Below are 61633 nucleotides of genomic sequence, written 5' to 3' on the forward strand. Positions count from 1 at the left end.
CCCCTTTACCAAAGATTAATCTCAATATAATGGGGAATTGACGTCTTACCTCCAAAATTCAAATGCAAGTATGACATCATTATGAACATAAAGTCCCAAGTAATGAAACCCCAAAAAGAGATTGACCCAACTTAAATGGGATATGATAGCTTCTTTATGGTCTAACATTCTTACCAATACAGCATCCTCACTCTACTCAAGATTATAATCTCTAATGAAAAATATAGCTCTCAAATATTAATCTTAGTGTAATAGGGAATTGGCATCCTACCTCCAAAATTCAACAACAAAAGCTTCATGTAAGGTGCATTGAATAGGGAAAAGAATTGAGATTTTGAAGAGTTCCTCTAGAAGATGTAGGAACAATGGGTATGGTCGTAGAAAAGCTACAATAATGGGTATGGTTGTAATATGGCAAACACAACTGCAACGATGTTAGTGGCGAACTAAGCTACAGTAGGGTCAAAGGCAGAGGATTGTTGGCAGGCAAAGTAAAGTCATATGATGGACTCCAACAATGGAGCACTTTCCTTTGTCTTTGTTTTTATGATGAATTCTAGAATTCCTTTTGATATCAATCTTTTTTTCTTTTTATTTGAATTCTCTCCCTATTTTTAGATCATTTGCATTCTTAGAGCATTGCCCTTGCAAATTGTTTGGGACTAGCATATTTTTTAAGTCCATACCTTACCAAGTGATGTCAACTGCATTTGAAGAACTCAACTTTTTTCCAGTACTTGGATTTCCTTTCTTATTCTAAGTTGATGTTCTTATTAACGACTCCAAAGTTCCCCGGCGATGGTAAACTTATTTTTAGGGGTACATAGATCAATAGTGCACTTCTGCTAATTCAATGAATAATACCTCTTTAAATTCAATAATGTTTCATGAGTGATCAATTCTTGCACATGAAGATTTTGAATTTTGCAAATGGAAGGTCCCATTTCATCACAGATTTGATAGTGCCTTCCCAATTTAGCCCTGATTTTTCATCTTTTGGGTTTCTTGTGTTGTTGAGCACTCTTTTGTGGCATAAAGTCACCTATTTTAAGTTCCCTGCAGTGTACCTTTTTATCATATGCTCTCATTATAGTGTGATGATAGGCTACAAAGCGTAGAAGAGCCTTTCTCTCATCTTTCCTCCCTGTCATCAAGGGTAGAAAGCATTTGTTGGCTATGTTTTGGATCCTCAAGCAATTTTTCTTTTAGGGTAAGAGTTTAATCTTTTGTTCGGATGATAGCTTCCATTTCATAAAAAAGCACAAAAAGTGTTTCCCCTTATAACTTTTCGTGAAGTCATTCAATATGTGCATAATACCTTAGGCACTTGCTCGATCAGCCCACTTACTTTTACTTTGCCCCAGGCGCTTTTAAGTAGTCCAAAATGGTATAATTTGACATAGCAATCCAAAATTGTACGATTTGATATCTCATCTTGTCCGTTTCCTTATGGATAACAGGGACTTTCTATTTCATAACTTTGACAACACTTTGAGTTTATCGTTATTGAATTGGAGGCCACTGTCAATCACCAAGATTTTAGGTATAGCAAATAATATACTTCCAGATCAAAAGACATACTAGCTCATGTTCTCTTTTATGATTGTAGGCTTCCAGCTCAATCCATTTCGTGAAATAGTCGGTGCCAACAAGAAGAAAGCACTTTTGCTTGGGTGTTGGAGGCAACAAGACTACATCTCAAGCCCCCACTGTAGGAATAGCCAAGGATAATTTAATGTTTTTTAAATTTTTAGCCTGTTAATAGATCTAAGGAGCATATATTTGGCAAGCAACACACTTTCTTGAGTAGAGTTGTGTATCTTTTTGCACATGGGACCCTTATGTGATTACTTTGTGAGTGAGGGGTTGTCCCCTAGTATGACTTCTGCAACTTCCCTCATGGATTTCTTGATTACGTTCTACGCTTCTTAGCCTGAGAGGCGTCTCAAATAGGACTCGATTAAAGATCTTTGGTATTAGTAGTCATCTATTAAAGTATAAAGAGCAACTTTTGTCCATAGCTTATGTGCTTCTAACTTATCTATAGGGGGATGGCTAATTGTTAGATAGGTAATGACGGGTATCCTCCAGTCTTTTACTAGGGAGCCTTTGGAGGCAGAATTTAATTATGTGCCCCCGTCCCCACAAAATCCTCATAGCTGGGTAATCGAATAGTAGAGATTGACTTACACACTTACGACTTGCTAATGCAAACTACACCAGAGAATCGACATCTTGGTGGCTTCTCATGGACATTGTTGAATGCCGCATTTAATAAATTTTCTCATTAAATTCTTTACCATGCACACATGCCAACTCATTTGTACTTATATCCTTCACCTCAAACTACCCTTTCAATTGTTGGACAACTAATAAAGTCATTTCGTACCCTCAAATTGTGAACTTAAACTGTTATGGCCATCTGAAGCCTAATGATTAATGCCTCATATTCAGCTTTGTTATTGGAGGCTTCAAGGCCTAGCTCAATGACTCATTCCAAGATTGAATTGTTGAGACTAGTTAACACCATTGTAGCCTCCTGACCCCTTTTTAGTTGCTAAAATATCCGCCACTAAAATCCCTTATCTTTCATCTACAGACGCATCAATTTCACTGATTTCTAAAAGAAAATAAACCAATACTTTACTTTTGATGGCTTTCATGTGTTTGTATCTTACGTCAAATTCCTTAAGAAGCTTCCCTAAGAGCTCAGGATTTTAGAGAACTAACCTCAAAGGATGCTCAACTAGTATGGATATGTTATGGGCTAAAAAGTAAGGTTGTAACTTCCTTGCCATAGTAAGACCAAAATGAGTTTCGTAAGAGGTGGGTATTTTATCTTTGATTCATTCAGCGCTTTACTAACATAATTGATGGGAAGACGTTCCTATTCTTCTTTTCTTCTCATGATTGGACTAATAGCTACATGGAAGGCCACCAAATATAGTAAAATTTTTTCACTTAGGACAGGGGAAGACAAGACTAGAGAAGGAATAAAATACTTTTTGAGTTTGGAAAACACTTCTTCACACTACATGGTCCATTCCATCTTACCCTTCTTTGATAAAAGCTAATAGAGCAGAGCACATCGATCTACACACCTGGATATAAATCATCCTAAAGCTATGGTGAACCAGTCTGTCGGTGGCCTTTTTTTTTTTTTCCCTCAAACAAAAGGTTAGGTGGAAGCCCAACACATCACATATGGAGAATAGGCGGGAAGCCCAGCCCAACCACTATAAGACTTAAAAGATTTAAAGGGTTCTCATCCTCATCAGCTTCTGATGTGGGATGAGTTTTAAAAAACCCATCAACCATGGGGTAACTGGGGGTAGGGTTGAAACATGGACCCTTAGTTCACATGTTAGGTCATTTTAAATTCTCAAATTAAAACTAAATTAATATAATTTTTTTAATATAAGCAAAATAATGTAATAGAAGTAAAATGAATTATAAATAAAAGAATTTTCTTCTATTTTAATATATTTCTTCACATTTGAATATTATTTATATTTTATTTATAAAATTTAAAATATTAATATATTTATATTTATTCATGTTTTAAGTTTAATAATATCAAAGACAAAAATTAAATATTATCATTGTTTAATTTCTTTATATATATATATAATATTATCGATTTGATTGCAGTTCAATTACCGGTCTGATCACAAAACTGTAAACCGATTACTTTTCCAATTCAATGATCGGTCTAATTTTGAAAACATTAATGATTGATCATCCCTCTATATAGTTTGGATAAGCAAATTGTTGATATATATTTCCATATTTCTTCCAAGTAATTTTGAGACCATTGTTGACACCATGCTTTGAAAGTGGCAATTGAAATGACTTAATCTCAAAGATATGACAGTGTAATAATAAGTACCCTTATTAGAAATAAAAGTTGTTTCCTCCATGTTTGGGGATTCATTTTGATTTGTTAAAGGCAAAATAAGCACCTAGAAAAGATAATTGGGTGTATCTTGCCATTAAGTCCATCAAGCGGTCAATAAGTGGTAAAAGAAAGCAATCCCTTGGGTATGCTTTATTGAAGTCATTAGCAAGCCAAATTGGATATTTAACTTCTCATCTTCTACTGCATATAGGTTAGGGATAGTAATAGGACGGGTTTTTTTGGGTACCCACCTTACCCCGCCCTTAATGAAACGGGTTTTAATTTTAACTAAACGGATTTGGGATAGGTTTGAGAATTTTTTTTAAATTCGAAATGGATTTGGGTCGAGTTCAAGTATTGTTTTGTCCCACTCCGCCCCGTCCTAATTATATATAAAATTAAATTAAATTAATTTTATTTTACTATTTTTAATATATAGATAATAATAAAATATTTTTTTATAAAATAAGTCATAAAATATATAATAATTTAATTATTTATAAAATATATTTATTTTAATATAATTAAAAAATTTAAAATTAATTTTTGAAAAAAAATTCAAAAAAAAAAAAGTTAAACGGGCAAGGCGGGACGGGTATAGGAATTTCTCATACCCACCCCATCCCACCCTATTTAATTTTTTAAACGGGACGGGGATGAGAATTATTTTGAATAAACGGGACGGGATTGGGATGAGGGCAACCCAACCCGCCCATTGGCATCCCTAATAGAGGTGACTTAAGGTATTTAATATTTAATCCATAAAGGACAACAATAGGGTTAATTCCCTCCATATCCTGAAGATTCCAAACCACGGTTGAATTGTATATTTCCAATAGTGAAACAAGAGCATCTTTTATTGCCTTCAACTTGATTCTTAAGGTAACTTCCTTTTATTTCTAAGTTGTAAGCCAAGTTGATTTTTTTTCTATATTCTTTGCAATTAATATGGAGAGCCCACTTTTCCTAGTGACTTCTTGTAATCAATATAATTCTCATGACCATAGTGTCACGGACTTAGTCTTTTCCTAAGCTCATGCGGCACTTAGACAAGTCAAGACACTTGATCTTGCTAAGTCAACCTAACTCCCAATGCTTAGCTCGCTAAGCTAAGATACTCACGACTCAAAAGTTTTAGAAGGCGTAGTAGGCAACTCTTAAAGAATGGAAGCTTTTATTACTCAAGGAAGTCTTTACAAGTGTTTTGGGAACTCATTTGCTTGGTTAGAAAGTGATTTGGGTGGTTGTTGGGTGGTGCCTTGGCCAAATGAGGGTCTCACCTCTTTATAGGCACCAATGGAATTCTCTAGAACCTTGAAGAGTTCCTTACAAGTCAAGAAGATTTTAGAACACCCTACACCATTCTATGTACAAGAGACCTCTAGAATTCTCTAGAAAGCCTTAAACTCCTCTCATGTCTTCCACCATAGTGTAGAGATGTGTGAAGTTCTCTAGACATCTCTAAAATCTTCCATACTATTCCACTAATGGTTTAGTGTATATGGCTCCAGGAGTCTCCAAAAGCTTCCTAGGCTCTATATAAGCTCATGGGGAGGGTCATTTAAAGCATCCTGTGATAATAGGCTAAGTTTTTTCATTATTCCGTTCATGGTTATGCAATGATATTTCTAAGCAACTAATTGATTTCCTAATATCTTCATTACTCCATTATGAGAAAATTGTTTTTAAGTTAAAGAACCAAAAAAAAAAAAAAATTGAATTTTATAAAGGTAATGGTGTTTGGCAAATTGTTTTTAAAAACAAAAAACAAAAACCTTGTTTGAATAAGTTGTTTTTAAAAATAATTTTTTATTTTGATTTTATAAAAACACAATAAATTTAATTTATATAATATTAATTAAATTTAATTCAAGTCTTATTAAAAATGAATTGTATTTATAAACAAATAAAAAGTGAATAATTTTTAGTAAAACATGAATGGTAATAGTATAATAAAATCATAAATTAATCATAAATTATAATTTTTATTAAAAACTAAAAACATGGATATTAACATCTTTTGTAAGATTTCTTTTTTTTTTTAATGAACAATAATAATAATGATAATGAGGATGATGATGATAATAATAATAATAATAATAATAATAATAATAATAATAATAATAATGATAATAATTAAAATAAATGACAAATAAAGTTTAACTTTTCTTAACATATAAATGAGTCAAAATTTTCATTACATGTACACATCTAGTATTCCATTATGATTACAATATTCTAGAATGCTTTGATTTAATATGCAATTAATTATATCGGTTTTTTGAATTCCAAATTATTCTTAAAAATCAAAGGTTCAATAAAGAATTTTTAAATTATTAATTATTTCTCAATTAATTTAGAATCAATTTACCTATTGAGAAAAATTCAAAAAGTATGGTTGTGTACAAGGAGAAATAGTAAAGTCATTATTTATAATATATCAATTTTTGTCTATTATTTTTTATTATGATTAAATCTATTTTGAGTTATAACTTATTTTTAAAAAAATTTAAACCCATTAATAAATTTAATGTAAAATGTTGATTTGAAATTCATTCTCTAATGAGAAAATTTATAAGAAATATAATTATGTGCAGAAAAAAAAAAAAAAAAAAAAAAGTCATTGTGAACCCATTTTTATCCACACATTTATGATATGAATGGGTTCACTATTTGAGTTTTAAATTGTTTTTAAAAATTAATAGAGTCATTAATGAATCCAATGCATTAATTCTTGTTTAATTTAGATTTTATTTGCCTAGTGGAAATAAAATATAATTTTATGTAGAAAAGAAATAATAGAGTCTTTCTAAACCAATTTTGTCTATAAATTTCTTATAGTAATTGAATCACTATTGAAGTTTTAAGTTATTTTTAAAAATTATTAGAATCATTAACTAATCCAATGCATTAAGTCCTATTTGATTTGGAATTTATTTGCTTAGTGAAAAAGAATTTGCAAAAATATGATTATATGTAAAGGAGAAACTAGCCAAAACATTTCATTATGAATTGTGGTCTATGATTTTCTAATGTTATTAAGTTCCAATGTTATAAAGAAAATTTATAAAAACATGTGTAATTTAAAGGAATATCATATCTAAATATTTTCAGTATTGGTATTAGGTTATGAAGAGAGAAGAAGAATGATATTATGTTCAATTTTATTTGATTTTTATGATTTTTTTTAATTACTTTATGTTTTCCTTTTGTTTTTAAAAATTGGTAAAAATAATTTCTACTTGTTCTCTAAACATTGCTCCATTTCACTTTGTTTTTAAAAACTAGAAACAGAGAACAATAGTCAAACGATTTCATGAATATTTTTAAATGATTTTTTGTTTTTAAAAAGAGAAAATCGTTTTTTAATCATATGGCCTAACAGACTCATAGTCTTTGGGATTGTTATAATAGCATGGTAAAATCTTGGATTCTAAATCTTTTATCAAGGCTTTAGGCAATAGTGTTATTTATGTAGATAATGGAGTAGAAATTTGGCCTAATATAGGAGTTTTTTGTTCAACCAAATGCTCATCGACTTTTCAAATTGAAAGAAATGTCATCTCCTTAAAATGTGATCAATAATTGTTATCACTTATTATACATGCCTGAAAGCCTTATGGGATGAACTTGCAAATTGGAAATTTTTTTCCACTTGTACATGTTTTGCTCTAAGGGTACTTGTAAAGTAACAACATCATCTTATACGATTTTTAATGGATTTAAATGACTTGTATATTGCAGTTTGTAGACAAATTTTACCTATGGATCCTTTTCCTTTTATGAATCAAACATATCCTCTTATTTTGAAAGAAAAGAGATAAAGAAACATTATCTCAATAATACAACCTACAATTGAAACAACTTCATTGACAACCTAATAATAAAACCAATAAGCAAGGAAGCAATATAATAAGGAACCGAATTTCAAATAGAAGTGTCTTACCTATGCTTATTGTGGGTAGGTTGGTCACATAATTGACAAGTGCTACAAAGTTCATAGGTACTCCCTTGGACATCGTCTTCATAAGAAGGATTCTCAACCTATTATTAACCAAGTAGGACAACAATCAGATGTTGATGAAAAATCCCCTAGAAGCAATTATTGCATCACCTTTTACACATAAATGAGTTCAATAGTTACTCTTGCTCTCCTTAAGCCTTAAGCCATAGAAAACCAAGTAGGTAGCAATTCTTCTACTACTAACCTCTCAAGTATTTATTTGAATTTTTCTCCATTTCATATTACCTTTTGGATAACAATGGTACAACTAATAATGTTCTAAATTTTGACCTTTTTTTTCTTATATAACATCAAATTCTTCTTCTACCATCAAACTTGTTAGGACATTGAGTCTTGTTTATATATTGGCAATTTTGTTCCAATTAATGTTTGACTATAAAAGTCTTTTTAGATAGTGACTTGCTCTCCATAGAAGATCGAAGTTTGTTGTTCATCCAACCAGGAAGTCACATGGATGTCTAAAAAGGTTTGGCTTGTGGAATTTAAGGCTGGTCCAGTATCATTTTTTAACTTAAAATGTTTATAAATGGTTTTTCAAAAGAAGCAGGGCTCGCTCAAGTGGAATGCTCAAGCAGTTTAAGTTTGCTCAAGTGGTCATGTTAGTCCTAACGAGTTTAGAAACGAATTTTGGATGAATTTCACTCAAACTCTAATTTGGAAACTTAAGATACCGGGACTCTTTTGGCTTATGTTTATATATATGATTCGTCCCCAATTGGTGTTCTACTTTGATTCAGACCTCAAACGGGAGTTATCAACAAAATTTATAAACTTAATTCACCATATACTAGGGTAGCATAGCATAGTGGTTCTAAGATCGTCCATAGGGATGGGTTTTCATTTCACACGTAATATTAGTTACAACACTAAAATGGTGGTTTTTCTTTTATGAGTTAGTTTTAAAAGAAAACATTAAGTGGGTTGAAAAGTGTTGGTTTTAAGCTAACCAAAAATAGTAACTGAGATTAATTACAAAGAAAAGGTTTCTTGGATTTTAGGTCACTAGGTTCAGGTTCCTTATACAAAATGGGAGATTCCAGATCTTTTCCTCACATTGGGGATTTAACCTATAATTATTTTTCGAATCGGTGTGTTACAGTTGCTTCCCATTAATGGTTTCAAACACTAAATTCCTCTCACTGAATCATCTTGCAATGGTTCATACCTCTCACCTAGTATTGGTCATTCAAGGTGATCCTTAACCTTGGATTACCCTTCAAAAGCTCGCAATAGATAACTAATGGATGTCTCCAGGGAGTCGAAAGCTTACCAAGTGTTGGCTATTCTAGGTAATCCTACCTTTAAACCACCTTCCAGAGGCTCGCCAGAGATAACTAATGGATCTCAATGGACAAAGTCCGAAAAGCTTACCAAGTGTTGGCCCAGGTGATTTTAAGGGATTTTAAGTTAACTAAAAAGATAAAAACCATTAACGGGTCACAACTTTTCTTTATTTAAAACTGAAATAAGGAAAACTCCCACTTTTGTATCCGGATCTCTTACCTAGCTTCCTTCAGTCTAAGAAACAAAAAGTCTAGCCACTCATCCTCTAATAAAATAGCCTCAAAAGTTGTTTGGCTAGAAAAAAAAAATAAAATCAAAATGAGTAGGTAAGACATAGAAAAGCTCTGTATATTTCTTACTATAAAGAATGTACAAGTCTTCTCTGGAATTTCTTCCGAGAGATTACAAGTGATCCCTAAGAATTTCTTCCAAGATTCTGAGATATTACAAAAAGAGATATCTTAAGACATATATAGAGAGATATTTTTAAACCCTCAATTAGATATCCTAAATATCTAAAAAGATCTTTAGCTAATTACAAGGAGAGAATAGGTAATTACACAAAATATCTTGAGATAAAAATCTAACTGAGTCGGTGCGCAAATATCTGAAGATTACATAGGAAGATTTCGCAAGCTTGTGAAAATTTCGCAAGGGGTTGCGAAATTCATTTTCCTCAGTTGTTTTCGCAAGGGGTTGCGAAATTCATTCTCAGTTTTGCAAAGCTTGCGAAATTCCTTCTTCACAACCTTGCTCTCTGTCCTGCAGCTTGTACTCCTCTTAGGCACTTTGCAAGCTTGAAAAAATCTCGCAAGGGGTTGCGAAATTGTTGAATGTTAGATTCCTTCTCTGATTCTCTTCCTTGCATACTTGATTGATTTGGAAAAGGCTTCAAAGCTCTCCAAAACTTGGATTCTTCATGTAATTTAGCTTCAACTTGCTTTGCCATGGACTACACAAAGTTCTCTCTCATTCTTGGCTTGTTTTAATGATCAAAAAGCTATCAAAAATACCAAAACTTGCCAAAAACTGATCAGTAACACTTGCAAGGGTCCTCAATGTGCCAATTGAGTTAAAAGATAATAAATACTACTCAAAAGTGTTTAAAAGAGTTTATAACAAGCTATAAAAGAGCACTTTTTGAGTAGTAATCAATATATCTCTCTTGTAACCCTTTGTGTGTTAGAGATTTAGGCTAAGAGATTAGAGATCATAGGGATCTAAGAGTTTAAAGACCGCTTATTTTATAGAAGGACTCCTTGAGAGAAAGCTTTATTGCCATATAATTCTCAATCTCTCATTCAAGGATTTAGATCTTTGAATTGTTGGTTAAGGACCTAAATCCCTCCGAAGGGATCGAAGGATCTACTAGGGAGCAATAGGGAGTTGCTACGTCATGGACATGGATCAAGTTGTAGGTATTGAAAAATAAGTCTTTAGGGTAAAGCGGCTAAGTAAATATGTGTAACTTGAGAAACTCTTTCTCGTATTAGTCAATAATAAAAGTTTAAAAAAAAAATTCATGTGAAGTTTCTCAATTCTCAAAACATGTGAGAAATTCTTATCCATGTCTATAATATAAAAAACCCCATCATTTTTCCTTGATTCACTCTGACATTTGGGGACCATTCAGAATTAAAAATATAATAGGAACTCGTTGGTTCATTCTATTCATAGATGATCACACTAGAGTCACATGGATATTCCTTATGAAAGAAAAATCTAAGGTAGGTCAAATATTTAAAAACTTCAACACTATGATACAAATTCAATTTCAAACAAAAATACAAGTGTTGAAAATTGACAATACAAAAAAAATTATTTTGCCTCAATCCTAAGTGATTATCTATTGAGTTAGGGGATAGTTCATCAAAGTTCCTATGTTGACATTCGGCAACAAAATAGAGTAGCTAAAAGAAAAAATAAGCACCTCCTTAAGATTGCCAAGTCACTTATGTTCATTACACATGTTCCTAAAATTTGTTGGGGAGAAGCAATTCTAATAGTAGCATATCTCATAAATAAGATGCCCTCTCTACTACTCAACTTTCAAACTCTAAGTCATATACTCCTAAACTTTTATCTAAACACTAGAATTATCTCAATATTCCCATGAAAGTGTTTGGGTGTTTTGCCTATGTCCCTCTTAATAGGAGTAAATTTGATCCCAAGGTCATCAAATGCATATTCATAGGATATTCCTCCAATAAAAAAGGGTATAAGTGTTATTCTCCTATTACAAGATGTTTTTACAGTTCCATGCATGGATGTTACTTTCATTGAGCAAGAACCATTTTACACCAAAACTGATATTCAATGAGAGAATTTTTCTAAGGAATATTAGCTTTGGGAAATTATTCCTACTACTGTTACAACACCTATTATTACTACTCCTTAAGTTGAATTTGTTTTTTCCCTTTACCAACATACTTTATCTCCTAGTCATACTAGCACACTTTCTTCTATTGTTGTTACAACACCTGCTGCTACAACACCTACTGCTCCTACTCCTCAAGTTCAAGCTACTATTAACCCTGGCAAGCACACTTTGTCTCTTAGTCTATCCATTTCTCCTACTCAAAACCCTAAGTTGTTAATTTTCTAAAGGAAAAGCATTCCAAAAAGAGTGGAGCACCCAATACACCATGAGTAAGGTCAGAAGTACAACCCAAGTTCAAGCACTTCTGAAAATTCTCAAGGTAACATTTTCTTTGAACCCATCAATGTTGGCTTGCCTAGTGAGGACCTAAATAGACTAATTGCCTTGAGAAAAAGGTGTGAGATCTTATACTAATCATCCTATCTATAATTTTATATCCTATAAGGGTCTTTCTCCTAGCTTCCGTGCTTTTGTTAGTAATCTCAATTAGGTATAGGTACCATATTCCATACAAGAGGTAGTCAAAATACCTAAATGGGAAACAACCATCTTGGAGGAGATTCAAGCACTTGAAAAGAACAAAACATGGGACATGACTAAGCTGCCACCAAGAAAACGATTTGTGGGTTATAAGTGGATTTTCATTGTCAAACACAAAGTTGATGGAAGTATAGAAAGGTTCAAGGCACGCATCGTGGAAAAGGGTTCACTCAGTCCTATAGAATTGACTATCAAGCGATATTCGCTCCTGTAGCAAAACTTAACACCATACAAGTACTCTTATCTCTTGCATCTAACTTGGATTGACCACTTTATCAGTTAGATGTCAAGAATGTTTTCCTCAACGGTGACCTTGAAGAAGACGTCTACATGAAAATTCCTCTTGGTTTTCACATATTTGTTACTGCCAACAAAGTCTGCAAACTCAAAAAGTCCCTATATGACTTAAAGTAATGGGTATATACAATGTCAAGCTAATCATACACTTTTTTTCAAAAGATCATTGAGCAGTAAATCAACTATTTATCTATACATTATTCTCACATGGGACTTTGCAAAAGAAATAAGCACACTCAAAAGAATCCTAGCCAAAGAATTTGGGATTAAAGACTTAGGAAATCTCAAATATTTCCTAGGTTTGGAGGTTGCTCGATCATAGAAGGGAATCTCAGTTTCACAACGCAAATATGTCCTTGATCTCTTAAAAGAAATTGAAATGTTGAGGTGTAAACCTGTAGATACTCCCATGGATTCTACTATTGCACTTAGAATCAAAGATGATAGTACTCCAATAGATAAAGGTCAATATTAGAGATTTGTTGGCAAGTTAATCTATCTCTCTCACACTAGACAAATATTGGTTTTCTAGTTAGTGTGGTTAGTCAGTTCATGAATAGTCCTACGGAGAAACATTTGAAGGTGGTTTATCAAATCTTAAGATATCTAAAAATGACTCAAGGAAAATGACTATTTTTCAAGAACTCAAACAAGAAGATTGAGGTTTTCATTAACATCGACTGTGCAAGTTCAATTATAGATCACAAGTCTACTTCAGGGTACTATACGTTTATGTGGGAAATTTTGGTAACTTGGCGTAGTAAAAAGCAATCTATAGTTGCTTGAAGTAGTGCTACAACTGAATTTAGAGCAATGACCCATGAAATTTGTGAAGGAATATGGCTAAAGAGACTTCTCAATGAATTGCTTATTTCAATAGAAGGACTAGTGAATCTACTATGTGATAATCGAGTGGCAATAAGCATCACAAAAAATCTTGTGCACCATGACTAGACCAAACCTGTTGAGATAGTTTCCCACTTCATCAAAGAGAAGATAGACAATGAGACCATAGCTCTTCTTCATACTCCAACTTGTCATCAACTCACAGACATTCTCACCAAGGCTCTTCCCTAGACAAATTTTAAAGATTTGAGTTCCAAGCTATGAATGATAAACATCTACTATCCAGCTTGAGTGGGAGTGTAGAAAGTGAAGAATATATGTACTAATAAAGATTTAAGGGAGTTTAATGTGTTTTGACTTTCCTTGAATTACGGATATGGGTAGGTGTTACCTAAATTCCTTGTTTTCCTAATTTATTATGTTTCCTATTTTAAAGGAATCTGTTTAAGAAGTTTAAATTTTTGTATCCCATAATTAGAGGAAGAGAATTACCGTTCTCTCCTCTATTTATTTTCCCTACTAGTTCTATATTCAAACAAGAAAAAAAGAATCACTATTCTTTTTATTATAGTTTCTTAGAAATCTAAAATTAATTGTTCGTGTTCATGTGCTTATTTTATTTATTTATTTATTTTTATAAAGAAATCACAAAAGTAAAACCTCCGTACTTTTGTGATTCATTTAATAAAATTTTTGAATGACTACCATCTTTTGCTTAAAAAAAAATAATAAATAAAATATAAATAATTGAATTTAATTAACGATGTTTTTTTTTTTTTTTTGTCATTCTCGATTCCCTACATTTTGTTAAGAAATAAATGAATGTAAAGAAAAATGAAATGAATCAATTAATTATAGCTTGCTTGGCTTGTTGACTTCTTTCTCACCTAATGCATTTTATATGTATTAGCTCACACGCCATGTGACTCTCTATGTACACATCAGTGCTTCACAATTGTTTCATCTTCTCGTTCTTTAGGGTATTTGCTGGGCTTTCTACATAGTGAGGTTTTGGAAAATGGTTAAACAAATTCCTTTTAGTGTTGTGGAGCACATTGTGGTCAAGTTAGGTTCCTCTGTTGTGTTGTTCAAGAACAGGGATCCATGTATGGGGTTCATAAGAAGCTCGCCAAGCCTAAGAAGAAACTGGGTACCATCAAAGCTGTACACCTGGATGCTGAGGAGCAACAACACAAAAACCATGCAGTCAAAAATTGGGTCCAGAGGCTCAAAGATATTGTGTATGATGTGGATGACTTACTGGATGAATTTGCGACCCATCAGTTACATCAAGGAGGGTTAACAAGGCAGGTTAGTGATTTTTTCTCTGTTTCAAATCAAGTTGCGTTTCGTTTGAAAATGAGCACTAGAGTGAAGAATACCACAGAAGCACTAGATGATGTTGCAAATGATTCACTAAATTCAATTTTATTTCACGGGACACTGTTCACAAGCCCTTAGAGAATAGTGGGAGAAAAACCCACTCATTCGTATTGACATCGAAGATAGTAGGAAATGAGGAACACAAAGAGGAGGCAATCAAGTTGTTAGTGCCACCTGATAATCAAGAAATTCTTTCCATTGTTTCCATAGTTGGTATTGGGGGTTGGGTTAAGACCGCCCTTGCTCAATTGGCATACAGTGATGAGAGAGTGGTAAAGTACCTTGAGCTGAAGATGTGGGAATGTGTTTCTGATGATTTTGATGTAAAGATGTTTGTTAAAAAGATCTTAAAATCCATAAGTAATGAAGATGTGGAAAGCTTAAACTCGAATGGTTTGAAAAATAAGCTTCATGAAAAAAAAAAAAAGGCCATGAGAGGTACTTGTTTGTGCTCGATGATGTGTGGAATGAAAACTTTAAAAAATGGGATGATTTGAGAATTTTGTTGCTGGTTGGTGCCATGGGGAGTCAAATTATAGTGACCACCTGAAACACTAAAGTGGCATCAATTATGGGAAATAATTCTCCCATTGTTTTGAAAGATTTGAAAGGTTTGGAAGAGAATTGGTCCTGGGATTTATTTTTAAAAATTGCATTTAAAGAAGGACTAGAAAATGTGGATTCAAACCTTATCAAAATTGGAAAAGAAATTACAAAAATGTGTAATGGTGTTCCTCTCATTATTAAGACTTTAAGAACAGTGTTGCAATTTAAATCTGAAGAAAGACAGTGGTTGTCTATTAAAAACAATGAAAACCTGTTATCACTTCAAGATGAAAATGATGATGTTTTATTAGTGTTGAAGTTAAGTTATGATGACTTGCCAACTCATCTACAACAATGTCTTGCATATTGAGCATTATTTCCACAAGACTATGAAATTGAGATTATGGATAGAATAAGGTTACATTCAACCTTCAAATGAAAAGGAGCATTTAGAGGATATAGATGATTTGAGGAATTATTGTCAAGGTCATTGTTTCACTGAGTTAGAAAGAATGCCTAAAATGGTGTCTTAAGTTGGCCAAATGCATGAGCCTAAGGTTGTTTATTATTCCTCACAAGGTGAGCCTAAGGTTGGAGAAGATTCAAAAAGACTTCCTTTGAGGGGGAGGGATTTCCCGAAGTAGGACGCACTTGGTGAATTAGTCTATTGTTTGCATGGAGAAAAAGAATGGGGGCTTAGGTATTAGAAATCTATCTAGGCTTAATAAGGCTCTTCTTAGAAAATGGTGTTGGAGATTTCCTTTGGAGCATGATTCTTTATGAAAACAAGTGATTATAGGGAAATACGGAGAGGAAAAGGGAGGCTAGTGTTTTGGTGCTTCAAGGGAAGATTATGGAGTGGGGCATTGGAAGGCAATTGGGAACGAGTGGATGGAGTTTAGCAAAAGGGTGGCTTTTAAGGTGGGGGATGGTAAAAGAGTGCGGTTTTGGAAGAATAGGTGGTGTGGAGAGGATTCCTTGGAAGAGGCTTTTCCAAGCTTGTACTCTCTTACCTCTTCCAGAGATGATTGAGTAACTTAGTTGTGACATCAGTCTAGGGAATTGGGAACCTTGTATTCACAAGACCTAACAATGATTAGGAGATGAAAGAGGTGGAAGCTTTTTTCAGAAGGTTACATGGTCAAGTGCTTAGTAGGGACAATGAGGATACCATGTCTTGGCAGGTTTCAAAGAAATAAGTCTTTCTACTCTTCCCTAGTTCCTTGCAATGGTAGAGAGTTCCCTTCAAGCTTAGTTTGGAATCCTTGGGTTCCAAAGAGAGTGATTTTTTTTTTCCTTGGGAGGCTATTTGGGGAAGAATTCTAACTATGGATCAACTAAACAAGAGGGGTTGGATTTTACCAAGAAGGTGTTTTTTGTGTAAAGCAGAAGAAGAATTACCAAATCATGTGTTTATTCATTGTCCCAAGGCAGCTATGATTTGGCACCTTATTTTCACTCTTTTTGGTGTTTAGTGGGTTATGCCCAGTTTTATCAAGGAAACCATCCTTAGTTGAAATAGCTCCTTTGTTGGAAAGAAAATAAAAAAGGCATGGAATGCAGCCCCTTTCTGTTTATTTTGGACCTTATGAAATGAGATAAATAGAAGAGTTTTTGAAGATATCGAATTAGCGGATCAATCTATTTTACAGTCTTTTTTGTACATGTTTTCGGATTGGGTTAGGGTGCATGTAAATTGTACATCATGGTTCATTTTCGATTTCATTGATTGGTTGGTATGTAAGTAAGAGGGTGATTTTTTACTGTTCCTTTTCTTTTTGGCCTTGTTGTCTTGTATACATTGTGTATACTCTCAAGTGTACATCAGGCTTTCTTAATACAATTGTGTATAAAAATATTATCTTTGTTTGTGTTTTGAAGAAAGAAGACTGCCCTCTTTTACATATTTCATAGCTATTGACTATTGTTTTTTTTATTTTATTCTCTGGAAAGCAAAAACTTGTCTTTGCTTTGCTTGTGATGTGAAGACTCACATGGGCCCATTTTTTTTATGTACGTTTTTTACTTTATGCTGTCACTAGAATACTGCACACTACAAAACTGCCTGCAACAGTGTCACTACACAAAAAGTTGACCATTTCTTGCTACCACTATACATTGTAGAGACCCATACTCTACCTTCCTAAGACAAATATTTTTTTTATGCCTGTAATAGTTCCACTACATAGTACACACTATAGAGATTTTAACAATTTTTTGTTGCCACTGCACATTTGCAGAAAGCCATACTCCACCCTGAGACTCATCATTTCAATGGGTCCCACCACTTTCACCACTTATAAGTTCTTATCATTGAAAATATATCATTCAATGGACCATACTTCTTACATGAGAATTTTATTATTTGTAATAAAAAATAAAAGTGTTTTGTATTTCATAACTTTTTTACATTGTTGTCTTATATTTCTTATATTTTTAATTTTTAATTTTTAATTCTTTCTTTTAAAAAAAAAAAAACAAATTTAGATTTTGGAAATGGCATCAAAAGATGGCATGTCATCAAAAGGTTGAACAAAAAAGATCTGGTTTGAAAATATATTTTTTTGAAAGATCCTAAATATACAAATTCAATTACATGTTTATTTGGTGAGAATGAGACAAAAAGTGGAATTTTTATAACAAAGCAACATCAAATAGGAAAAAAAGGAAATGCTACAAGGTGTTTAAAATATCCATAGAAAGTAAGAGAAGAGCTTGAGCAGTATATGACTAATAAAATAAATAAAAAAGACAACTATAGTTCTTTTCCTAATTTGGTAGCTTAGAAAACATTGTTGATATTGATGAGAAAGAGGAACTTGAAGAAGTCAATTTGAATGGAAAAAAAATGATTGATAATAGAAAAAGAGGCATAGGAAGTAATAAGAAAATGAAGTCAACAACAAAAGGTCCCATTGATGCTTTTGTGTCTCAAAAGCCAGAAAAAGTAATTCAACTTCGGAAAGAGGGAAAGATGAAACAAAGTTCTATAAATGATGTGTTTGATAAAAAATAAAAATAAAAAAAGAGAAAGTGTATGTCAATACATTGGTCGATTCTTTTATCAAGCATGAATATCATTTAATTGTGTAAATTTAGATAGTTTTAAATGAATGGTTAAAGCTATCAGACAATATGGTCCAAATATGAAACCTCCAAGTTATCATGAATTAAGAGTTCCAATCCTTTAAAAAAAAGTGGAGTACACAAAAAAATTATTAAAAGATCATAATGTTGCATAGATGAAGTGTGGAGTTTCTATTATGTCTTATGGGTGAACAGATAGAAGAAATCAAACCTTGATGAATTTTTTGGTAAATTGCCCGGTTGGAATAAATATGAAGCTGTGGATAGATGTAAAGAGACTATCAAAAAGTCATTTAAAGAGAATGAGGATAAGTACAATGGGATATTCTCTATCATTGATAAGAGATGGGAAAATCAACTCCATCGTCCCTTGCATGCAGTAGGTCACTTCTTCCAGAATTTTTCTATGACAACCCTTGTGTGAAGTTTAATGAAGAAGTGACATCAAGATTATATTCTTGTATAAATAGGTTGGTTTCTAACATTGATGTGCAAGATAAGATCATTCGTGAGTTGTAGATTTATAAGAATGCAGAAGTCTCTTAGGTATTCCAATAGCCATTAGATCAAGGAAGAAGCTAGCTCTAGATATAAACTATAAAGTACTTTAAGAAAGTTTATATTTCTAAATAATATATTGAATTACTTATTTTGTTAGCTATTAGATCAAATATTACTTGCTAGTCTACTAATTTTTTATTTACATTTGAAACATTGTAGTTGAATGGTGGAAACCATATGGCAACACAACCCTAAATTTACAACAACTAGCCATAAAGATTCTTAGCTTAACTTGTAGTGTATCCGATTGTGAACGTAATTAGAGCATGTTTGAGCACGTCAGTATTTAATACTTTGTTTATTATATAGTATGCAAATTTATAAAATTAGAAATTTTATTAGGTAAGTAACTTAAGTTGTTATAACTGATATAACTTGTGGTAACATTTACTAATAAATGTTTATAGATTCATACCAAGAAAAAGAACAAACTAGAGCAAAAACGGCTAAATGACTTGGTGTTTGTTAAATACAACCAAGCTCTTAAAGCACAATATGATAGATGCAATGTCATTGACCCCATCTCATTAGTAGATATTGATGAAAGTAATGAGTGGTTGATTGGAAAAATAAGTGAAGAAGACACCACCATTCATGCGGAGGATGACTTGGTTTTTGAGGATGATAGCTTGACATGGGGTGCAATGGCAAGTGCATCCGATGTTGGAGATACAAATATTTCTACTAGACTTCGACCAAGATCAAAGACAAGTTTAAAGGGAGATTTAGTGGCTGCTACTTCACAACCTGATTTTGAAGAGAAAGAGAGCAATGTAGAGGATGATAATGAGATAGAGGGATACCAATCTAGTCTTGATGGTGGTGATGACAATTTTAATTTCAATGATGACTACAACGATGATACTTAAATCTTCTTTAAGATGTTCATTATCTTATTTTATTTCTTATTTTAATCTTTAGATGTTTGGAACCTTAGAATATGCATATGGACATGATGAATTTATCTAAATAGTATGACTTTTCTTATTATTTGGGATATTATATTTAACACTTTGAATGATTATTACTATTTTTTTAATTTTATAAGGCATCATAGGGGATGAAAATTTAGTAATATTGAATATTGAAGAATATTTATATTGGTTGAGTATAGAATGGCTAAAATGGTAAATATATATATATATATATATATATTATTTTATCGCCTTATAATAATTAGGTGATCGTCTTAATTTTCGCCTTTCACTTCAAGCTAAAAGGGGTCCTATCGCCTTGGCATCGCCTTTTGCCTATGACAACACTGATTAGAGTCATAATAGGTTATTAGAACCTTAGTAGACTTTTGATTTCTTAGAGAAGCTTATAAATAAGGTTAATTGATGTAAATCAAAGTAATGAATAGATGAATTGATTGATATTAATAATATTATGTTGAGACTCCATTGATTTTCTTCTAGGTTAGACTCCTAAAATGCCTTAATGAGACTCTGAGGGTTCCATTTTTTCTTCATCATTTCTTTTTCTATTTTTTTTTTTCCCTACCATAAACTTTATTCCTTGTTCTTCTTCTTACACCTAAAAACAAAACCCTAGTTCACCTACTTTTGAGTGTAGGCAATCATCCCAGGGTTGTCTTTCATCAATTACTTATCATTCAATTTGATAAAAATTGCTATACTCTAGTTGGAGATTTGACTTTTCTAATTTTTCTTATCTAGTAGAACACCGGCCTATAGATGATTGTAAAAAGCTATTCATCATGAAATTATTACTTCCTATTTAATATGCTAAAAATTGTTATAATCCATTTGGAGTTTTGATTTTTCTAATTTTCATATGTTGTAGAATACCAACAATTTGAGGGGACTCGAACCCGTTTGAGGGAACTCGAACCCCCACCCCCCCAACAAAAGGTTTGGAGGGCACTCAGCTTACCACTGGGGCAAGTTTGCCCCTTGATAATTATTTTGCACCACATATATATATATATATAGATATTAAAAGTTATCATATAAACAAAATATTAAAAGAATACTTTAAATATAATTATTTTATAATTAAATGAAAATTTTTCATTTAATTGATTAGCAAAAATATAAAATTTATCATGATAATTTTCTTCATAGTATTTTTAATATCATTAGTATATTAATTAAATATTAAAAAAATATGCATTTATCATCATGTATTTTATATCATTTAATACAATTGAATTAAATGTATCATAATTTTAATATTAAAATATTTTAAGATTAGACATATTATAATCAAATATCATTATATTATTATTGAATAATATTTTATGTAATTTAATAATCAATGTACACTTATAAAATTTATATTTTATATATATATATATATATATATATCAATTTGTTCAACAAAATAACTTTAAAATGTCCATTATACTTCTAATTTCATTTCTAAGGGGTTTTCTTTTTTTACTTGACATTTTTATAAATTTTGATCAATTTTAGGTCAATCGATATTTTATGTCAAAATATCCATCGATATATCTCTAATATATCCATAAAATTGAAGTACCAATATATCCGTAATTACCGATATTTTTATCCTTGTCAATCACCTCCCTTCATTGAAGTTTGTCGAGGATTGGAGTACACAGCAATAACGGTAAAGGGTCTTCTTCATCATCTTTAGTTTCATCAAGAGGAAATTTTTAGAAATTTTTTTTCCTATTCCTACCATACTCCAACTTGATAATTAAAGGAATGAAACATATTTTGTTAAAATGATATTCTTTATCTCATGTTTGTTAGTATGATCTTCTTTTGTCATGTTTACTTTCTATATATTTGAAATTAAGTAAAATTTTATTACGGATGTGATAGTTTTCTTAACAATGTGAAAAGGGATGATGGTGAGGATGGGATGGATATTGTCCATGCCTCAGAAATGTCAACAAGCTATTCAAGGCTGGTGCAGAGGAGGAGAGTCAACTCACTTGCATCATACTCTCTCTTCTCTTCTCTTCTCTCTTTAGTTGTTTTTTCAGGGTCATATTTATTATTCAAGTTTTCATTTCCAACTTCTTTTTCCGCTTTTTGTCTCTTTATTATGATAATCAATCTTTAGAAACTACTATGCTTTGTTTACAAATCTTATCTTCTGATTTTTATAGGCAGTAGAACAAGTTGCATAATCAAAAAAGGCCTTGGAGTTAAGGCTTTTCACATTATCATCATTTGATGATTCTTACACCAATGGTTAGGTGATAGATTGATCTTGTAGCAATTGTTTGATTGCTATTGAAACTAAGGTGATAGAAATTGTTAACTTTGAACTGCTTTATGGGGGAGCATATCTATATTATCTTGAAACAACCATATTTGTTTTCTTTGCCCCTTTTCCCTTTTTCAAATGGGAGAGCTTATTATAATGCTCTGTCATGGAACTCCAGATAAAAAACGAGACGCTTGATAGGTGTAGATGTACAAGGTCCATTACAGATGACTTGCCATGTTCCTTCGCTATTAGTTTCCAGGACATGGGAAGGATTTTGATTTGCTACTCTACTGGAATTGACCTGGGTTCATCTGCAGTGCTTTTAGACAGATAAAAATGCAACAATTGATGGAAGTGTTCTTTCTTTTGAACCTTCCTTTCAACTTTCATTTTCATTTCCTTTGAGTACTAGCTGAGACATCCATGGTGGAACCTTCCACCACAACTGCATAGCGAAGCAAAGAAAACCTACAACCACTTGTAGCGAGCCCGACACTTTCCTTCCATTAGATCATACCAGAATTCTGGCTCATTGGCTATTGAGATTTTTAGTAGTAACTTCATCTACTGCAAAGAATCCTTTACAACTGTCCGTACCAATTTGAACGAATCCTTGCTCCACATATGCAAAGGGAGACCAAGCAATCTAACCCACACTTCATTAGTATAAAACACCCCACCTCAGGGACCCATCTGTTAAGAAGCAAACGTTTATTTTCAAACCATCTCAACCCCCTATTTGACATTGCATAAGCGTCCGAGGAAACCTCGAAATCAAACAAAATAAGAGAAACCCCAAACAAGGAAATCGACACTCCTCCATGCAACTACCAGTTCTGAACAACCCAAGTATTTAAACCACCCAGGTTAGGAACTGGGTCACCAAAATCCCCTCATTTGCCCACCAAACTAGACTTTAAAGCCTCCATTCTAGAGAGAACTTTCACTTTCCTCTAACTAGAACCAAATAGCCTTCCTACCTCCACTTAAAACTTTCCAGGTTTTGTCTGCATAAGATTGGGTCAATGAAACCTTTTGTTGGTGTTTTAAGACAAGCTAAGGAAAGAAGACACAATAGAAAATAGAGAAAATATATCAGCGGAAGTCACTTTTTTATTTCTTCCATCCAGCGTACATTTATAGAACTGGGAAATAACTGAAAAGAGAAAAAACAAAATCTCAAATTCAAAACAGATAGTACGCGATCCACAATTTATGAAAGTGGACTCACATCTCCTAAAGAATAGGAACTAACAAAGACTCAGTTTTATTCAAACTTTGAAAAATTAAAACATAACGTGGCAGTCCAAAAAGCAAACTTCTAACACTCCTCCTTGCTTTAGGAACTGCAAACTCCAAGCTTTTGTCTAAGAAACTCAAACTTAGTGACTGACAAAGGCTTTGTGAATATGTCAGCCAGTTGCTCTTCCGTTTTGCAGTAGCGAAGAGTAATGTCTCCATCTTTCTGCACACCTCTCAAAAAGAAGAGTTTGATATTGAAATGCTTGGTTTTCCCATGAAACACAAGATTGTGAGAAATTGCTATTGTAGCTTGGTTGTCCACGAACACTTCAATACCTTGTGTTTGCTTCATATGCAAATCAACCAAAATTTTCCTCAGCCACAATGCTTGATTTACTGTCGCAGTTGTTGCTACAAATTCCGCTTCTGTAGTAGATTGAGCCACAATATCCTGTTTTTTCGAACACCTGAGAAACTTCCTATGCCAAGACTGAAACAATACCTTGAAGTACTCTTCATATCATCTAAGGAACCACCCCAATCACTGTCAGAATACCCGAACAGCTTCATATTTGGAATCTTTTGAAACTTAACTCCATAGTCGACAATTCCTTTGATGTACCGCACAACTCTTTTTGCTGCCTTTAGATGCACCTCACTAGCATAATGCATAAACCTTGATAGAACACTTACAGCATACAATATATCAGGCCTTGTTGTTGTAAGATACATCAAACAGCCAATGAGACTTCTGAAGTATGTCTTCTCCACCTTTTCAGCTCCATCATCTTTGCTTAGCTTTTCTTTTTGGTTCATGGGAGTATTCCTTTCTTTGCAATCTTCCATTCTGAACTTCTTGAGAATCTCCTTTGCGTATTTTCTCTGGCAAATAAAAACTTGATCTTTTCCTTGCTTGATCTCCATTCCAGGGAAGTATGTCATTAGACCAAGATCTATCATTTCAAAAACTTGCATCATATCTAGCTTGAACTCATCAATAAGCTTTGCACTACTTCCTGTCATCAAAAAATCATCCACATAAAGAGAAACAACAAGAATTTCATTGTTATTTTCCTTAACATAAAGTGTGGATTCTGAAAGACTTTTTTTAAAGTCCAGACCAAGCAAATAATCATCTATTCGACTATACCAGGCCCTTGGTGCCTGTTTTAAGCCATAAAGAGCTTTATGAAGTCGATAGACTTTGTCTTCTTTGTCTTCCACAACAAAACCTTCAGGTTGCTCAACATAAATTTCTTCTTGAAGAATTCCATTAAGGAATGCTGATTTAACATCCATCTGATGCACTTTCCAGCCAAGTTGTGCAGAAATAGCAAGAAGTAATTTGATTGTGTCAAGCCTTGCTACTAGAGCAAATGTTTCAGAATAATCAACACCAAAAATCTGTGCATATCCTTTAACTACGAGCCTTGCTTTATACTTGTTGACTGAACCATCAACATTTAGCTTGGTTCTAAACACCCATTTTACCCCAATTACCTTTCTTTCTTGAGGCCTATCAACAAGCTCCCAGGTTTTGTTTTTTTCAATCATGAACAGCTCCTCCTTGATTGCATCCTTCCATTTGGACTCTTTGAGTGCTTCTTCATGGTCGGCAGGTTCATAAATTGCAACATTGCATCTTTGATAAATTTCAAAGAGCAATCGAGTACCTCTTACTAGTGGATCATCCTCCCTTTCATCTAAAAAACTTGTTTCAAGCTCTGTCTTTGAATCTTCCCAATCCCATTCTTCATTTTCCATGAAGTGGACATCTCTACTGATAATTATAATATCAGTATGTGGTTGGAAGACTTTATAAGCCTTTGAAACTGTACTATAACCAATAAAAATTCCTACAGCAGCTTTTTTGTCTAGTTTATCTCGTTTAACCTAAGAAACATAGGTAAAACAAAGACAACCAAACACTTTAAGAAAAGTTATTGGAGGTTTGTACCCATACCATGCTTCAAAAGGAGTTTGATTCTTTACTGCCTTTGTAAAGAGTCTATTCTGCAAAAATACAACTGTGTTTGCAACCTCTGCCCAAAATTTCTTCGACAAATTCTTCTTGTGCAGCATGCATCTGGCCATCTCCATAATAAATTGGTTTCTTCATTCACTCATTCCATTTTGCTCTAGAGTATAAGGAGCTGAAAGTTGGTGTTCAATTCATGCTTCTTCACAAAATAAATTGAGTTGACATGAAGTATATTCCTTGCCATTATCATATCTTAAAATCTGAATTTTGCAGCCACTTTTATTCTCCACTTTTGCTTTGAACTTCCAGAAAGTGTTTCCAACCTCAGATTTGAATTTCAAAAAATATATCTAGCACATTCTGGTCAGATCATCTATAAAAATGATATTATAGCGACTACCTTTGAGTGAGGGTGTCCTTTGAGGTCCTCCAACATCAGTGAGAATCAATTGCAACTTATTTAAGGCTCTCCAAGTTGCTGTTGGGAATGGATGTCTGCTTTGCTTTCCATATTGACAAGTCTGGTAGCTTGTGGAAATCACTTCAAACTCAGGTAAGCCTTCCACCATTTCTGATTTTTGCATTTTGAGAAGCCCTTGATAATGATAGTGCCCCAGCCGCTTATGCCATAACTCAGCAATATTTTCTTTTGCTGGAAAAGTTATTTGTTCTTCCTCAAGTGGATCTAATGAGAAACTTTTTCCTCTCATTTTGAACTTAAACAAGTCTTGATCAGAGGCATCCTTGATCAGGCAATAATTATCTTCAAAATACACCTTGAAACCTTTTTCTAACAGCTGACCAATACTTAACAAGTTTTGGTCTATTTCAGGTACGTAAAGCACATCATCAATGACTTTAGTACCTAAATGGGTTTCAATAGCAATAGTTCCAATTCCTTTCGCAGGAATATAACCACTGTGACCTATCCGGACTCTTGTAATTCTTGTAGGCTTCAATTCTTTGAAAAGTTACTTGTCATGAGTCATGTGATTGGGAATCCATTGTCAATCAACCAGCTATCGCTTGAAATGCTACCTGAAAAACAAGTTGCAACAAAGAGATGATCATTTTCATCTTCATTAGCGATTTGGGCATCTGCGTCTTGCTGCTGGTTTTGGTTCTTGAAAATAATAGCTTCATGTCCAAGTTGATTGCACTTGTTACACTTAGCATCTGGCATTTTCTAGCACTTGAACGGTGAGTGGCCAGTTCTGACACAATGCTTACAAGATGGGTACTTTCTCTTGGAACTTCCAGCTTTATTTTTGTTACTCCTGTGCACTGCATCTTCTTCATTTGCTTGCTAGTGCTTTCTATTTTTCTTCTTTTTGTTTCTCCAACCATCTTCATGTTTAGCGGGCAAGGCTTTCTCTACAGTTGCTTCTTGTCTCATAACCATCCGTTGTTCTTGCGCCTGCCAAGAGTTCAACAACTCTACCAACGTGATTTTGGACAAATCTTTGGTATTTTCCAAAGTGGTTATGGTAGCTTCAAATCTTTCAGGAATAGTAACCATAATTTTTTCAACAATACAAAAGTCTTTAAACTCCGAACCAAGCAATCTTACTATGTTGGCTATGTTTAAAAGCCTTTCAGAATACTCCTTGATAGTTTCTGACTCTTTCATCTTCTGCAACTCGAAATCTCTTATTAGATTCAGCACTTTCATGCCTTTAATTCGATCATCTCCTTCATATTCAAATTTGAGATAACTCTATATGGCTTTGGCTTATTTCAAAGACACAATTCGGGTGAAGATTGTAGCTGAAACTACTGCAAATAGGCAAGTTTTTGCCTTAGACTTTCTGGTTTTCCTTTCCTTGTGATTCTTGACTTGAGCCATCGTTGGGTTGTCTGATAGCAGAGGAACGTCATTGTCATCTTCAACAGCCTCCCATAGATCTACAGCATCTAGGTAGGCTTCCATCCGCACAGCCCATATGGTGTAATTATCACCATTGAAGACTGGAGGTGCCATTGCTAAGAAACTTGAGTCTCCTTCCATGCTTGAAATTTTGGTGGAATACGTGGTGTTTTGGTGACCCTCAACTCTCTTGAAAACTCACAATTTTTTTCACTCATAATCCCTCAAGAATATAAAGCTCTTATACCAATTGTTGGTGTTTTAAGACAAGCTAAGAAAAGAAGACACAATAGAAAATAGAGAAAATATATTAGTGGAAGTCACTTTTTTATTTCCTCCATCCAGCGTACATTTATAGAATTGGGAAATAACTGAAAAGTGAAAAAAAAAATCTCAAATTCAAAACAGATAGTACGTGATCCACAATTTATGAAAGTGGACTCACATCTCCTAAAGAATAGGAACTAACAATGACTCAGTTTTATTCAAACTTTGAAAAATTAAAACATAACGTGGCAATCCAAAAAGCAAACTTCTAACACCTTTGTCTTGTTCTCTCTAGAAATTGTAACTTCCCGCTAAACCCTCCCCTTTCCCTTTGGGATGGAATGACCACCCCAAGACTACAGAGCTTAACAGCCAAAGTGTTCCACCCCCCAAACTTTCCCTCATAGGAAAACCAAAGCAAACATTTTTGCCTCTGCTGACAGCACTGAACATTGAATAAACCTACCAACTCCATTACTACGACACTACAGCTTGAATCTCCTCTCCTCTTCCTCCCACTCCAAAGGGCCTAAGAAGCCTTTTTCCTCTCTACATCACAGTTCCACTCTTTCAAGCAATCGAGACAAGCTTATCTCTCCAAATTTGATCCAGTTGGAGAAACCTTCCCTTCCCCCCTCCACATTTTTCCCTTTCAAACAGGATTGACATTAATACAGATCTCAAAAGACTGAGGTAAAGGAAATTGAAATTACAAGTCCTTAAAATTCCTATGGCAAACACAAGTATTATGATGTTTCCACACATGCCAACACAAATTTATAAGAAACAAAACTTTGACTTTAATGTTTTTGCCCCAAACACAAACCCTGAAGCTTTGTACCTAAACTCTATCTCAAGCTTTCATCATGCTAAAGGTATTTTCACTACTCACTTTTCACCTTCACATTGGAGAATAGAACCCGTATATGTTTGGCATGGTCCCAAAGTGCACTGATTAGCTCAATTCCAAACTCACCTTTAGCAAAGACGTCCTCTAAGTTCCGACTCCTATTACGCCCTCTTGGCAATTTGATCCTTACAACCTTCAAGTTCCAAAGGTGAGTCACCACCAACAAATTCACTTCATTCTTCCAAATTTGTAGTGGTTCAAAATCAAATGGTTTTCCAAGAAATTGTGTTATCTGAAAATTCATAAACAAAACCTATTAGTCAAATTGCAATACAAGTGCGTTACAATATATCACACTCCATTGTCACCTTCTCATGTTTCGGATTCATAACAAATCTAACATCCTCAATGACAGGGCATGCTTTGATCAGGACAACAACGCCTGGCAATTCCCAGTCCTGAAAAGAAGCATTGATTTCCAGACGTGTGCAAGAAAAAGATACCATCCTCATACAAACCACAACTTTACACAGACTCTGCAAAATAGTTAATGAAAGTTTCAAAAAAATTGGTATGGTAGATATTCTTATGAAAAAACGCAAGTTTGAAACAAACCGATACCTGAACACAGAGATTACCCATTCGAATTACTCTGACATGTTCGAAACTGGGAAGAAGCTAGAGTAATAATACATGAAATTTCAGTAGCAACAATGCATTCCGCCATGAAGTCGCCTGGGACTGGTCCTGAGGCTCATCTAAGGTACACTCAAGGCAGTTGGATAAATTTTTTACATGATATTTGCCTCTGGGCACAAAGAATAGGAAGTGTAGTTTTTCTACACTTGGTGCATTAATCTCCATTGGTTTCGTGTGAAAATCAACCAGAGTCTCAATGATATCCAGCTCTTTCACATTTGAATTAGCAGAGGTTTCAATTTTAAAATAGGTTTTCCTACTGCAGTTAAATAAGGAAACTCGTTTGAGCAGTCGGGTGCTCGAAGTGAGCTTTATGAGCTTTTCATCTTGAATTTCAATACTTGTGAGTGTTAGAGTTCGAAGAACGGGTAAATCAATAGAATCTAAAAATGTGGTCTTACAGCACTTGAGCCAAAGGAAAATCAATGATTTGCATGTGAAAATGGTTGGGGTAGAATGTAGAATTGACTCCCCACATGCTTGTCACCAATGTTGAAGTTTATGTGTAGATCCTCGACTTTCTTCTCAACAACAAAGTTGATCCATTTGTTCACATCATCATCATTTGAAGATTCACACCAGAAATCTACATGAAACTTCTTTATCCTTTTTCCCTGGTGAAGGGAAACAAACTTTATAATAGAAGGTACAATTTCTTTACCTATGGATTTGGTCCATGAACTACTGAAAACTATGTTTTGCAAATGTTTCCATTGATTTATCCATTGATGTGACATGAGCTCATTCTTTATCATGTATTGTAACAGAAATTTATTCAATATGGTTTGAAAAGTGTCTTTGTCTAGTTTATCAAACATTCTGAAGAAACATTTCAACAAGTAATTTTATTCAACGTGTTTCTATTGTTGGGTGGCAATTAAAGCAGGTAAAGGACCATAGTGACAGATAAAATGTTGGACTAGAGCTAAAGGATGAAAGAGTACCATTGAAGTTAATGCAGAGAAGAAAAAGAGAATAGACAGAGCAATGGGAACAAAAAATCAAAAGAAAGAAGAAAGAATTCGATTAAAGGAAGAAAAAGAAACTAAATAAGCAAGTTAGTATTTTACCTAGTACTGTAGTTTGAATTGGCAGATGCTTTTATGGATATCAATGGCTGATTAAATCCATTATACAAGAAGAAAAATTGCATAAAGAAAAGCAGACAAGCATGTGGGGAGTCGATTCTACATTCTACCCCCAACCATTTTCACATGCAAATCATTAATTTTCCTCTGGCACAAGTGCTGTAAGACCACATTTTTAGATTCTATTGATTTACCCGTTATTCAAACTCTAACGCTCGCAAGTATTGAAATTCAATATGAAGAGCTCAGAAACTCACTTCAAGCACCCGGTTGATGGAGCGAGTTTCCTTATTTGACTGCAGTAGGAAAACCTATTTTAAAATTGAAACCTCTACCAATTCAAATCTGAAAGAGCTGGATATCATTAAGACTGGTTGATTTTCACATCAAATTACCTTTGCAATTCAAGCTCACTTCTCTAACTCACCATAAATCTTGCCCCTAGATCACCCCTCCTCCGTGAAAAATGAGATTTAGTCACTCATGCTTGGAGATTTGGTCTCACAAAGCATATTTGGCTAGTGAGAAAATGAAGGAAAATATAGAATTCTATAAAGAGAGAAATCTGGAAAATTCTACCATTAGAAAATGTTTAAAAGTCTTCTCAAATGAGAAAATCAAGTTTCTATTTATAAGCCAATGTCAAGTGGACACTTGGCATCATCTAAGAGGTCTTCCAGAGGCTTCTTCACCAAGAACTCTAGAGTTTAGTAATAAAATGTCCATTTCGCATGACTGTGCAAATTTTTCGCACGATTGTGCAAATTTTTCGCACGATTGTGCAAAATTTTCGCACGACTGTGCAAAATTTTCGCACGACTGTGCAAAATTTTCGCAGGATCATGAAATGGAAATACTTAATTTTTCAACCCCTTTTTGCCATTTCTTTCTTTTGAATCCACCTCAACCACCTTCAAATTAGCTCCAAAGTTTGGTCCAAGTGCATTGCATTACTTCTTTCATTATGCATTTAGATCATCATCAACTCTATTTATTTTCTTCAATTTGATTCATCTTTTTTGTCACCAATTTATCAAAATCATACCTTGAAATGACTTCAAAACTTCATAAAACTTGTTAGTAATTCTTGCTATGGCAACAACATATTAATTGAGTGTTTTAGGTATAATTACTACTCAAAAGATGTGAAACTCATGACAATTATTATCTAAAAAAAAGAAATAAATAATAAATGGAAAACTTTATGAAACCCAAATTATTTTATTTCAAAAACTCAAATAATTTTTTATATATATAAATAAATTTCAAACTTTTTTAGACTAAAAAATTTTATTTTCAACAATAAAATCTACCATTTTTTTTGTTTTACGTATAATGACAAAAAGAAATTGAACATCAATTTTTATTGAAGTAAATTTCTTATAAAAATCAAGCAAAAATCATTCTTAAAAAAAATCAAATGGTAAAAATAAATTTGAATAAAAGTTGTGCAAAAAGTTTGGTTTGAAATATTTTTACTAGATAAATCTATAAGAATTTTCCTTTTCTTGCAAAATTCCTTTTTAAAAATGAAGTTTGGATTGAAATATCTTTGGTAAGAAAATCTATGTAAAAATAAAATAAAATCTTTCTTTCATAAAAATTGCAAAGTCTTTTTTTAAATAATAAATTCTTGATTGAAATATCTGTTTAAGAAAAATCTTTTTTTAATAAAATTTAAGCAAATTTCCTTTTAGATAAACTTGTAAAAGGAAAAAATTTATTGTAAAAATGTAATTTTTTTTTTTTTTTTGTATATAAATTCCAAATCTTCAAAGATAAGCAATAAATTTTAAATTTCTTTTTCTAGAATTAAATTTTATTTTTTTTAAGTCCCAATCAAACTGCAAAACTTTTCCTCTACATTTTTTTTAATCAGTCTTTTTTTAATAAAATCAAATAATAAAAATGATTTTTGGTAAATAAAAAAAGGGATTCAAACATTTTTTATAAATATTTTTTACAAAATTCACTTTTTTTACTAATAAAATTGGATTGCTACTTTAAAAATAAAAAATAAAAATGTAAAAGTCCTATTTATTTAATTGAAATCTTTGATAGGTAAAGTTATAAAAATCTATTTCTAAATAACTTGTAAATTTGTTTCTAAAATAAAACCGTAAAAATTCATTCTCTTTCTAACAAAATAAATAAAAATATCTTTTATTGTAAACAAAACCAAATTGAAATTTTTAATAGATTCTTTTAACAACCATAAATGTAAATAATTTTCTTTTTCTAAATAACTTGTAAATTTTTTTCTCAATTAAAAGTTGAATTGAAATTTTTTGTAAATAAAATTGTACAAATTCATTCTCTTTCTAGAAAAATGAATAAAAATTATTTTTATTATAAACAAAACCAAATTGAAATTTTTAATAAATTCTTTTAAGAGCAAAGAGTGTAAATAATTTTCTTAATAATAAAATTAAATCAAATCAATTATTGGAAATAAAATAAATAAATTGAAATTATTAATTTAAAAAAAATCATAAATTCCTTTGGAATTTCTTGAAAAAACTAATTTTTGAAATTTCTTTTTATTTTTAACTTAAATAAATCAATTTGCATAATTTTGTAATTTGCTTTTGTTATTATTTTTTATGTCTATTTCAAATAAGAAGTGACACAAGTTTTCTTTCTTATTTTGTTTTAATTTTCTTTTTTAAAAAGTAAACTAAACAAGTTTTGGTGACTCTTAACTTTCCAAAAAAAATCCATTTTTCATAAATAATAGCGAGTCTAGTGAGGATGCCCATGAAAAAGCATATCAACACCATACTTTACCAAAAGTTTTTTTCTCATACAAAATAACTTTTATGGGGTGGCAAAACTTTAATATAGAAAAGATGGGGCAAAAACATTGATCATTTCATCTACAGTTATACTATAATGAAAAGGAATACTATAGAGTCAAGCCAAAAATACAACTCCCTACAACACCATACTTGTTTTGCCCTTGATTGATTTAAGAATCAATGCGTCCATTGCTTGTTAAAGAAAAATCTTTAAAAAAAATTACAAGAAATATCCCTCCATACTTGGAAGAGAGGTACAACATAAGTTACTTACAAGGGAGGAGGCTCTCTGTGTATGGCACCGGAAGACAAATCGCTACTCTGACATGTTCGAAACTAGGAAGAAGTTGGAGTAATAATACATGATATTTCAGTAGCAACAATGCATTCTGCCATGAAGTCGCCTGGGGCTAGTCCTGAGGCTCATCTAAGGTGCACTCAAGGCAGTTGGATAAATTTTTTACATGATATTTGCCTGGGCACAAAGAATAGGAATTGTAGTTTTTCTATACTTGGTGCATTAATATCCATTGGTTATGTGTGAAAATCAACCAGAGTCTCAATGATATCCAGCTCTTTCATATTTGAATTGGCAAAGGTTTCAATTTTAAAATAGGTTTTCCTACTGCAGTCAAATAAGGAAACTCGCTCCAGCAGTCGAGTGCTTGAAGTGAGCTTTATGAGCTCTTCATCTTGAATTTCAATACTTGTGAGTGTTAGAGTTCAAAGAATGGGTAAATCAATAGAATCTAAAAATGTGGTCTTACAGCACTTGAGCCAGAGGAAAACCAATGATTTGCATGTGAAAATGGTTGGGGTAGAATGTAGAATTGACTCCCCACATGCTTGTCACCAATGTTGAAGTTTATGTGTAGATCCTCGACTTTCTTCTCAACAACAAAGTTGATCTATTTGTTCACATCATCATCATTTGAAGATTCAAACCGAAAATCTACATGAAACTTCTTTATCCTTTTTCCCTGGTGAAGGGAAACAAACTTTGTAACAGAAGGTACAATTTCTTTACCTATGGATTTGGTCCATGAACTACTAAAAACTATGTTTTGCAAATGTTTCCATTGATTTCTCCATTGATGTGACACAAGCTCATTCTTTATCACATCTTGTAATGGCAATTTATTCAATATGATTTGAAAAGTTTCTTTGTCTAGTTTATCAAACATTTCTGAAGAAACATTTCAACAAGTAATTTTATTCAGCATGTTTCTATTGTTGGGTGACAATAAAAGCAGGTAGAGGACCATAGTGATAAATAAAATGTTAGACTGGAGCAAAATGATGAAATAGTACCATTGAAGTTAATGCAGAGAAGAACAAGAGAATAGACAAAGCAATGGGAACAAAGAATCAAAAGAAAGAAGAAAGAATTCGATTAACGAAAGAAAGAGAAACTAAAGAAGCAAGTTAGTATTTTACTTGGTACTGTAGTTTGAATTGGCAGATGCTTTTATGGATATCAATGACTAATTAAATCCATTATACAGGAAGAAAAAATTGTAGAAAGAAAAGCAGAATTGGGAGAAAGAAAAGCAGACAAGCATGTGGGGAGTCGATTCTACATTCTACCCCCAACCATTTCCACATGCAAATCATTGATTTTCCTCTGGCTTAAGTGTTGTAAGACCACATTTTTAGATTCCATTGATTTACCTGTTCTTCGAATTCTAACACTTGCAAGTATTAAAATTCAATATGAAGAGCTCAGAAAGCTCACTTCAAGCACCCAGCTGCCGAAGAGAGTTTTCTTATTTGACTGCAGTAGGAAAACCTATTTTAAAATTGAAACCTTTGCCAATTCAAATTTGAAAGAGTTGGATATCATTGAGACTCTGGTTGATTTTCACATCAAATTACCTTTGCAATTTAAGTTCACTTCTCTAATTCACCCTAGATATTACCTCTAGATCTTCCCTCCTTCGAGAAAAACGAGATTTAGCCACTCATGCTTGGAGATTTGGTCTCACAAGGCATGTTTGACTAGCGAGAAAATGAAGGAAAATAAACAATTCTATAGAGACAGAAATCTGGAAAATTCTACAATTAAAAAATGTCTAAAAGTCTTCTCAAATGAGAAAATCAAATTTCTATTTATAGGCCAAGGTCAAGTGGACACTTGGCATCATTTAAGAGGTCTTCTAGAGGCTTCTTCACCAAGAACTCTGGAGGTTAGTAATAAAATGCTCATTTCGCACGAGTCCCAACAATTTCGCATGACTGTGTGAAATGGAAAATGCATCAACACCAATTTCGCCTTCCTGGAGCATTTCGCATGACTGTGCGAAATTTTTGCATAGTCATGCGAAATCAAATTTTAGTTTTCGTAATTTGAACTACAACCAAAATTGCTTTCTGGTCCATTTCGCATGATCATGCGAAATGGAAATACTCAATTTTTCAACCCCTTTCTGTCATTTATTCCTTTTCTTTTTTTTGAATCCACCTCAACCACCTTCAAATCAGCTCCAAAGCTTGGTCCAAGTGCATTGCATTACTTCTTTCATTATCCATTTAGATCATCATCAACTTTATTTGTTTTTTTCAATTTAATTCATCTCTTTTGTCACCAATTTATCAAAATCATACCTTAAAATGACTCCAAAACTTCATAAAACTTGTTAGTAACTCTTGCAAGGGTAACAACATATTAATTGAGTGTTTTAGGTATAATTATTACTCAAAAGATGTGAAACTCATGAGAATTATTATCTAAAATATGCTCTTTTTGAGTAGTAATAATTTTTTTTAATAAATTGCCTTTAAAAAAATAAATAAATAATAAATGGAAAACTTTATGAAACCAAAATTATCTTATTTAAAAAACTCAAATAATTTTTTATATTTATAAATAAAATTAAACTTTTTAAACTAAAATATTTCTTTTCAACAATAAAATCTAAGCCATTTTTTTTATGTGTAATGACAAAGAAATCGAACATTAGTTTTTATTGAAGTAAATTTCTTATAAAAATCAAGCAAAATTCATTCTTAAAAAAAAAAATCAAATTGAACTACCTTTTTTAGTAAAAATAATTGTGCAAAATCTTTTTATTTAAAAACATTTTTCTAAAAAAATTAACAAGAATTTTCTTTCTTTTTTTTATAAAATTAATTTTGTAAAGATTCTTTTTCTAAACAAGTTCGTAAAGATCAAACTTCGTTTTTTTTATATATATAAAATTGTTGAGATTTTCCTTTAAAATAGGCAAAATTCTTTTTGAATAAAAGTTGTGAAAAAAGTTTGGTTTGAAATATTTTTACTAGATAAATCTATAAGAATTTGCCTTTTCTTGTAAAATTCCTTTTTAAAAATGAAGTTTGGATTGAAATATCTTTGGTAAGCAAATCTATGTAAAAATAAAATAAAATCTTTCTTTCAGCAAAGCCTTTTTTTTAAATAATAAATTCTTGATTGAAATGTCTTTTTAAGAAAAACTTTTTTTAATAAAATTTAAGCAAATTTCCTTTTAGATAAACTTGTAAAAGAAAAAAAATTAAAAAGTAAATTAAATTTCTTAGATAAATTTGTAAAAATCCCTTTTAAAAAAAGGCAAAATTCTTTTTTCTTTTAAATAAAGATTATTTTTTAAAAAAAGTAAATCAAGATTCTTTCCCTAGTTAAAATTGTAAAAATGTAATTTTTTTTTTTTAATAAAAGTGGATAAACTTTTTCTTTTAATAAAATTGGATAAACTTTTTTTTTATGTTTTTTGTATATAAATTCCAAATCTTTGAAGATAAGCAATAAATTTGAAATTTCTTTTTATAGAATTAAATTTTTTTTTTAAGTCCTAATCAAACTGAAAAAATTTTCCTCTACATTTTTTTTAATCAATCTTTTTTTAATAAAATCAAATAATAAAAATGATTTTTGGTAAACAAAAAAAGGGATTGAAATTTTTTTCTAATTAGTTTTTTACAAAATTCACTTTTTTTACTAATAAAATTGGATTGCTACCTTTTTTAAAAAATAAAAATGTAAAAGCCCTATTTATTTAATTGAAATCTTTGATAGGTAAAGTTATAAAAATCTTTTTCTAAATAACTTGCAAATTTTTTTCTAAAATAAAAGTTGAATTGAAATATTTTGTAAATAAAATCGTAAAAATTCATTCTCTTTAGCAAAATATATAAAAATATTTTTTATTGTAAACAAAACCAAATTGAAATTTTTAATAGATTCTTTTAACAACCATAAATGTAAATAATTTTCTTTTTCTAAATAACTTGTAAATTTTTTTTCTCAATTAAAAGTTGAATTGAAATATTTTGTAAATAAAATTGTACAAATTCATTCTCTTTCTAGAAAAATGAATAAAAATTATTTTTATTATAAACAAAACCAAATTGAAATTTTTAATAAATTCTTTTAAGAGCAAAGAGTGCAAATAATTTTCTTACTAATAAAATTAAATCAAATCAATTATTGGAAATAAAATAAATAAATTGAAATTATTAATTTAATTTTTTTTCATAAAATTCATTTGGAATTTCTTGAAAAACTAATTTTTGAAATATCTTTTTTTTTAACTTAAATAAATCAATTTGCATAATTTTGTAATTTGCTTTTATTATTATTTTTTCTGTCTTTTTCAAATAAGAAGTGACACAAGTTTTCTATTCTTATTTTGTTTTAATTTTCTTTTTAAAAAATAAACTAAACAAGTTTTGGTGACTCTTAACTTTCCAAAAAAATCCATTTTTCATAAATAATAGTGAGTCTAGTGAGGATGCCCGTGAAAAATGCAGATCAACACCATACTTTACCAAAAGTTTTTTGCTCATACAAAATAACTTTTATGGGGTGACAAAACTTTAATATAGCAAGGATGGGGCAAAAACATTGATCACTTCATCTACAGTTTTACTATAATGAAAAGGAATACTAGAGAGCCAAGCCAAAAAGACTACAACTCCCTACAACACCATACTTGTTTTGTCCTTGATTGATTTAAGAATCAACGCGTCTATTGCCTATTTTTTAAATAAAAAAAAAAAACAGGAAATATCCCTCCATACTTGGAAGAAAGGTACAACATAAGTTACTTACAAGGGAGGAGGCTCTCTATGTATGGCACCGGAAGACAAATTGCTACTTCTTCACCATCATGTTCCCAGTTGAATTTTCTCCAAAGTCCTGGTCCCCATGTTATAGAGAAAAAAATGAGTTACAGTTCCTAAAAGAATTTCATTTTTTCGCACGGCTACATGGTTAATGATATCTGCAATGCTACAAAAGGGCATATAATCACTCCATTTCTTGGTCCAAAGGGACTCCTTGCTATCTTGCAAAGCCCATATATCAAATCTATATTCCTCAAGTCCATTGTCAACCACTAGATACAAACAACCTTCGAGATTGATCAAGTAAGGACATAGAATTTTTTCCTTTGGAAGCCTAATTGTGCTAAAAATTCCTCGCTATTAACTACAAGGATGGAGTCGATACCTTCTTCTGATCGGGTGAACCAATACACTATTCCATTAATGCATACATGATTGGAAGGAAAAGAAGAATAAGGAGTGTGTGCAACCTTACCTATGGATTTCCAAGATCCAGTGATTGAAGAATATACCTCACATCCATAATGTTACGTTCCCCCATAAAATTGAAATACTTTATATTCATTGATTCCAGGTCCAAAAGCAACACCAACCTCACCTGGATGTTCTAATTCCCGGCTTTGTGGGAGTAACAAGACTTCTCGAGTAGCAGGGTTGCAGATACGTATGTCGTGCAGAAAGGCGATGTAGTAATTAAAGTAGCAAATCGAACCATTAAAGGAACAAATGATACCTTTAAAGTAAATTCCATCACAACCAGGCAAACTTTTAGTCATTTCTCTATCCGTTTTTCTCAGCAAATACAGGTTGTGGTGCCAAGGGTCATAGGGATAGAAAACATAAGTGGGATTGTGTTGAGATTGGATTAGATGCGACTCCACGAAACTAGGACGGGAGATTATACTCCTCTAGTATTTACAAACAGACTTGCTTGTCAAAAGGGATTTAACTGGAAGCCTTAAGAGAATGTTGGTGAGGATTTCTTCCACTTCAAACACATTCTCATTCTAGGTTACCCACATCAATGCATTGTCATAATCATCCATTTTTATCTTCCTCTACCTCTACCTCTTAGACTTGTTTGGAAAGATTGTTTGGGGAATGAAGATGGATATGTTTTCGATACCTTGATTTACATGATATTCTTTCTATTAGAGATAGTAAATAAGTTGGGATTTTGTTGATACCTATGGATAGTAGGGTGTGCTTGTTTATCAACCATTTATGCTATGGAAATTTCAAAGTTTTTTTCAAATGATTTGCTTATGTGACTTATGATTTCTTTTGTTTGGCATTGTTTTTCTTTCTTTTTGTCATACAATTGCTAAGGGACTAACAATGTGTTGGTCGGGGGGAATGATTACTACTCAAAAAGAGCATATTTTAGATAATAATTCTCATGAATTTCACATCTTTTGAGTAGTAATTATGCCTAAAACACTCAATTAACATGTTTTTGCCCTTGCAAGAGTTACTAACAATTTTATGAAGTTTTGGAGTCATTTCAAGATATGATTTTGATAAATTTGTGCCAAAAGATATGAATCAAATTAAATAAAACAAATAAAGTTGATGATAATCCAAATGCACAATGAAAGAAGTAATGTAATTGGTTTGGTACGGGATTTGGAGTTGATTTGGAGGTGGTTGAAGTGAAATCAAGAGAAAGAAATGGAAGAAAAGACAAAAAGGAGTTGAAAAACTATGTTTTTCAATTTCACATGAACATGCGAAAAATTGGCAGAGTCATGCGAAATGGACCAAAAAGCTATTTTGGCAGCAGCTCAAAGGAAAAACTAAAAACTGATAACAGAAATTTTTGTTGTTTATTTGATAATTAGTAAATTCAACCCTGCAGCTTTGCCTCCTCTGACACATAACACATCCTCAGAATCCAATATGTAACAAAATGTTGATTTCCAGCAAGCAGCTAAATTTTTTGAAAAGGAACCAAAAGGTTGCGAACATATAATGATAACAGAAATGCAACTGGTTTTTCAAAAGTGTTTTTATTTTTAGATATGAAAACAATGGACATGTTTAAGAACTCATTGTTTTTATCACTTTCAATTCTTATAGTCTAAGCATGGTACCAGTCTTTTTTTTCCTTTTTCTTTTTTCTTTTCATTTTTTTAAAATTAAATAGAAATCTATTCTCATTTTTATTGCTAGACCTGAACATTTTAGACATGTACAAATACGAGCATAAGGGAGTATAATAATCATCACTCACAACAACTATGAAGAATGTACCTGATGCATATCGTCATCCAAAAAGGTCAGAAGCATAGAACTGTCTCCATACATCACTGTTTCATTGACAGACCCTGATGAGAATGCAGCACAGAACAATACAAATAAACTCCAGAAGATAGGGAAACAATTTCATTCACAACTTTGAAACTCATTTATGAATCTAGACATCAAGGCAGCAGATTGAACCTGATAAACTTACCTGGAGAACATGCAGGCTCAACAAAAATTGAGAACTCAAATCTGAAACTTTCAGCACATTAGAATCAACACACATCATTTCATTTTCATTCTACTTCAAATTTTCCCTCCCAATACCACTTGCAGACTCATTGTCAGACTCCAAACATATCAATCTGCTAATTTCTAACACATAACGCAAGCAAGGCATATAAATTAAATCAAATTCATGAAAAGTAGTTAGAAATTCAAAATTTAAACAAAATCCACAAAACATAAGCCTATAATCCTAAATTCACAAGCAAAACTTTAAATAAAGATTTACATTAATAATGATTTATCTGAAAAAATTAGAACAATTGGTTTTATGTAAATCTTACCTTGCTTTCAGTAGCATTCTGATAATTTGATCTTTTTATCATTTCTTGCTTTAAGTAGCATAGTTTTTTGGTCATCCATGGCCGAGATTGAGAAGAATCCCAAGAAGATGACCAACATGTTTGAGAGACTAGATGAAAGAGATCTCCACAATATACTGAATGAACTACCAATGAAAGATGCCGTTAGAGCTGGGTTCATATCCCGTAAATGGAGAAATCAATGGAAATACCTGGCCAATGTAGTTTTCAAGCAATCTACAGGAAAAGAAATCGAATCTCTTACCCATTTTATCTCCCTTCACCGGGGAAATAAGATAAAGAAGTTCCATGTAGAATTCAAGTATAGGCCTAACAAGGAAGATCAAGTGAATGAATGGATGAGTTTTGCTATTAAGAAGGAGGTTGAAGATCTGAAACTTGACTTTGATATGAAAGGGGACAATGATCCATTGTATATACTACCCCCATTCATTTTCAACTGTGAATCATTGGTTTCTTTGTCGCTCAAGGGTTGTGTGTTGGAGTTACCAGATTCTATCTATCTTCCCAATCTTCATACTCTCTCTCTCACACGTATGGAAACTGGAAGTAGAAATGGGAGGACAATCAGAAAGATCACTTCAAGGGCTCCACTGCTGGAACGAATGAGCTTGGTTAACTGCAGTAGGTTCCGCAATTTCAATATTGATGCCTCTGAAAGTCCAAACTTGAAAGAGCTGGCTATCATAGAGACCAAGGTTGATCTTGCTAGATCCACTGGAATGGATATCTGTGCACCAAGTGTTGAAAAATTGGTCTTCTTATACGCTTCGCCCAGGAGAGAATATCATGTAAAGGATGTATCAAACTGCCTTGAGTTTACCTTCGCTCTATCCGACCAGCCCCATGAGTATTTGTGGAAGGAAGTGGGAGAGGAGTTGTTGTCGTTGAGATATCATGTTGTATTACTCAATCTTCTTCCACATTTTCAACACGTCAGAGTTCTCAGAATCTGCAATTGGTGTGTTCAGGTATCAGCTTCTTTCAAAACATTTTATCATAGCTTTTTCTGCAGAATTTCCAGTACCATACAAACTTTCATTCACAAACTATATGTTTTGTGCAGAGTCTTTATAAAGCTGAGGTCTATGATAAGACGAGGAGCAGGGTATCCCTCTCTTGTACCAACCTGGAAATAAATACATCATTTCAGAGGTGGGAACTACCGGGAGTTGCCTACATGCTCAAAGCTTGCTCTGCCATTGAGGATCTGTGCTTTGTTATGGCCCCAAAACAGAGTCAGGTAACAGTGAAGGAGCGAAGGTAACATATATATTGTAACTCATCTGTATTGCAATTCTAAAGATATTTCTTGGCTTGTGAACATTCAGATCCCCCTACTGTTTCTGAAGCCAGATGATTTTGAAGAAAGACTATATTGGAGAAACAAAGCGAAGTCTTTGGTGATGGCCCACTTGCAGAACCTCAAAATTATGACATTCAAATTGCCTGGAGAGCGTTATCACAGTGGGAAACTTTGGCCTCTGGACTTGAGCACCTTCTTTATGGGAAGAGAGAATGGAGTTGAACTACTGGCAGCTCTTAAGCACAGCTCCAACAATCAATTACGCGTTGTTTTGTCCACTGATAAACAGCATCGACGTTTTCTTATTAAGCGGTAAAGGGTTAATCCTAGATCCTTATAGAACAATTCTGGAGCAAGGTTGCAGTCAGCAACACAGTTATTTCATCCATTGAAGACAATTTTGAAAGACCAAAATCTCGAACTTCCAGAGTAAAATCTTCATCCAAAAGAATACTTTGTGTGATTTGATATCAAAATGCAGAATTTGAATGCCACACCCCTAATGAAAGTATTCGATCCCACACCCTACACTAAGTGCAATCATACATAGGGGTCTCGTTTTGATCCTTTTATGTAAAATCGAACAAATCCTACCATACTAACACGATGAACTGTTGTGCCCAAGCCTGAAGATATATGTCACATAATGCTTCTTTTTCTTTTCTTTTCTTTTTTCCAAAAACATGGTTGACTTGACAACCATTCCATGGACTGTTTAAGAATATGAATTTTTGGTTTTCTAGTTAGTCCAATAATAGGATTCTTGGATTATGTTTGGTTTCCGGAAAGTATTAAGAAAAAAAAAATGTTAAGGAAAATGATTTTCTCATGTTTGATTGTCCTATAAAAAATATCAAAGAAAATCAAATATAATTAAAACTAGTTAGAAATTCATGCATTTTCACTTTTGCTTTCCTCTTACTTTTCATTTGTATTTTCTTTTCCTTGCATTTTCCCTCAAATTTTCCAGGAACCAAACATATTCTTGAAGTTTTTGATCCTAATGAACACTAGATATAAAGGGTTCATCCTAAAAAAATGTTCTTCTCTAAAACAGCAAATAGTCCAAAGTGAAAAGCCTACCTCAGTGGAAGTGACTAGTTTGTAGAATTCAGGAAGTACCATAATTTCCAAGATTCTTGCGTTATTAACTATTGTCTTGCATATAATTCTTAGAATGTGTGATATTATAATTGACAATACAGTAAGATAAAAAACGTCATGGTTAGTTTGGTTACTTTTAAGGATTCCAAATGGAGGTACAAGTCTGATATAATTCTATTTTTCCATGGCACTTGAACACATCAACATCCATGAAAGTGCAAATACAAGTATAGACATATGGCAAGACTCTCTTTCTGCAGCAGATGCAGGGAGAGGAGTTGCAGGGTAGCACTCTGCTGCTAAAGCAAAACAACAGCATGGCATGGGAAACTGCATGCCATGGGAGAAGTTCAGCACAAGTCATAAGGCAGCAGGAGCTAGTCGTAAGCAATGATTGGCATCTTGGCAGTTGACCACTAGCACAAGCACCATTGGTGCAACTGAAGCAATGGATGAGCCATGTGTTCAGCAGAAACAGTAAGGTGTTCAGGTGCTGCAATGCAGCATTGCTGAAAGCAAGACCCAGTCATCAGGGATTGAGACAATTGGTTCCATCTTAGAGCACTCATGTAACTACCTCTACTGCCTTGTTGGCATGGCCGATCAGGGGGCCTAAACCTAGTTGTGGAATTTGTAACTACCCAAGGCTGCCTAGAATTAGTCAAGGCATTATTCTGCCCTTACTCTTATCGGGTTGCTGGTGGTCTTATGGAACCCAAGGCCAATTTCCTTCTAACATAGTTATGGAAGCCTAAACCGTAATTTAGTGTAGCCTAGCAGTGTTTTTGAATTGGATTGGATTGGATTGGATGCTCAAGAAAAGGACATAAAATGAATCATTGACAGTTCCTAAAAAGTGGGAATCCATTCATCCAAGGCTCCTAAGTGTTAGATAGCCTAACTCTACAATCCACGATGCCTTCATGGAGAAAATGGGTACACAACCCAAGTACATAGATAGTATGCATGTCACAACAGTATGTCAAGAAACAAGACTATATGAGAAAAACAAATACATAAAAAGTCATCCTTTCTTCTGTTGCCAGTGATCTCTGCTTTAAGGGTCTTTCTATCAGCACTAACTTCTACCAACCAAACCGACACCCATTTAGACAGAATGGTAATGAGGAACAGAATGACTACTCTACGATCATCAATCACAGAGACAGGCCATAGTCTCTATAAATGCATTCTGAAATTATGGCTACCCAATGGGGACTAAAAACTGGTACATTGTAGGTCAAGCTATAAGGGGTGGAGATGTTCAACCAGGCAGAAAAGGAGCTAAAGAGGAGTCCCAATTCAACCCAAGATCAGTCCCTATAATGTAGCATATTAACTAAGCAAGTCTAATTCATGAAAACTTCGGGGTTAGTAGGCAGAGGTTCATACTAAACCAAACTCCGAATTAATGTAGAAAACTATGTGGTTTTGTAAGTAACTGCCTACTTCAATTCCCCAATTTAATGAAAAAGTGATGTTGAAAGCCATAGCCTGATGGGATTTTCAATAAAATAAAAAAAATGCTTATTTTACATGAGGTCTGATCTTTGTCGATTCATCTCAAAAATCATGAAATTATAAATAAAAAACGACAAATATTCCAAAGAAATTGCAAGGAAAAGCAGTATGGAAACCCTAATTACATCAACAATTACATAATTCTTAACGGTAGGTTAAAATGAATATTGTTTAAAAGCTCTCACACTTCGGGGCTTCAAACTCTGCGTTTCTTCAGCACATATACCGTTCTCTCGTAACTAGCTACCATCCATCGATTCAAATCAACTTCGAGTTACAAAACATCATCCACACTCATAAAAATCATAGAACTCCAATTAATTTTCAGGAATGAAAAATTACTACATAATTAAATTAATCCATCAACGCAATTTAATCATATTGCAGAGATTGAAAACGCATGTTATATACAAACTATTCACTAAACAACTGAACTTAGAAAATTTTTGTAAAAACTTTCCTGTTATTCAAACAACAATACCAATCCAAAGCCTAGCAACTACCCAGTTATCAAATATTTAACTGATAATCTTACTAATCATAGCTTGGGAAGTTAAAGGTAAACTCACCTGAGATTGGTATCATCTAATTCTTCACTTTTTTAGTTTCTCCAATTTTCTTGCTTTCCGAACACCTTTTTTTCCCTCCTCTGCGGAAGCAAACGAAGGGAATTTGTATATATATAAAAGTGAAAATTTTAAATTTTTAAATTATTTAATTTTTATATGATAAGTGAGATGAGTTTGAAATATATAGAAAATAATTTATTGATTTTAATTTTTTTTTTAATGACATTTTTTTTTTTAAATCAAAGATAGCTTTAAATTTTGAAAAAATAATCTTATTAATATATCAATTTAAAATTTTTTATTATACCTAAAATATATTTTATTTTCGTCTCCCATATTAATTTATTAACCTAAAAAGGATTTAATGTGTTTAAATGTGATTGTTTTTGCATGTTTAAGTGTTTCTTATTTTTATAATTTAAATCACTAAATTTGATTCTTAAAAGTTAGTTTTTTTATTTTAAATTTATAAAATTATGAATTGAAATTTTTTTTTAAATGAATAGAATTTATTTTAAATTTGTTAAATTTAATTCATTAAATGTTTCAAAAGTAGAGAAATTATTTTCATTATTTTAAATTCTGTAAAAAACATAAAGAAAAAGTTATGCAACTGTCTAGTGCCAAACATTCTTAAGAATGTCCGAAAGTACAATTCTAAATGTCATTAAAAGTATTCAGAAGCCGTAAAGATGTTGAAAATACAATGATGGAAAGTTCTAATCCATCCAATCTTACAACTCTAACTCTAAACATCTTTGGGAGAATTATCTTTTGGGGTAGATGAGCCCCAAATTAACAAAAGGTTCATATAACTCTTCAAATTAAGTTGAAGAATATGAAATAGTAACGGACAAATATACCCTTTAAGAACACATATAAAATATTTTATAAAATTAAGTTAAATAATTTTTTTTCAATAATTTTTTTTTTCAAATATACTAAATTAAATAAAAGTAGTTTTCAAAAATATTAAATTAAATAATTTTTTTTCAATTAAATATTTTTGAAAAAAAAAATTAATTTAATATTTGCTAGCAGTTATTTTTAATCTAAACTACAAGATGCCACCAACATTCTCAGGCTCTGACACTGCACATACGAGAAGCCCCAGATCTTGTATTCATTATCAGTGGAATTTTCCAATGTTTCAAATAAATTGTAATTGAATGATGTACAATTCATATCAAAATTAGAAATAAGTTTTATGATAAATTAATAAATTATTTGTTTATTTTTATTAATAGTTATCTTTATTGAAAATTGAAATTAAGTCTTATAATAATTTAATAAATTTATTATTTATTTTATATATTTTTTGTTATTATTTTTTTTATTAGTAAACTCAAATATATAATGATTGATTGAAAATATTAAAATTACAAGGAATATGACATGTCTATTCTAATATTAATGTTTTGAATAAAAAAATTTAGATATTAAATAAAAAGTAATTAATTATTTTTTATTTGATTAATTAATCATAATGAATATAATTATACATAATTTAATTTATTTTTTATTATTTAATAAACAATAATATTTTATTAATTTTTGAAATTTGAAAACTAAAATAATAATATTATTCAAATAAGATTTTTAACTCTTATAAAACTATATATATATTTTTTAATTATAATTTTCCTCTAAAATATATCAAAACTAAGTATGAAAGTGAGAGCATTTATAAATATTGGGGAAAAAAAAGGCCTTCATTTTGTGACACCTATGAGAAAATAAGTATATTTTAAATTAATAAGAAACTTAAATTTAATATTCAAATAAGTATTTAAATTTTGAAATTAATGTATTCTTATCTATAATTTTATATAAATAGAAGAATTATTGAAAGAAAAGATAAGAAAAAAAAAAAAAAAGAGTTGGATAGAACTTTATAGTTTTATTGCAATGATAATTAGCCCTTAACTAATTATATCAAAAGAACCATATCTTCTATTTGGAAGATAAAATAAGATATTTATATATTTTTTGAAACCAAAATTATCTTATTTAAAAAACTCAAATAATTTTTTTTATATATATAAATAAAATTAAAACTTTTTTAGACTAAAATATTTCTTTTCAACAATAAAATCTAAGCCATTTTTTTGTAGGTATAATGACAAAAATAAATCTAACATCAATTTTTATTGAAGTAAATTTCTTATAAAAATCAAGGAAAAATCATTCTTAAAAAAAATCAAATTGAACTACCTTTTTCCGGTAAAAATAAATGTGTAAAATCTTTTTTTAATCATATTTAAAAATATTTTTCTAAAAAAAATGACAGGAATTTTCTTTCCTTTTTTTTTTTATAAAATTAATTTTGTAAAGATTCTTTTTCTAAACAAGTTTGTAAAGATCAAATTTTCGTTTTTTTTATTTATAAAATAGTTGAAATTTTCCTTTAAAATAAGCAAAATTCTTTTTGAATAAAAGTTGTGAAAAAAAGTTTGGTTTGAAATATTTTTACTAGATAAATCTATAAGAATTTTCCTTTTGTTGTAAAATTCCTTTTTAAAAATGAAGTTTGGATTGAAATATCTTTGATAAGCAAATCCATGTAAAAATAAAATAAAATATTTCTTTCATAAAAATTGCAAAGTCATTTTTTAAATAATAAATTCTTGATTGAAATATCATTTTAAGAAAAAAAAAATTTAATAAAATTTAAGCAAATTTTCTTTTAGATAAACTTGTAAAAGAAAAAAATTTTAAAAGTAAATTAAATTTCTTAGAGAAATTTGTAAAAATCCCTTTTAGAAAAAGGCAAAATTCCTTTTTCTTTTAAATAAACTTGTAAATAAAGATTATTTTTTTAATAAAAGTAAATCAAGATTCTTTCCCTTGAGTTAAAATTGTAAAAATGTAATTTTTTTTAATAAAAGTGGATAAACTTTTTCTTTTAATAAAATTGGATAAACTTTTTTTTAATGTTTTTTTGTATATAAATTCCAAATCTTTGAAGATAAGCAATAAATTTGAAATTTTTTTTATAGAATTATTATTATTATTTTTTTTAAGTCCTAATCAAACTGTAAAATTTTTCCTCTAAATTTTTTTAATCAATCTTTTTTTAATAAAATCAAATAATAAAAATCATTTTTGGTAAACAAAAAAAAAAAGGGATTGAAACATTTTTTATAAATATTTTTTACAAATTTCACTTTTTTTTATTAATAAAATTGGGTTGCTACTTTTTTTTTTAATAAAAATGTAAAAGTGTTATTTATTTAATTGAAATCTTTGATAGGTAAAGTTATAAACGACTAGTCCAAACAGGGCAACCGGAGGTAAGATTGACAACAGTAGTGACAAAATCTCTCTCTCTCTCTCTCTGTATTTTCTTTGAATGTTTTGAAAGGTTGAGGGTTTTTTTGGTATTGTTTGAACTCCATTTGAAAAGATGTTAAGAGCTACTAGATATTGGGGTGCTCATAAAGGTCAATTTTTTTTTTCTTTTTTCTTTTTTAATCTCTATCTTCAGTTTTCATGTATTTGTTTTGTGTAAATATTTTATTTTATTTTATTTGTCATCCACGTGAATATATATTTTTTATTATCTTGTTGATTCCTTGCCTTATTTGTTGTAGAAAATGTATGAGTAGTGTAGTATCTATTATTTATTTATTTATATGTATATTATGCCTAGAGAATTAATCATGAGTATTGATTTTTGCTTGAAAAATATTCTAATAAATTAATTTCTTTAAATAAAATGAAACCTTAATTTAACAAAGATTTAATATTTTTTTAATAAATTGCCTTTTGTAAAAAATAAATAAATAAATAATAAATGGAAAACTTTTTGAAACCGAAATTATCTTATTTAAAAAACTCAAATAATTTTATATATATATATAAATAAAATTCAAACTTTTTTAGACTAAAATATTTCTTTTCAACAATAAAATCTAAGCCATTTTTTTGGAACATCAGTTTTTATTGAAGTAAATTTTTTATAAAAATCAAGCAAAAATCATTCTTAAAAAAAATCAAATTGAACTACCTTTTTTTGGTAAAAATAAATGTGTAAAATCTTTTTTTAATCATATTTAAAACTATTTTTCTTTCTTTTTTTTTATAAAATTAATTTTGTAAAGATTCTTTTTCTAAACAAGTTTGTAAATATCAAAATTCGTTTCTTTATTTATTTATAAAATTGTTGAGATTTTCCTTTAAAATAGGCAAAATTCTTTTTGAATAAAAGTTGTGAAAAAAGTTTGGTTTGAAATATTTTTACTAGATAAATCTATAAGAATTTTCCTTTTCTTGTAAAATTCCTTTTTCAAAATGAAGTTTGGATTGAAATATCTTCAAGCAAATCTATGTAAAAATAAAATAAAATCTTTCTTTCATAAAAATTGCAAAGTCTTTTTTTAAATAATTAATTCTTGATTGAAATATCCTTTTAAGAAATATCTTTTTTTAATAAAATTTAAGCAAATTTCCTTTTAGATAAACTTGTAAAAGAAAAAAATTTAAAAAGTAAATTAAATTTTTTAGATAAATTTGTAAAAATCCCTTTTAAAAAAAGGCAAAATTCTTTTTTATTTTAAATAAACTTGTAAAAAAAGATTATCTTTTTAATAAAAGTAAATCAAGATTCTTTCCTTTTAGTTAAAATTATAAAAATGTAATTTTTTTTTTTAAGCAAATGAAGTACTTTTAAAAGAAAACAAAAAATTCTAAAAAATCAAATTGAAATGCTTTTGTGAATAAAATATAAAAAATCGTTTTTTTAATAAAAGTGGATAAACTTTTTCTTTTAATAAAATTGGATAAACTTTTTTTTTTATTTTATGTTTTTTGTATATAAGCAATAAATTTTTCTTTTTATAGAAAAAGAAATAAATTTGAAACTTGAAATTTATTTTTATAGAATTAAATTTTTCCTTTTAAGTCCTAATAAAACTGCGAAAATTTTCCTCTAATTTTTTTTTAATCAATCTTCCTTTAATAAAATCAAATAATAAAAATCATTTTTGGTTAATAAAATAAAGGGATTAAAATATTTTTTACAAAATTCACTTTCCTGTTAATAATCTTTTTTTATTAATAAAATTGGATTGCTACTTTTTTAAAAAAATGTAAAAGTCCTATTTATTTAATTGAAATCTTTGATAGACAAAGTTATAAAAACATTTTTCTAATTAACTTGTAAATTTTTTTCTCAAATAAAAATTGAATTGAAATATTTTGTAAATGAAATCGTAAAAATTCATTCTCGTTCTAGCAAAATAAATAAAAATATTTTTTATTGTAAACAAAACCAAATTGAAATGTTTAATAGATTCTTTTAACAACCATGAACGTAAATAAGTAAATAATTTCCTTTTTCTAAATATGGTGTAAATATTTTTCTCAAATAAAATTTGAATTGAAATATTTTGTAAATAAAATTGTACAAATTCATTATCTTTCTAGAAAAATGAATAAAAATTATTTTTATTATAAACAAAACCAAATTGAAATTTTTAATAAATTCTTTTAAGAGCAATCACCGTAAATAATTTTTTTATATATAAAATTAAATCAAATCAATTATTGAAAAGAAATCGAAACCTTTTTCTAAATAAATATATTGAAATTATTAATTTATATTTTTTTTTTTTCACAAATTCCAAAACTAATTTTTGAAATATATTTTTTTTCACTTAAATAAATCCATTTGTATAATTTTGTAATTTGATTTTGTTATTATTTTTTATGTCTTTTTCAAATAAGAAGTAACACAAGTTTTCTTTCTTATTTTGTTTTAATTTTCTTTTTAAAAAATAAACTAAACAAGTTTTGGTGACTCTTAACTTTCCAAAAAATTACATTTTTCATAAATAAGGATGCCCGCCAAAACTGCAGGTCAACACCATACTCACCAAAAAAAAAAAATTTGCTCATACAAAATAAATGGGGTGGCAAAACTTTAATATAGAAAGGATGGGGCAAAAACATTGATCACTTCATCTACAGTTTTACTATAATGAAAAGGAATACTATAGAGCCAAGCCAAAAGGACTACAACACCATAACGCGTCCATTGCCTGTGAAAGAAAAATAAAATAAAATAATAAAAACAAAAAAGAAAAAAGACAGGAAATATCCCTCACAACATAAGTTACTTACAAGGGAGGAGGCTCTCTGTGTATGGCACCGGAAGACAAATCGCTACTTCTTCACCATCATGTTCCCAGTTGAATTTTCTCCAAGTTCTGGTCCCCATGTTATAGAGATGAAGACGACTAAAAGTTCCTAAAAGAATTTCATTTTTTCGCGTGGCTATATGGTCAATGATATGTGCAACGCTACAAAAGGGCATATAATCACTCCATTTCTTGGTCCAAAGGGACTCCTTGCTATCTTGCAAAGCCCATATATCAAATCTATATTCCTCAAGTCCATTGTCAACCACTAAACACAAACAACCTTCGAGATTGATCAAGTAAGGACGTAGAATTTTCTCATTTGGAAGCCTAATTGTGCTAAAAATTTCCTCTCTATTAACTACAAGGATGGAGTCGATGCCTTCTTCTGATCGAGTGAACCAGTAGACTATTCCATTAATGCATACATGATTGGAAGGAAAAGAAGAATAAGGAGTGTGTGCAAACCCAAAAATTGAACATGGCCATTTGGTAATAAAACCCAAGAAGATGTTGGTGTATAATTAGTAAATTCAACCCTGCAGCTTTGCCTCCTCTGACGCATAACACATCCTCAGAATCCAATATGTAACAAAATGTTGATTTCCAGCAAGCAGCTAAATTTTTTGAAAAGGAACCAAAAGGTTGCGAACATATAATGATAACAGAAATGCAACTGGTTTTTCAAAAGTGTTTTTATTTTTAGACATGAAAACAATGGACATGTTTAAGAACTCATTGTTTTTATATCACTTTCAATTCTTAAAGTGCTTGCATTTTTCAAAACACTATGTATACATATATATATGCAAGTATGTGTATGTGTGTGTGTATGTATATATATATATATATAGTGGTCTAAGCATGGTACCAGTCTTTTTTTTCCTTTTTCTTTTTTCTTTTCATTTTTTTTAAATTAAATAGAAATCTATTCTCATTTTTATTGCTAGACCTGAACATTTTAGACATGTACAAATACGAGCATAAGGGAGTATAATAATCATCACTCACAACAACTATGAAGAATGTACCTGATGCATATCGTCATCCAAAAAGGTCAGAAGCATAGAACTGTCTCCATACATCACTGTTTCATTGACAGACCCTGATGAGAATGCAGCACAGAACAATACAAATAAACTCCAGAAGATAGGGAAACAATTTCATTCACAACTTTGAAACTCATTTATGAATCTAGACATCAAGGCACTCGAATGAACCCGATAAACTTACCTGGAGAACATGCAGGCTCAACAAAAATTGAGAACTCAAATCTGAAACTTTCAGCACATTAGAATCAACACACATCATTTCATTTTCATTCTACTTCAAATTTCCCCTCCCAATACCACTTGCAGACTCATTGTCAGACTCCAAACATATCAATCTGCTAATTTCTAACACATAATGCAAGCAAGGCATATAAATTATGACAAGCGAATTCACAGAGGCTTTCATTTGAGGTTAGTGTACTTCAAATCTTGAAATCATGAAGATTAATTAGGGTTTTTAGTTAAACAAATTGAACATTGGAATATACTTGGGGTTCCTAGTAGTGTTTGGATGCTAAGAAAATTTGATCACACTCAATCAGGGGAAAAACAGCCATTGTTGAATTAATTAATGCCAAGAAATATAAGAGCAAGGTGGGAATATAGGGATGCTATTAAAAATCAGAGCTTACAAGTTTCATATCCAAACTCACCATTATGTAATCACCTGTGAAATTAGTTCTGGAAGAGTCATTGTCCATACAATGGACCTTTTGGTGTTAAACGGAATGTAAGGCCTTTTGCAGCAAACCTTGAAAGCAGATGTCCTCCAGAAAGTAGAAAACAAAACAGTTGATCAGCACATACCAGATTTGAGAAGTAGATGATATAGGTCAGATCAATTAAACCGTACCACTGCTTTTCTTTCTCCCACTTCTGCTTTTCTTTCTGCAATTTTTCTTCCTGTATAATGGATTTAATCAGTCATTGATATCCATAAAAGCATCTGCCAATTAAAATTCTTTCTTCTTTCTTTTGATTCTTTATTTTCCCTTTTTCTTCTCTGCATTAACTTCAATGGTACTCTTTCATCCTTTTTGCTCCAGTCCAACATTTTATCTGTCACTATGGTCCTCTACCTGCTTTTATTGCCACCCAACAATAGAAACATGCTGAATAAAATTACTTGTTGAAATGTTTCTGCAGATATGTTTGACAAACTAGACAAAGGAACATTTCAAAACATATTGAATAACTTGCCATTACAAGACGTGATAAAGAATGAGCTGGTGTCACATCAATGGAGAAATCAATGGAAATATTTGCAGAACATAGTTTTTAACAGTTCCTGGACCGAATCCATGGGTCAAGAAATTGTACCTTCTGTGACAAGGTTTATTTCCCTTCACCAAGGAACAAGAATAAAGAAATTTCATGTAGATTTCCAGTTTGAATCTTCAAATGATGATGATGTGAACAAATGGATCAGCTTTGTTGTTGAGAAAAAGTCGAGGATCTACACATAAACTTCGACATTGGTGACAAGCATATGGGGAGTCCATTCTACATTCTACCCCCAACCATTTTTACATGCAAATCATTGATTTTCCTCTGGCTCAAGTGCTGTAAGACCTCATTTTTAGATTCTATTGATTTACCCGTTCTTCGAACTCTAACACTCAGAAGTATCGAAATTCAAGATGAAGAGCTCAGAAAGCTCACTTCAAGCACCCGGCTGCTGGAGCAACTTTCCTTATTTGACTGCAGTAGGACAACCTATTTTAAAATTGAAACCTCTGCCAATTCAAATCTGAAACAGCTGGATATCATTGAGACTTCAGTTCCTTTTTCCACGAAACCAATGGAGATTAATGCACCAAGTGTAGAAAAACTACACTTCCTGTTCTTTGCGCCCAGGAGCAAATATCATGTAAAAGATTTAACCAACTGCCTTGAGTGTACCTTCGATGAGCCCCAGGACCAGCCCCAGGCAACTTCATGGCAGAATACATTCTTGCCTCTGAGATATCATCTAGTATTACTCCAGATTCTTCCCAGTTTCGCACATGTCAGAGTAATTCGAATGGGTAATCTCTGTGTTCAGGTATCAGCTTGTTTCAAACTAGCGTTTTTTCATAAGAATATCCACCATACCAATTTTTTTGAAACTTTCATTAACTATTCTGCAGGGTCTGTATAAAGCTTTGGTCCGTATGAGGATGGTATCCCTTTCTTGCACACGTCTGGAAATCAATGCTTCTTTTCAGAAGTGGGAATTGCCAGGCATTGTTGTCCTGCTCAGAGCATGCCCAGTCGTTGAGGATCTTAGATTTGTTATGACTCCAAAACACAAGAAGGTGACAATGGAGTGAGATATATTGTAACTCACCTGTATTGCAATTTGACTAATAGGCCTTGTTTGTGAATTTTCAGATACAACAATTTCTTGGAGAACCATTTGATTTTGAACCAATACAAATTTGGAAGAATGAAGTGAATTCGTTGGTGGCGACTCACCTTCGGAACCTGAAGGAAGTAAGGATCAAATTGCCAGGAGGGCGTAATAGGAGTCGGAACTTAGAGGACGTCTTTGCTAAAGATGAGTTTGGAAGTGAGCTAATCAGAGGACTTTGGAACCATGGCAAACATGTGCGGGTTCTATTCTCCAATGTGAAAGTCAAAAGTGAGTAGTGAAAATACCTTTAGCAGGATGAAAGCTTGAGACAGAGTTTAGGTACAAAGCTTCAGCGTTTGTGTTTGCGGCAAAAGCATTAAAGTCAAAATTTTGTCTTGTTATAAATTTGTGTTGGCATGTGTGGAAACATCATAATACTTGTGTTTGCCACAGGAATTTTAAGGACTGTAATTTCAATTTCCTTTACCTCAGTCTTTTGAGATCTGTATTGAGGTCAATCCCTGTTTGAAAGGGAAAAAGGTGGAGGGGGGAAGGGGAGGTTTCTCCAGCTGGATCAGATTTGGAGAGATAAGTTTGTCTCGGTTGCTTGAAAGAGTGGAGCTGTTCTGCATGGAGGAAAAAGGCTTCTTAGGCCCTTTGGAGTGGGAGGAAGAGGGGAGAAGATTCAAGCTGCAGTGTCATAGTAATGGAGATGGTAGGTTTATTCAATGTTCATAAACAAACAATTGATTAGAAGCCAGTAGATCACATTCCACCACTCAGTGCTACTCACTTTATATGTCTCCAAGTCAGGGCATCTGGATCAGTCAGTAAGCTTTAGCACACCAATATACATTGTACTTAGATTAGTCAAACTAACTGTAAAAGCCCACTAAGTTGAAGTTAAAACTAAGAACCAAAAATGTAATAAGCTAGATGTGTTGAAATGTGAATGTGTAGATGTGAAATTAATATACTGAACCAAAAGCATGTGATAACAATAAAGGAAATTAGTGCTAAGAAAGTGAAAAAGATAGAATTTTAAAGATAATGAGAAGTAAACAATATTTCTGCTGAACAGTAAAGATTATTAAACTGATGCTGAAAATTAGACAATGCCACTGGACATGGAAAATAAAGTTGAAAACTGAAATTGATAAAGATATGATATTGGTATTAAAAGGAATCTCTCAAAAAAAAAAATTGATATTGATATTGAAAGGCAAATTATGGATTCATACTGTATATTGTTGAAGATGACTTCCTTCCTGGAGCATAGGGAGCTATTAAACTTTTGATTTTTTTAATAGGTAAAGATAAGTAGTATATATAGAAAAGAGGAGACACCAAAAACAGTGCCCTCAAAGTATATAGTAAGTATATAGTATAAGCCTAAAGGCTCATCCCAAAGGGAAAGGGAAAGAAGCAAAAAACATCACCTGCCTTTACTTTGAGCCTAACCAATCAATGAAGCTAACAAAATAATTATGCCCTCACTGTCCTTCTTAGCTACTGAGTTCAGATTTTCTTTCTTTTAGGGGCCTTTCTGGTAAATGAAATATGTCTGGGACAGGTGATAGTCATTCCTTCTATTGTGGGAGCAGTTACTTCATGTCTTTATTATTGCTTCATGTTCCATATGATTTGCTACTTCAACCTAGGTGTTTCCAGTGTTCCTCCATTTTCAATGTTCTAAACATGGTTCTATATTACTATAGATACATTACAGTAGCTTGTTTTCCCATCATTGTTAACAATTGATCTTTTACTACTCTCCAGGTGGTCATATACTGAAGTATCACTATCTGTTGTGGTTTGTTTCATTTAACTTAGTGGACCTAAACAAGTCCAAGGATAAGGAATGATATGATTTAATCTTTCATTGGTTAATCGAGGCAATTTAAATCATTCAGATTTGCAATTCAGACAGAGTAAAATAGTTCCTTTTCGTTACATTTATTGTAAAAACTATAAAACTGTACCTGTTTATTAATAAGAGGAAGAGAGAAACAGAGAGAGAGAGTGAAGAGATCAATGAGGCTGTGAAAAGAAGGATGATTGATCCCAAAAAGAGAGAATGAGCAAATCAAAGAATACACATTTCCTCTCAAAGGACAATATACAAACAAAAGCTGAAGCAGCTCCTCAATACATTTTATTTTCGTCTCCCATATTAATTTATTAACCCAAAAAGGATTTAATGTGTTTAAACGTGATTGTTTTTGCATGTTTAAGTGTTTCTTATTTTTATAATTTAAATCACTAAATTTGATTCTTAAAAGTTAGTTTTTTTATTTTAAATTTATAAAATTATGAATTAAATTTTTTTGTTTAAAATGAATAGATTTTATTTTAAATTTGTTAAATTTAATTCATTAAATGTTTCAAAAGTAGAGAAATTATTTTCATTATTTTAAATTCTTTAAAAAACATAAAGAACAAGTTATGCGACTCTCTAGTGTCAAACATTCTTAAGAATGTCCGAAAGTACAATTCTAAATGTTATTAAAAGTATTTAGAAGTATAGTTTCAAAAGCCATAAAGATGTTGAAAATACAATGTTGGATAGTTCTAATCCATCCAATCTTACAACTCTAACTCTAAACATCTTTCACGAAACCCCGTTTTTTCAACTTAAAAAATGCACAAAAAAGTGTAAAAAAAATAAGTTGCTAGCAGTTGTCTTTAATCTAAACTACAAGATGCCACCAACATTCTCAGGCTCTGACACTACACATACGAGAAGCCCCAGATCCCAATTCTCCTCCCCAACTGTTAGTTGTGTAGCACAATCTCACAAGACTCTGCCCCTGGGATATCTTCCAATCAACTGAATATAGTCATCGTATCAAAGATACCCCTTGATGTCCCCCATACAAACCCAGTTAAGGAGAGCAATCTCTAGCATAACTCTATGGCAACAAGTAAATGATTGTTCAAATACAACAGTAGTGCCTTTGTTGCATTTGTTGCAAGCCATATACCAAAACTTCTTATATAGATTTGGAATGGAAATTGATGCCTTAATCCAAATATTTGTTTGTTGCATCAAAAGTTGATTGGCACCTAAAAAGAGATATTTAATAATCTAATCAACAATATATATGCATTTCCAAATTCATGTGCACCACAAATAACTAATTCTCCATGAATCTCAGAAACTTAGGGGAAGCAGAAAGCTGGTGCCTTACCTGAAATTGGACAAAATCTGCCTTAACTTCTCTTTGGCAAGCCAACTTGGTCAAAGAGCTAGCAAAGTTCTCAGTCTCCCTTGGATCAATATCAATGCCAACAAGCTTCTCGCCACATGACTGACACACACCCGCCTCATCCATCTCAGTTCTCACCACCTTCCATTTCCCTTTCCCCAGCCACCCTTGCCCATGCCAGCCCCCTCCTCCTTTGACAACCCCTTCCCTCACCTTCCCCACATCCCAATTCTCCTCCCCAACTCTTGCAGCATCTTCGGAATTGAACCATCGTTCAACAACCTCAGCAGTTGATTCTGAGACCTGCCTCACGGATGCTCGCAAGCGGTGCATCATCTGATACACCTGGTCCACCCACCGCGACTCCACACTAAGCCCAAGCAGAGCACAGAGCTCAGGTTCTTCAGCAACCACACCGGATTCCACCATGTGGGCATCAACCTCATATGCTCTATTCGCATCCCCCTTCTTACAAAACCCAAACAGTGGTGGTCCATACGACCTCAACTTGGGGGGAATACCACAACTCTTCATCTGCTTCACCAAACTAAACGCCATTTCTGGGTCCTCCATCGCACAGGCCAACCTCGCCGCACTAGTAAATGTAGCCTCGTTAGGTTCAATTCCATCAACACCCATTTGCTTAAAAATCTCAAAACCTCTCTTCAACGCCAAATTCACCACATTCTCATCCCCATTTGACCCCGAACAAGAGCACAAATACAATAAAACATTGTAATTGTGCTGGCTAAGCGGAACCCCTAGACTCCTAGCCTCATCATAAAGGCGAAGAGCTTCCACAACATCACCGCGCTTCGAACACATATCTAGTTTAAATCTGAGCACTCCTTCAGGCGATTCTCGGCTGGCCTTCTTCCTGGCTTTGTTGGACATTGTTTTTGCTGCTGCTGACGATTCAGAAATATATTTATTGGTTGCAGAGAGAGCTAAATTCGAGAAATGCGCTGATTTGTTCATAAAAATGCGATCTTTGATGTAGGGACTGTAGGTAGTGGGTTTGAAATGGTGATGAGAGCAACCGTGGAGAAGTGGGCGTAGGCGAGTATGGCCGACATGGCAAAGTATTGGGGTTTTGGCGAAGAAGAAGGAAAGACCACCAGCGCGCGTCAGCATCACTGCCGATGATTGTTCCTCCTCTATTTCAAATAGATGCGCAGAGAGCTTGAAAGGTGAAAAAACAAACAATTAATGGCCTGTTTGGTTTAAAGGAAAAGAAAAGAAATCGTGAGCAAGGAGGGCAATAGTGGCAAGCATGGATTGAAAAATCGGAATTTATCGGCGATATTTCGGTATTTTTACCGATTTTTCGGGATATTTCCCGATATTTCCTTCCAGTCCAGCCCGCGCATACAAAATCTGTCCAATTTTTTTTATAAAAAAAAAAACATAAAATGCTATTTGGTAATCTGATCATGATTTGCAGGCAAAGGTTGTGTTTTTCAGCCTGGCTCAAAAATCGTGGATTTAGGGTTCGTGAAATTTAAATCTAATGGCACAACAGCAAAGAGACCCCTAAAACAGATCCAGAAAACACAGGAAGCAAAAGAAAAGCAATTTTTTTGGTTTTCTTTGGGGTATTGCATGGATTTTCTCGGAAATCAAACGAAGATGAATTTTCCCGGAAATCGAATGGGGGATGGATTTTCTTGGGAATCAAACGGGGGTTGCAAAAAAAATAATAATAACATGATTAGCACCTGCGAGGATTGAGAGTGGCAGAGGAAACCTCAGGAAAGGGCTTCTTGATGCCCGAGTGGGTAAGCTTTTGATTTTTAGATTTAGTAGAGATTAAAAAAAATAAAAAAATAAAAAATAAAAAATAAAAAAAAACCCAAATCATGACAATAATTTTCCTCGGTCTATATAAATAATTATTAATTATGGACCTTTACTTTGATTATTAAATAAGTTAATATTAATAGAAAAAATTGATACTATGTATTTTTAATAAAATTTAAAAAATTAAATCTCAAATAAAATATTTTATATAAATTAATTTAATTTTTCATTTAAAATATAATAAAATATATTTTAATAAAAATATTTTAAAATTTTTAAAATAAATATTGTCTTCAACAAAATGAACTTCTTTCATCTAACAATATAATGAAACCACATCGACCTCTTCCTTATAATACTAAAGATTATTGCAATCTCTTATGTATTATATTTATGTATAAATTGTTTTTATTCAATAAAATCAAATATTTCTTAACTCAATTCTAACTTTATACACTTTCAAAATTCATATTTATTATTTTTAAAATTCAAATATCAAATATACCGATATATCTCTCCTCTCATTCCAATTGGTGGTTTTGCATGGCTGCAATTCGGCGGGTTGGACCGGATTAAGAGTCTTGGATGAGGTCTGACTCAACCCACCCAACACTCAACCCGAACTAAAATGATTAAATTCGGGTTGAATTATAAATTCCAATGTTTCAAATAAATTGTAATTTAATGATGTACAATTCATATCAAAATTAGAAATAAGTTTTATGATAAATTAATAATTTTTTTTTTTTTATATTTATTTTTATTAATAGTTATCTTTATTGAAAATTGAAATTAATGTTGGGCTTTGTGGAGCCTAGTTTTGTTTAATCCAGTTTGACAACTCGACTCGAATAATATTGCATGGCTTTTTAATGGGAGATTTATTGAGGCCTGTTGGACCCGTTTAACCCATTGTAGAACCACCTTTTGTAATTAGGGTTTTTTAGTGTGGTAGGGTTGCCGTGTTATATATATAGAGAGAATATTGTAGCCGCCAGGTCGTACTCTGTATTCTTCCCTGATAATAGTGATATCCCTGCAACTCCGTGGATGTAGGCAAATTGCCGAACCACGTAATACTGTCTTGTGCGTGTGATTGTTTTTCTTTGGCGTTTGTTTTCTCTAATTTTTTTTTGTTACTCACGGGTTGGGAATTCGGTTTAATTCCCTACAACTGGTATTAGAGCCTAGGGTTAGGTTTGAGTGGGAGCAATGGCAGAGGAAGCAGGAAAGGCGTCTGGAATAGAAAAGTTTGATGGCACAGACTTTGCGTATTGGAGGATGCAGATTGAAGATTATCTCTATGTGAGGAAGTTGCATCTGCCTCTTTTAGGGACAAAACCTGAGAGTATGAAGGCTGAGGAATGAGCGTTTCTTGACAGACAGGTTCTAGGAGTTATTAGGTTAACTCTGTCTAGGTTTGTTGCACATAATGTTGTAAAGGAGAATACCACAGTAGATTTGATGAAGGCTTTGTCCGGTATGTATGAAAAGCCGTCCGCAAACAATAAGGTGCATCTGATGAAGAAATTGTTTAATTTGAAGATGGCAGAGAATGCATCAGTAGCACAACATCTGAATGAATTTAATACAATCACAAATCAATTGTCGTCTGTAGAAATTGATTTTGATGATGAAATTCGTGCTCTGATCGTCTTGGCTTTTTTGCCAAACAGTTGGGAGGCAATGAGGATGGTAGTAAGCAATTCTACGGGAAAGGAAAAGCTCAAGTACAATGATATACGAGATTTAATTCTGGTTAAGGAGATTCGCCGAAGAGATGCAGGTGAAACCTCAGGATCTGGTTCTGTCCTAAAC

At 31.9% G+C, this 61633-nt stretch overlaps 1 protein-coding gene and 2 long non-coding RNA genes across 18 annotated transcripts; all 3 read right to left on the reverse strand.

The window, feature by feature from the left end:
* Positions 1-40004: 40004 nt before the first annotated feature.
* LOC117908897 lies at positions 40005-45273 on the reverse strand. Of its 2 annotated transcripts, XR_004650290.1 has the most exons (5): positions 44896-45273; positions 41909-42363; positions 40741-41731; positions 40383-40546; positions 40005-40254 (listed from the first exon to the last, which is right to left on the reverse strand). It is a non-coding gene; the product is annotated as an uncharacterized LOC117908897 (long non-coding RNA). The 2 variants fall into 2 exon arrangements; XR_004650289.1 differs by having other exon boundaries at positions 40383-41731.
* A 5903-nt stretch (positions 45274-51176) lies between these two features.
* LOC117908898 lies at positions 51177-52285 on the reverse strand. The gene is made up of 2 exons (XR_004650291.1): positions 51403-52285; positions 51177-51320 (listed from the first exon to the last, which is right to left on the reverse strand). It is a non-coding gene; the product is annotated as an uncharacterized LOC117908898 (long non-coding RNA).
* A 5-nt stretch (positions 52286-52290) lies between these two features.
* On the reverse strand, positions 52291-59775 carry LOC117908892 (proteinaceous RNase P 1, chloroplastic/mitochondrial-like). 15 transcript variants are annotated; one of them, XM_034822718.1, is made up of 4 exons: positions 57998-59329; positions 53325-53374; positions 53125-53238; positions 52291-52506 (listed from the first exon to the last, which is right to left on the reverse strand). In XM_034822718.1, exons 1-3 carry the CDS (start codon positions 59147-59149, stop codon positions 53127-53129), a joined length of 1314 nt encoding a protein of 437 aa, XP_034678609.1. In that variant the 5' UTR covers positions 59150-59329; the 3' UTR covers positions 52291-52506; positions 53125-53126. The 15 variants fall into 15 exon arrangements, 13 of the variants coding, with proteins under 13 accessions (XP_034678609.1, XP_034678608.1, XP_034678606.1 ...); XM_034822717.1 differs by having other exon boundaries at positions 52291-52524; XM_034822715.1 differs by having other exon boundaries at positions 53125-53374.
* Between the last annotated feature and the right edge of the window lie 1858 nt (positions 59776-61633).

The sequence above is a fragment of the Vitis riparia genome, chromosome 19, assembly GCF_004353265.1.
Source record: "Vitis riparia cultivar Riparia Gloire de Montpellier isolate 1030 chromosome 19, EGFV_Vit.rip_1.0, whole genome shotgun sequence".
NCBI lineage: Eukaryota > Viridiplantae > Streptophyta > Magnoliopsida > Vitales > Vitaceae > Vitis > Vitis riparia.

Coding starts and splice junctions, on each gene's coding strand:
- LOC117908892 (XM_034822715.1), bottom strand. CDS start 59,149: ATGCTGACGCGCGCTGGTGGTCTTTCCTTCTTCTTCGCCAAAACCCCA. Junction 53,375..57,997: donor CAGATTTTGTCCAATTTCAG/GTAAGGCACCAG, acceptor TCCATTATACAG/GAAGAAAAATTGCAGAAAGA.